Source organism: Acipenser ruthenus, chromosome 45, assembly GCF_902713425.1.
Source record: "Acipenser ruthenus chromosome 45, fAciRut3.2 maternal haplotype, whole genome shotgun sequence".
Classification (NCBI taxonomy): Eukaryota; Metazoa; Chordata; class Actinopteri; order Acipenseriformes; family Acipenseridae; genus Acipenser; species Acipenser ruthenus.
Window position 1 is genome coordinate 2,664,711 of NC_081233.1, and position 72,089 is coordinate 2,736,799.

Sequence of the window (72,089 nt, forward strand, 5' to 3'; positions counted from 1 at the left end):
CCTTTCGTTTCTCCATGTTTTCTCTATTCCTTTACAAGAGAGCAACAGATAAAAGCCGATTAAAATGGTTGCGAGTCCATTGCTGGGCACGAAAATTGAGGTCATTGGTCGTGTTAGACAGGTGGTCTCTTAATACAGGTAAATAAAAGCAGAAATATCATTGTGTGGCACGAGGACGGGGTGCCTCGCAAGCCTTTATAGCCCCAACCTAAAAATGGCTAATGTCACTCATTGTAACTAATGAAGTCTGCCAATTTATGCCACCCAGTGCTTTACAGGGCACTAGGACCATAGATAAGATTAGATAAAATGTTAAAACTTTATCCCCTTCTAACCACAGGTTCACATTCTGACTAGCTTAAAGCAGTTTGCATTGCCAAACCAAACCAAGCAAGAGGGCAAGAGACAGCTTTTAAAAGTACTTACAGCAATGGGTTTATTGCACGAAACAGTAGAACATAAAGGGTAGAAAGACTCCACCACTTGGCTAGGAGCCAAAGTAACAAAGAAAATGATAAACGGGGCTCCCTCTGTTGGCTCGGAGCCAAAGTAGCAAAAAAACAAAAATACACCACAAAAAATATAATAAGCATCCAACAAAAAATCTAATGTTCAATCAAAAACACAGGGGTAAAGTGCAATTCATGTGCAAACGCATATCCAGCGTCCTCCCGTGGCAGACAGTCCGGCACCGGATAACCGAACATCTCCCCGATTGGAATCACAACTAAAGAAAATAAACAACAAAACACACAGGAATCAAACACAAATCCAAACCATAATTCTCGCTACAGTCGCTCCCACCCTATACTCCAGCTCCCCCTCCCTCACCTTCTATAGTTCGTGGGCTTGCTATAAAAACAGTGCAATAATGGCTATCTTTAATTTACATAAACAGATGAAGAAATGGAATCCAATTAAGGCCAGACACAAAATACCAAAAACAGTAAAATACGCATCCAACGACAAACAACAAGACAAGGCTAAAAGTACGGGATTTTTCTTCCTCAAAAAAACGAAACTAGATTAGAATAGCACTTATCTCAGGTACACAATTCAATGTTAATTACATCAGTTCGGGGTTACTAAATGAATCGAAAGCTGCAGCATGCAAAGGAACAAACGTGTATGAAAAATAAAATAAAAATAAAAAAGAGAAAACAACACATATTTAAATGCACACGTGGGTACATAATCCTGACACTAAATGAGAAATGCTGCAGCCCCATTCGTCACCCCGTGTGACAATTGGGATGAACTTAAAGTGTTCACATGAGCAGGTGGTCTTTAAATAAAGGTGAAGTGCCCCTTATTCAAGTTTACCATGGCAATACCCTTGTAAACTGTGGTAATAACACAGCATACCAGAGGAAATCATTGTAAATCACAGTCATTCAGAATAAACCATGGTGAACGTGAATAAGGGTCACAGAATCAGGTTTGAATCCTTGGATATGAGGGTTAAAACAAACAACTTTTTCCTCTGGTAATAATTACAGTTTGATTATTTTTAACATAAAAAATGCAATTCTTGATATCAGAATATTACAGAACGACGACAGTCACATTAGAGACAGGAAAGGTGATTACGAACACAAAAGAAAGTAAAAAAAAACATGAAAAAGAAATAAATACAAAGTGTGAAATTAACCAGCAATGCAAAATAAATGTGCAAACAAATATCAAGAAGTCAGATAAAGCAAACGTGACTATTCCCTGTGTCTGGATCGTCTACAGTGTGTCACACAGTGGTAGGGCTGCACTTTGTTGTAGAGATACAGTGTAAAATACAGCAGAAATAATTTACACTAACTGAAACACGGGGTGTATAAAGAGGAGATATACTGAACCAGCAGAAAATAAAGTTAAACAACAAGGACGCTAGCTCTGTAAACAAACAATAAAGCAAATAGGTACAGTAAATAAAAAGAAGAGGATCAGTAATACAAATCAAATAAATAAACAGCAATCAAAATAATGAGAAGAAACAATAATCGACGCTCAGGTCCTAGAAGACAAGAAACACAAAGAGTGAGACAGAACGGCATTTCAAACTGGAACCTAAATTGAAATAAATGAAAGTTTAAATGAACCATCCTTAGCTACAATGAATAATGGTGCTTAAATACCCGCATGCGCATCAAACAATTGGATTATATTAAGAATAAATTGCAGCCAGTCACTATTTTCTGTTTATTAATATTCAATCGTCAATATTATCATGCAAATACAATCAAAGCATCATCCCGTTGCTCTATTGATAAATTAATAGAATCGTACATTTAGACATAAACCCATTTAAAAACATCTTCATAAATAACCAGGGCCATGGTGAACCGGTTTACCTGATCAGTTTGTAGTTAAGAACGACCCCGGAAGACAGAAACAGATTCGGCATTCACCATTCCCCAGACTAGCTACCACATCCATTTTATATAAGAACATAAGATCATAAGAAAGTTTACAAACGAGAGGAGGCCATTCAGCCCATCTTGCTCGTTTGGTTATTAGTAGCTTATTGATCCCAGAATCTCATCAAGCAGCTTCTTGAAGGATCCCAGGGTGTCAGCTTCATCAACATTACTGGGGAGTTGGTTCCAGACCCTCACAATTCTCTGTGTAAAAAAGTGCCTCCTATTTTCTGTTCTGAATGCTCCTTTGTCTAATCTCCATTTGTGACCCCTGGTCCTTGTTTCTTTTTTCAGGTCGAAAAAGTCCCCTGGGTCGACATTGTCTATACCTTTTAGGATTTTGAATGCTTGAATCAGATCACCACGTAGTCTTCTTTGTTCAAGACTGAATAGATTCAAATCTTTTAGCCTGTCTGCATACCATATGCCTTTTAAACCCGGGATAATTCTGGTCACTCTTCTTTGCACTATTTCTAGAGCAGCAATATCCTTTTTGTAGCGAGGTGACCAGAACTGAACACAATATTCAAGATGAGGTCTTACTAATGCATTGTACAGTTTTAACATTGATTTAAATTCAACGCTTTTCACAATATATCCAAGCATCTTGTTGGCCTTTTTTATAGCTTCCCCACATTGAGTAAATGAAGACATTTCTGAGTCAACATAAACTCCTAGGTCTTTTTCATAGATTCCTAATTCAATTTCAGTATCACCCATATGATATTTATAATGCACATTTGTATTGCCTGCATGCAGTACCTTACACTTTTCTCTATTAAATGTCATTTGCCATGTGTCTGCCCAGTTCTGAATCTTGTCTAGATCATTTTCAATGACCTTTGCTGCTGCAACAGTGTTTGCCACTTTTTTGTGTCATCTGCAAATTTAACAAGTTTGCTTACTATACCAGAATCCAAGTCATTAATGTAGATTAGGAATAGCAGAGGACCTAATACTGATCCCTGTGGTACTCCACTGGTTACCTCACTCCATTTTGAGGTTTATCCTCTAATTAGTATTTTGTTTTCTACATGTTAACCACTCCCCAATCCATGTGCATGCATTTCCTTGAATCCCTACTGCGTTCAGTTTGAGAATTAATCTTTTATGCAGGACTTTGTCAAAAGCTTTCTGGAAATCTAAATAAACCATGTCATATGCTTTGCAATTATCCATTATCGATGTTGCATCCTCAAATAGGGGTTCCTAGTATCTCCCTTTTACATAGTCCTAGTGTCCCACATGCTACATTCCACCCCCGCTAAATGAATCAATGCCCCATCAATTACCTCAAGGAAACTTGCCAAGTGCGAAAACAAGCATAAGGGACATTGCTACAGTTACTGGACAAACCTGGACACAGGAAGATCTGTAACCTGAATTTTTACCTCCGCCCCTACCTGCTGGCCGTGAGACATTGCAGCTTGTGGAAGATGATGAGGGTTGGGATGGTAGCCTGCTGTGGTCTCCTTTGTCCGTCTAGTTGGCTCATTCAATACAGGGAACTCCTCAACGTCAGGAACAAGCATCATCCTCTCTGCTGGGTTATCTTGTGGGTCAAGTGGCATCCACTGCACATCTAAAATAATGGCGTCTTCATCAGAATCACAATCCTCCATGCTAAAATAATCAAAGGGAATACCTGGATCTAAGACCTCATTCTCCTCTTCCCCGGGTAGTGAGCAGTGTGTTGGACACAGCTCAGCTCAGTCCAATGGACTTGCTTCACTGGCCAAGCGACCTCTACTGGAGCAATCGAATACACAGGTCCCTGGTCAGTGGGACATCGTACAACTCGGTAAAGGGTAGGGTTCCAGGTCCTGGATTTTATTAGGTCCTCTTCTCCAATGATCTTTCTGGTAAACAAGCTGGCCCTCCTAAAGCACAATCCCTCACCTTGTTGTTATGAGCCTCCCCCCCTCTGCTGAGCTGTTGTTTCCATATGGTGTTTAGCACTTTGATACACAGATCTTCAGATTTTCCTGTTGTTCTGCCATCAAGTCTGTACCTCTGCCCCCTGCTGGCCTCTGGCCACATCCTCCAAACAAGAAGTCCATCCACGGTTAATTGAGGTTCTCTGCCAAACATTAAAACACAGGGAGACTGGCCAGTAGACTGATGTGGTGTGGTATTATATGCAAAGAGTACCTGTGGTAAACACTCTGTCCAGCATTGTTTCTTCTCAGAGGGGAGGGTGCGCAAAAGGTCATGTAAGGTCCCGTTGAAGCGTTCGCATTGACCGTTACCTTGCGGCCAATATGGAGTTGTCCTAGTCTTGTGAATGCTGTGCAGTTGGCACAGTTGTCGAATGAGTTCTCCTTCAAAACATCTGCCTTGATCAGAGTGGATCTGTTGTGGGACCCCAGTGGTAGAGAATTCCATCTTCCTCCAAAATCCTATCCCCCTGACGGAATAACTCCAGCACATCCCCGGACAGCTTTGATTAGGCAAATTGTTAGTTGAATTGAGTGTTAATAAATTGAGTTGAAAAAAAGTAATGCAGACACAGGGGGGTCCCCAGGACCAGGATTGAGAACCACTGTTCTAAGGTATATATAAGGCTGTTTCAGAGAACTTTTGAATCCTCAGCAACTCACTGACCTGCCCAGTGGTGGTTACTTATGTTGTCTAAAGTGAACCCACCTGTTAAGCAGTGTGTGCTGGAAAGCCTGGTCAAAACATGGGTGAAGTAAGAGCGCCGTGGCGGTCTTACCTGACAGAGAGAGGTAGCAGGGTTGTGCTAGAGCAGCAGTGTGAGGTAGTGGTTAGGGGGCTCTGGACTCTTGACCCGGAGGAGGGTCGTGGGTTCAGCTCTTACTTTCACTAAAAGCATAGTTTTTTGTATATAATAATATACTATTGTGGATATCAAGAATTGTATTTTTATATAAAAAAAATGAATACTGATAATTCTTGATATTCAGAATTACATTTTTGATATTAACAACAAAAATTGCTGATATTAAGAATTGCATTATTGATATGAGAAATTCAGGAAATTCATTTTCTCAAGATGACAGAAATGTCCTGAAGTAGACCACTTTAATACTCATACACTCCGGGGCCCATGGCTATTAAAGTGCTCTAACTACAGTTTTGCAGTTTTTGAGATACGTGTATTTTTTCTCATCAATACATTCTAATACAGGACAGTAATCTGATTTCTGACCCCAGACAAGTCTGTAACAAACATCTTTCAACTTCAGAAATATATTACAGTGATGTTTATCTAATGAAGTCAGCTGTCAATGTGATGCCACGTTGCAGCTATTTTGTTTAATGTTTTTTATTTATTCAAATTCAAGCCTGTTATGTAAGTGGCAGTGCCAGCAGCCCCTCCAGTGCTGTGCTCTGGTATAAATATGTCTGCTTCTCCACTGCAACTCTACAGACCTGCCTCGACAGCTCCACACCAGCAGACACCATGAAGACTCTCCTGCTCGTTTTCTCCCTGGCTCTCCTCTGCGGTTGTGAGTATTTTATTTCTTAGCAGACAATATCATGTTATTTTTTACATACAATTACCCATTTATACCTAGTACAACCCTGCTGCCTCTCTCTGTTCACTGCTCTCTCTCTCTCAGAGTATCACTGTGATCGGAGCTGTTTCTATAGGCTAGCTCTGTCATGCAGGTTTCTGATGGCAATGCAGATCTTTATCAAGGTCAATGCTTTTGTTTCCGAAGAGTTGTGGCTCACAAATAATTTGGGCTGATTGGTGATATTCACCTGGAGTTCTGCTATTTGTCCACTTTGTAAAAATATAATTAGGGCTTCTGGTTTGGGGTTTTTATTTTTGTCACCCTGTGAAGTCCTTTTAAACATGTTTTAAGCCAATTTGCTTTCTTTCTTTCTTTCTTTCTTTCTTTTTTTCTTTCTTTCTTTCTTTCTTTCTTTCTTTCTTTCTCAAACTCTAATTACTAAAGGAAGTTGTTTGTTTTTACTCTCATATATATCTTGATTGAGTTCATAAACAAGCTTCCCTGTGCGCTTATTCCACCTGATTGTGAGCCTGCATTTCATTCTGGCTTTAGTCTAATCATTGCTGAATTCCGCTTATTATCTTCCACACTTAGTTTCTAGGAGTAGTGCTACTAGTTTGTTTTCTCCTGCTAATTTAACCATGCTTCTCTGTATCTGGCACGCAGGCTTAGCAAATCTTCTTCACTTTTAATTGTTGTTGTTTTCTCTCCTTTTATTACTTATTATTATAATTCAGTTATATTATGATATTTTATTGTATATTTTTCTATTGTATTGAATAGTTTTATTGTTAAGCGCTTTGTGAGGGTGGCTCTCCTTGAAAGATGTTATATAAAATAAAGTTTGATTGATTGATTGTACCTGAATTATTCATTTGTAAATACAAATGTCAGCACATGTAATTTACAGAATTCTGAGCCCAGTGCTGATTCTCAACATTGTGTTTTTCAGATGCAGAGACACTTGTGTGTCATGTTATTGGTGGAGGTACCATTACATGTCGTGAAGGTCTTGATGTTTGTTTCAGTAAGTCTTTTAAAACAAAGCTTATGTGTTGAAATGGGGGTCACTGTGTCCCAATCGTCCCGTAACATTTATATTATCATATGAGAAAAGGGTAAGAGGGGGAAGCCAGTTTATTTTATTCCAAGCCACTGGTGTCAGACTCCATTCCTGTAGGTCGGTACTGCAGTGTCTGCTGGTTTTCATTCCAACTTCTGCTCTCAATTACTTAATAATATTTTGGGACATAGATTAGGGGTTCAGTGTATCTATCTAATTAAATAATTAGAACAAAGAAGTTATTGAGGAGGACTTGCGTGGAATGAAAACTAGCAGACACTGCACTGCAGGACCAGAGTCTGACTGAGAGAGTGAGAGCACAGTCATTCCCAAACCTGTCCCGGAGTGCCCTCCCCGTAACCCCCCCCCCACTGGTTTTTATTCCAACTGAGCTGCTCTCAATTGAATATTCCAAATTGGGAGAAAACAGGGGTAAAAATAATTGCTGATTCCAAATAAAAAAATATTACAATGAAGTAGCCCACAAGACTTCAGCTTCAGAGAGCGAGACACTCAGTGAGTTACTCAGGCAGAGCTAGAAATGTTTCCATCAAACTGCAAATGAAAGAATTCATGCTTCCTATTTTTTGTCCTTAAAGAACTAATTTTTTTAACTGTTTTTATTTTTCAGAAAAAACTGCTACTATTACAGGTGACGTGATTACGTTTAGAGGATGCATGTTTTCAAAACGTTGTTATGCTGAGCAGAACTGTTGCAAAACCGACAAATGCAATGCATAATTATCATGCTTCCAAATGCATCCTTGAAGGAAATAAAATCTAAAGCATCTTACCCTGTGTCTCTGGTCCTTCTTCTCTGTATGGATAGATTGTATTTGCTTATTAGGAAGGCCTGTAATTTGATTGTTTATGGAAGCACTGAACTGCAAGATGAAAAAAAAAATAGTGGGATTATCTCATACGTACGTGATAATAACTGGTACTATATGATCTCGTACACATGTGATAATAACTGGTACTATATGATAACTATATGATCTCGTACACATGTGATAATAACTGGTACTATATGATAACTATATGATCTCGTACACATGTGATAATAACTGGTACTATATGATAACTATATGATCTCGTACACATGTGATAATAACTGGTACTATATGATAACTATATGATCTCGTACACATGTGATAATAACTGGTACTATATGATAACTATATGATCTTGTAGATACGTGATAATAACTTGTATGTACGAGAAAACTGTATGATCTTTCACATACGAGATAGCTTTCTTGAACATACGACATCACTGTGCACACGCCAGTTATCATCACGCACGTGCCAGTTATCATCGGATAAGCGCCAAATCTCTCACAGTGATTTGCGCTGCCTCTTCATGAAGGACAGGGTATAGTCTCTGGAGTGCGCTGGTTTCTGTCTCTTCATGAAGGACAGGGTATAGTCTCTGGAGGGTGCTGGTTTCTGTCTCTTCATGAAGGACAGGGTATAGTCTCTGGAGGGTGCTGGTTTGTGTCTCTTCATGAAGGACAGGGTATAGTCTCTGGAGGGTGCTGGTTTCTGTCTCTTCATGAAGGACAGGGTATAGTCTCTGGAGGGTGCTGGTTTCTCTGTCTTCATGAAGGACAGGGTATAGTCTCTGGAGGGCGCTGGTTTCTGTCTCTTCATGAAGGACAGGGTATAGTCTCTGGAGGGCGCTGGTTTCTGTCTCTTCATGAAGGACAGGGTATAGTCTCTGGAGGGTGCTGGTTTCTGTCTCTTCATGAAGGACAGGGTATAGTCTCTGGAGGGCACTGGTTTCTGTCTCTTCATGAAGGACAGGGTATAGTCTCTGGAGGGTGCTGGTTTCTGTCTCTTCATGAAGGACAGGGTATAGTCTCTGGAGGGTGCTGGTTTGTGTCTCTTCATGAAGGACAGGGTATAGTCTCTGGAGGGCGCTGGTTTCTGTCTCTTCATGAAGGACAGGGTACAGTCTCTGGAGGGCGCTGGTTTCTGTCTCTTCATGAAGGACAGGGTATAGTCTCTGGAGGGGACTGGTTTCTGTCTCTTCATGAAGGACAGGGTACAGTCTCTGATGAGCGCTGGTTTCTGTCTCTTCATGAAGGACAGGGTACAGTGTCTGGAGGCCGCTGGTTTCTGCCTCTTCATGAAGGACAGGGAACAGTGTCTGATGATCGCTGGTTTCTGTCTCTTCATGAAGGACAGTGTATAGTCTCTGGAGGGTGCTGGTTTCGGTCTCTTCATGAAGGACAGGGTACAGTGTCTGGAGGGCGCTGGTTTCTGTCTCTTCATGAAGGACAGGGTACAGTCTCTGGTGAGCGCTGGTTTCTGTCTCTCATGAAGGACAGGGTATAGTCTTTGGAGGGTGCAGGTTTCTGTCTCTTCATGAAGGACATTGTACAGTCTCTGGTGAGCGCTGGTTTCTGTCTCTTCATGAAGGACAGGGTACAGTGTCTGGAGGGCGCTGGTTTCTGTCTCTTCATGAAGGACAGGGTACAGTGTCTGGAGGGCGCTGGTTTCTGTCTCTTCATGAAGGACAGGGTACAGTGTCTGGAGGGCGCTGGTTTCGGTCTCTTCATGAAGGACAGGGTACAGTGTCTGGAGGGCGCTGGTTTCTGTCTCTTCATGAAGGACATTGTACAGTCTCTGGTGAGCGCTGGTTTCTGTCTTTCATGAAGGAGAGGGTACAGTGTCTGGAGGGCGCTGGTTTCTGCCTCTTCATCTGCACCTGGCTTTGAGCAGTGAGCTGTAGTTTGATGGCACTTGAGTTGATCTTCACTGTGGCCTGCAGCTCCTTCATCCTCTTTATCTTCTCGCTGTGGAAAGTGACGACCGGACCGGGGACCGGGGGGCGGGTGGGGGGGAGGAGGGGGAGGCCGGGCTGGTTGAGCCTGGTCTGGTTGCGACCCCGTCCTCCCCGCAGGACCCTGCAGCAGAGCGGCGGTGATTTTCTCGGGGGCCAATTGAATGTGCGGGGCCAGAGGGGGGTACTTGGGTTTGGATTCACCTGGGTGTGGGTTTTGTCTGCCTGGGGGTGTGTTTGACCGTGTCTGCCTGTGTGTTTGTGTGTGTGTGTGTATATGTGTGTGAGTGTGTCTGCCAGTGTGTGTGTGTGTGTGTGTGGTCTGTGTGTGTTTGTCTGCCTGGGTGTGTTTGTGTGTGTGTGTGTGTGTGTGTGTGTGGTCTGTGTGTGTTTGTCTGCCTGGGGGTGTGTGTGAGCATGTCTGCCTGTGTGTGTGTGTATATGTGTGTGTGTTTGTCTGCCTGTGTGTGTGTGTGTGTGGTCTGTGTGTGTTTGTCTGCCTGGTGGTGTGTGTGAGCATGTCTGCCTGTGTGTGTGTGTTTGTGTGTGTGTGTGTGTGTTTGACTGCCTGTGTGTGTGTGTCGACTGTGTGTGTGTGTGTGTGGTGTGTGTGTCTTTGTCTGCCTGGGTGTGTGTGTGTCTGCCAGGGTGTGTCTGTCTGGGTGTCTCTATGTGTGTGCGTGTCTCTCCCTAAGTGGGTGTGTGTCAGCCTGGTGTGTGTGTGTCTGCCTGCCTGTGTGTGCGTAAGTGATAGAGTGTCACTGTGTGTGTGTCTGCCTGAGGGTGTGTGTGTGAGTGAGAAATTGTCACTGCGTGTGTTTGTGTGTTTATGTGTGTGGGTAAGAGAGTGTCACTGCGTGTGTGTGTGTGTGTGTGTGTGAGTGAGTGTCTCACTGTGTTTGTGTGTGTGTGTTTGTGAGTGAGAGGGAGTGTGTTTGTGTGTGTGTGTGTGAGTGAGTCTCACTGTGTGTGTGTGTGTGTGAGTGAGTGAGTGAGTCTCTCTGTGTGTGTGTGAGAGAGTGAGTCTCAATGTGTGTTTGTGAGAGAGTGAGTCTCACTGTGTGTGAGTCTCACTGTGTTTGTGTGTGTGTGTGTGAGTGAGAGGGAGTGTGTTTGTGTGTGTGTGTGTGAGTGAGTCTCACTGTGTGTGTGTGTGTGTGTGTGAGTGAGTCTCTCTGTGTGTGTGTGAGAGAGTGAGTCTCACTCTGTGTGAGTCTCACTGTGTGTGTGTGTTTCTGAATGAATCTTCACTGCGACCAGCAGCTCCTTCATCTCCTTCATCTTCTCGCTGTGGAAAGTGACGACCGGCCTGGGGACCGAGGGGCGGGTGGGGGGGAGGAGGGTGAGGGTGCGTCTGCCTGTGTGTGTGTGTCTGAGAAAGTCTCACTGTGTGTGTGTTTGTGTGTGTGGTTAAGAGAGTGTCACTGTGTGTGTGTGTGTGTGTGGGTAAGAGAGTGTCACTCTGTGTGTGTGTGTTTGTGTGTGTTGGTAAGAGAGTGTCACTGTGTGTGTGTGTGTGAGTGAGTCTCACTGTGTTTGTGTGTGTGTGTGAGTGAGTGAGTCTCACTGTGTGTGTGTCTTTCAAAATGAATCTTCACTGCGTCCAGCAGCTCCTTCATCTCCTTCATCTTCTCGCTCATCCTTCTCTAGGTGTGGGTGGGAGGTGGGGGTGGGGGGTACTCCAGGACCAGGGTTGAGCTCATCCTTCACTAGCACAGTGCCTGAGGCAAATGCAAAAACTAAACTGCTCTGCCTCGCCTGCACGAACAAATATTATTAAAATACCAGCCTGGAGCTGCTAGCGAAGTGTTATTCATTTGCACCTATCGGCACCTCCCCTATAAAAATATACCATGGTACTTGTTCCAGTGGATTCTGGAACAAGGCACGTTATAATGTTATCAGTGTGAAAGTACAATGGTGTACTGAATAATATATATTGTATATGTATACCTATCCTATTTAGACCATCAATGTACTGTACTGTGTTATGGTCCTATAATACTGTATCACCATAGTACAGCATTGTATTTTTTTATTTCTAAAAAGTATCATGGTATCTAATTGCAACACCATACTGCGGTGCTATGTCTAGTGCTATGGTATAATGTAGCTGTATACCATTGTGTTATTATGGTTGTACTGCATTATAGTACCATAATAGGTCATTGTCCATTGGTTGTATAGGTTGTATACATATATTATACAGCACCATTGAACTTTAACAATGTTACCATCATACCTTGTTCCAAAATCCAGTGGCACAGGAACCATGGTACATTTTTATAGGGTCTTGTCGAAAAGCAGCAATTTTTGTAGCAACAACCTGTCAGTTAGTTAGTTAACTGGCATAATAATGATTTGATAAATACATCAGAAACATTTATTAACACAGCTGCTCACTCAGGGCCTAGTATTGCTGTTTGACAGATACTACCCTTTATTAAGAGACCTGCACTCAAGGAACAGGCAAATTGACACACACACTGAGACACACACACACACACAAACACACACACACACACTGAAACACACACACAGACACACACACACACTGAGACACACACACACACAAACACACACACACTGAAACACACACACAGACACACACACACACTGAGACACACACACACTGAAACACACACACACACACAAACACACACACACTGAAACACACACACACACACTGAGACACACACACACACACACACACACTGAGACACACACACACAGAGACACACACACACACTGAGACACACACACACACAGACACACACTGAGACACACACACACACTGAGACACACACACACTGAGACACACACACTGAGACACACACACACTGAGACACACACACACTGAGACACACACACTGGGACACACTGAGACACACACACTTAGACACACACACTGAGACACACACACACACACAAACACACACACACTGAAACACACACACTGAGACACACTCACAGACAAACACTGAGACACACACACACACACACACTGAGACACACACACTGAGACACACACAAACACACACACACTGAAACACACACACTTAGACACACACACAGACACACACTGAGACACACACACACACTGAGACACACACACTGAGAGACACACACAGACACACACTGAGACACACACACACACTAAGACACACACACACACACTGAGACACGCACACATACACTGAGACACACACACTGAAACACACACACAGAAACACACACACTGAGACACACACACACTGAGACACACACATAGACACACACACTGAAACACACACACTGAGACACACACACACACTGAGAGACACACACACACACATTGACACACACACACTGATACACACAAACACATAGACACACACACATACACTGAAACACACACTGAGACACACACACTGAGAGACACACACTGAGACACACACACAAACACACATTGAGACACACACACACAGAGACACACTCTGAGACACACACACACTGAGACACACACACACACACTGAGAAACACACACAGAAACAAAGACACAGACAGACACACACAGACTAAAACACGCATACACACAGACATACACACACTGAGACACACACACACTGAGACACAACACACACACTGAAACACACACACATACTGAGACACACACACACACACTGAAACACACACACACAGAAACACACACACACACTGAGAGAGACACCCACAGACACACACACTGAAACACACACACTGAGACACACACACACACTGAGACACACACACACACTGACACACACACACACACTGAGACACACACACACACACACACAGATACACACAGACACACACATACACTGAAACACACACAGACACAAACACACTGAGACACACACACACACTGAGTCACACACACTGAGACACACACACAAACACACACTGAGACACACACACACTGAGGCACACACACTGAGGCACACACACTGAGAAACACACACAGAAACACACACAGAGACACACAGACTGAGACACACACAGACTGAGAGAGACACACACACAGACACACACACTGAAACACACACACTGAGAGAGACACAGACACAGACACACACACACTGAAACACACACACTGAGACACACACACATACACACTGAGACACACACACACACTGACACACACACACACACTGAGGCACACACACACTGAGAAACACACACAGACACACACACACTGAAACACACACTCTGAGACACACACACACACTGAGACACACAAACACACTGAGACACACACACACACTGAGACATACACACTGACACACAAACACACACTGAGACACATACACAGACACACACTGAAACACACACATACTGAGACACAGACACACTGAGATACAAACACATACACTACCGGTCAAAAGTTTTAGAACACCTCCATTTTTCCAGTTTTTGTTGAAATTTACGCAGTTCAATGTCTCAGTGTACTCTGAAATTAAAGCATAGAACAAATAAACAATTGGAGATAAAAAAAGAAATCATGGAATCGTTTGGTTTAACAAAATTTTATCTAAATTTTTGACTCACCAAAGTAGCCACCTTTTGCAGATATAACAGCCGAACACACTCGTGGCATTCTTTCTACAATGGAAATCAAATATTGTTTGGAAAGTTCTTCCCAACACTGTTGCAGAAGTTCCCACAAATGTGTTGCACTTGTAGGTTGCTTTGCTTTCACCCTTCTGTCCAGTTCATCCCAAAACAGCTCGATGGGGTTTAAGTCTGGATACTCTGCTGGCCATTCCATGATTTGAAGCCTACCGTCTTGTTCTTTTCTTCTAAGGTAGTTCTGACATAGCCTGGAGGTATGTTTTGGGTCATTATCTTGCTGTAGGATGAACCCCTGACCAACTAGGCGTATACCAGAGGGTATTGCATGGCGCCTCAAAATGCTGTGGTAGTAGTTTTGGTTCAGGGTGCCACTCACTCTGTGCAAGTCGCCGACTCTGGATCCAGCAAAAGAGCCCCAGACCATCACGCTTCCTCCTCCATGTTTGACAGTTGGTGTCACACACCGAGGAACCATCCTTTCACCTACTCGACGGCGTACAAAAACCCTGCGTGATGAACCGAAGATTTCAAATTTTGATTCATCGGTCCATAAGACCTTCTTCCAGTCTTCAGTAGTCTTCATGGCCCAGGCAAGCCTCTTTTTCTTATTTTGCCATCTTAGCAATGGCTTTCTTACTGCCACTCGACCTGTCAAACCTGCAGCTCAAAGTCTTCTCCTCACAGTTGAAACTGAGACTTGCTTACTTCGACCAGTGTTAAGCTGTGCTTGAAGCTGTTGTCCTGTGAGCCGCCTATCACCCAAGCTGTTGACTCTCAGAAACTTGTCGTCTGATTCTGTTTGTTCCCTGAGAATGGCCTTTTTGTATAACTCTGAAATGTACATTATTTTTCACTAAAACACACACACTGAGACACACACAGAGACACACACATACAGACACACACAGACAATGAGACACACACACACTGAGACAGACACACACACACAGAGACACTGAGACACACACACACACAGACACTGAGACACACACACTGAGTAACACACACAGAGACACACACATACACTGAGACACACACACACTAAAACACACACACTGAGACACACACAGACACACTGAGACCTACACGCTTGCTCATCCTTCTCTAGGCGTGGGTGGGAGGTGGGGGTGGGGGGTACCCCAGGACCAGGGTTGAGCTCATCCTTCACTAGCACAGTGCCTGAGGCAAATGCAAAAACTAAACTGCTCTGCCTCGCCTGCACGAACAATTATTATTAAAATACCAGCCTGGAGCTGCTAGCGAAGTGTTATTCATTTGCACCTATCGGCACCTCCCCTATAAAAATATACCATGGTACTTGTTCCAGTGGATTCTGGAACAAGGCACGTTATAATGTTATCAGTGTGAAAGTACAATGGTGTACTGAATAATATATATTGTATATGTATACCTATCCTATTTAGACCATCAATGTACTGTACTGTGTTATGGTCCTATAATACTGTATCACCATAGTACAGCATTGTATTTTTTTATTTCTAAAAAGTATCATGGTATCTAATTGCAACACCATACTGCGGTGCTATGTCTAGTGCTATGGTATAGTGTAGCTGTATACCATTGTGTTATTATGGTTGTACTGCATTATAGTACCATAATAGGTCATTGTCCATTGGTGGTATAGGTTGTATACATATATTATACAGCACCATTGAACTTTAACACTGTTACCATCATACCTTGTTCCAAAATCCAGTGGCACAGGAACCTTGGTACATTTATATAGGGTCTTGTCGAAAAGCAGCAATTTTTGTAGCAACAACCTGTCAGTTAGTTAGTTAACTGGCATAATAATGATTTGATAAACACATCAGAAACATTTATTAACACAGCTGCTCACTCAGGGCCTAGTATTGCTGTTTGACAGATACTACCCTTTATTAAGAGACCTGCACTCAAGGAACAGGCAAATTGTAGCCTGTGTGTCCAGCATCTGGTTGCTCAATAGCAGCCTCTTCTCAACACAAAGCCCCCCCAATACATTTTCTATTTCTCTCCAACATGCCTTCCTGTAATTATGTGTGTCTAAAATACACTGTAAAAGACTAGGGCAGCAGTGTGGAGCAGTGGTTAGGGCTCTGGACTCTTGACCGGAGGGTTGTGGGTTCAATCCCCAGTGGGGGACACTGCTGTTGTACCCTTGAGAAAGGTACTTTACCTAGATTGCTCCAGTAAAAACCCAACTGTATAAATGGGTAATTGTGTGTAAAATAATGTGATATATGTATAACGTGATATCTTGTAACAATTGTAAGTCGCCCTGGATAAGGGCATCTGCTAAGAAATTAATAATAACTATAAGATGGATTATGAACAAAAGGAAGTACTGGAATTGAATTACAGTCATTTAGTTACTAATGCATTAACAAAGAAATCATTTTGTGAAAGCAGCAATGAATATGCCCATTTCTCCATTCCATTTCAAAATGTTCTGTATCTGCGTCTCTCCAACACCACATTTTTCAGTAACTTTAATTCTCTCATCAATGGTCAGATCCTTTCGTTTCTCCATGTTTTCTCTATTCCTTTACAAGAGAGCAACAGATAAAAGCCGATTAAAATGGTTGCGAGTCCATTGCTGGGCAGGAAAATTGAGGTCATTGGTCGTGTTAGACAGGTGGTCTCTTAATACAGGTAAATAAAAGCAGAAATATCATTGTGTGGCACGAGGACGGGGTGCCTCGCAAGCCTTTATAGCCCCAACCTAAAAATGGCTAATGTCACTCATTGTAACTAATGAAGTCTGCCAATTTATGCCACCCAGTGCTTTACAGGGCACTAGGACCCTAGATAATATTAGATAAAATGTTAAAACTTTATCCCCTTCTAACCACAGGTTCAAATTCTGACTAGCTTAAAGCAGTTTGCATTGCCAAACCAAACCAAGCAAGAGGGCAAGAGACAGCTTTTAAAAGTACTTACAGCAATGGGTTTATTGCACGAAACAGTAGAACATAAAGGGTAGAAAGACTCCACCACTTGGCTAGGAGCCAAAGTAACAAAGAAAATGATAAACGGGGCTCCCTCTGTTGGCTCGGAGCCAAAGTAGCAAAAAAACAAAAATACACCACAAAAAATATAATAAGCATCCAACAAAAAATCTAATGTTCAATCAAAAACACAGGGGTAAAGTGCAATTCATGTGCAAACGCATATCCAGCGTCCTCCCGTGGCAGACAGTCCGGCACCGGATAACCGAACATCTCCCCGATTGGAATCACAACTAAAGAAAATAAACAACAAAACACACAGGAATCAAACACAAATCCAAACCATAATTCTCGCTACAGTCGCTCCCACCCTATACTCCAGCTCCCCCTCCCTCACCTTCTATAGTTTGTGGGCTTGCTATAAAAACAGTGCAATAATGGCTATCTTTAATTTACATAAACAGACGAAGAAATGGAATCCAATTAAGGCCAGACACAAAATACCAAAAACAGTACAATACGCATCCAACGACAAACAACAAGACAAGGCTAAAAGTACGGGATTTTTCTTCCTCAAAAAAACGAAACTAGATTAGAATAGCACTTATCTCAGGTACACAATTCAATGTTAATTACATCAGTTCGGGGTGACTAAATGAATCGAAAGCTGCAGCACGCAAAGGAACAAACGTGTATGAAAAATAAAATAAAAATAAAAAAGAGAAAACAACACATATTTAAATGCACACGTGGGTACATAATCCTGACACTAAATGAGAAATGCTGCAGCCCCATTCGTCACCCCGTGTGACAATTGGGATGAACTTAAAGTGTTCACATGAGCAGGTGGTCTTTAAATAAAGGTGAAGTGCCCCTTATTCAAGTTTACCATGGCAATACCCTTGTAAACTGTGGTAATAACACAGCATACCAGATGAAATCATTGTAAATCACAGTCATTCAGAGTAAACCATGGTGAACGTGAATAAGGGTCACAGGATCAGGTTTGAATCCTTGGATATGAGGCTTAAAACAAACAACTTTTTCCTCTGGTAATAATTACAGTTTGATTATTTTTAATATAAAAAATGCAATTCTTGATATCAGAATATTACAGAACGACGATAGTCACATCAGACACAGGAAAGGTGATTACGAACACAAAAGAAAGTAAAAAAAAACATGAAAAAGAAATAAATACAAAGTGTGAAATTAACCAGCAATGCAAAATAAATGTGCAAACAAATATCAAGAAGTCAGATAAAGCAAACGTGACTATTCCCTGTGTCTGGATCGTCTACAGTGTGTCACACAGTGGTAGGGCTGCACTTTGTTGTAGAGATACAGTGTAAAATACAGCAGAAATAATTTACACTAACTGAAACACGGGGTGTATAAAGAGGAGATATACTGAACCAGCAGAAAATAAAGTTAAACAACAAGGACGCTAGCTCTGTAAACAAACAATAAAGCAAATAGGTACAGTAAATAAAAAGAAGAGGATCAGTAATACAAATCAAATAAATAAACAGTAATCAAAATAATGAGAAGAAACAATAATCGACGCTCAGGTCCTAGAAGACAAGAAACACAAAGAGTGAGACAGAACGGCATTTCAAACTGGAAGCTAAATTGAAATAAATGAAAGTTTAAATGAACCATCCTTAGCTACAATGAATAATGGTGCTTAAATACCCGCATGCGCATCAAACAATTGGATTATATTAAGAATAAATTGCAGCCAGTCACTATTTTCTGTTTATTAATATTCAATCGTCAATATTATCATGCAAATACAATCAAAGCATCATCCCGTTGCTCTATTGATAAATTAATAGAATCGTACATTTAGACATAAACCCATTTAAAAACATCTTCATAAACAACCAGGTGAACCGGTTTACCTGATCAGTTTGTAGTTAAGAACGACCCCGGAAGACGAAAACAGACTCGGCATTCACCATTCCTCAAACTAGCTACCACATCCATTTTATATAAGAACATAAGAACATAAGAAAGTTTACAAACGAGAGGAGGCCATTTGGCCCATCTTGCTCGTTTGGTTGTTAGTAGCTTACTGATCCCAGAATCTCATCAAGCAGCTTCTTGAAGGATCCCAGGGTGTCAGCTTCAACAACATTACTGGGGAGTTGGTTCCAGACCCTCACAATTCTCTGTGTAAAAAAGTGACTCCTATTTTCTGTTCTGAATGCTCCTTTGTCTAATCTCCATTTGTGACCCCTGGTCCTTGTTTCTTTTTTCAAGTCGAAAAAGTCCCCTGGGTCGACATTGTCTATACCTTTTAGAATTTTGAATGCTTGAATCAGATCGCCGCGTAGTCTTCTTTGTTCAAGACTGAATAGATTAAATTCTTTTAGCCTGTCTGCACATGACATGCCTTTTAAACCCAGGATAATTCTGGTCGCTCTTCTTTGCACTCTTTCTAGAGCAGCAATATCCTTTTTGTAGCGAGGTGACCAGAACTGAACACAATATTCTAGGTGAGGTCTTACTAATGCATTGTACAATTTTAACATTACTTCCCTTGATTTAAATTCAACACTTCTCACAATATATCCGAGCATCTTGTTGGCCTTTTTTATAGCTTCCCCACATTGTCTAGATGAACACATTTCTGAGTCAACATAAACTCCTAGGTCTTTTTCATAGATTCCTAAATCAATTTCAGTATCTCCCATATGATATTTATAATGCACATTTGTATTGCCTGCATGCAGTACCTTACACTTTTCTCTATTAAATGTCATTTGCCATGTGTCTGCCCAGTTCTGAATCTTGTCTAGATCATTTTCAATGACCTTTGCTGCTGCAACAGTGTTTGCCACTTTATTGTGTCATCTGCAAATTTAACAAGTTTGCTTACTATACCAGAATCCAAGTCATTAATGTAGATTAGGAATAGCAGAGGACCTAACACTGATCCCTGTGGTAGTCCACTGGTTACCTCGCTCCATTTTGAGGTTTCTCCTCTAATTAGTACTTTCTGTTTTCTACATGTTAACCTCTCCCCAATACATGTGCATGCATTTCCTTGAATCCCTACTGCGTTCAGTTAGAGAATTAATCTTTTATGCGGGACTTTGTCAAAAGCTTTCTGGAAATCTAAATAAACCATGTCATATGCTTTGCAATTATCCATTATCGATGTTGCATCCTCAAATAGGGGTTCCTAGTATCTTCCTTTTGCATGGTCCTAGTGTCCCACTAGCTACATTCCACCCCCGCTAAATGAATCAATGCCACATCAATTACCCCAAGGAAACTTGCCAAGTGCGAAAACAAGCATAAGGGACATTGCTACAGTTGCTGGATAACCTGGACACAGGAAGATCTGTAACCTGAATTTTTACCTCCGCCCCTACCTGCTGGCCGTGAGACATTGCAGCTTGTGGAAGATGATGAGGGTTGGGATGGTAGCCTGCTGTGGTCTCCTTTGTCCGTCTAGTTGGCTCATTCAATACAGGGAACTCCTCAACGTCAGGAACAAGCATCATCCTCTCTGCTGGGTTATCTTGTGGGTCAAGTGGCATCCACTGCACCTCTAAAATAATGGCGTCTTCATCAGAATCACAATCCTCCATGCTAAAATAATCAAAGGGAATACCTGGATCTAAGACCTCATTCTCCTCTTCCCCGGGTAGTGAGCAGTGTGCTGGACACAGCTCAGCTCAGTCCGATGGACTTGCTTCACTGGGCAAGCGACCTCTACTGGAGCAATCGAATACACAGGTCCCTGGTCAGTGGGACATCGTACAACTCGGTAAAGGGTAGGGTTCCAGGTCATGGATTTTATTGCGTCCTCTTCTCCAATGATCTTTCTGGTAAACAAGCTGGCCCTCCTAAAGCACAATCCCTCACCTTGCTGTTATGAGCCTTCCCCCTCTGCTGAGCTGTTGTTTCCATATGGTGTTTAGCACTTTGATACACAGATCTTCAGATTTTCCTGGTGTTCTGCCATCCAGTCTGTACCTCTGCCCCCTGCTGGCCTCTGGCCACATCCTCCAAACAAGAAGTCCATCCACGGTTAATTGAGGTTCTCTGCCAAACATTAAAACACAGGGAGACTGGCCAGTAGACTGATGTGGTGTGGTATTATATGCAAAGAGTACCTGTGGTAAACACTCTGTCCAGCATTGTTTCTTCTCAGAGGGGAGGGTGCGCAAAAGGTCATGTAAGGTCCTGTTGAAGCGTTCGCATTGACCGTTACCTTGCGGCCAATATGGAGTTGTCCTAGTCTTGTGAATGCTGTGCAGTTGGCACAGTTGTCGAATGAGTTCTCCCTCAAAACATCTGCCTTGATCAGAGTGGATCTGTTGTGGGACCCCAGTGGTAGAGAATTCCATCTTCCTCCAAAATCCTATCCCCCTGACGGAATAACTCCAGCACATCCCCAGACAGCTTTGATTAGGCAAATTGTTAGTTGAATTGAGTGTTAATAAATTGAGTTGGAAAAAAGTAATGCAGACACAGGGGGGTCCCCAGGACCAGGATTGAGAACCACTGTTCTAAGGTATATATTAGGCTGTTTCAGAGAACTTTTGAATCATCAGCAACTCACTGACCTGCCCAGTGGTGGTGACTACTTATGTTGTCTAAAGTGAACCCACCTGTTAAGCAGTGTGTGCTGGAAAGCCTGGTCAAAACATGGGTGAAGTAAGAGCGCCGTGGCGGTCTTACCTGACAGAGAGAGGTAGCAGGGTTGTGCTAGAGCAGCAGTGTGAGGTAGTGGTTAGGGGGCTCTGGACTCTTGACCCGGAGGAGGGTCGTGGGTTCAGCTCTTACTTTCACTAAAAACATAGTTTTTTGTATATAATAATATACTATTGTGGATATTAAGAATTGTATTTTTATATAAAAAATGAATACTGATAATTCTTGATATTCAGAATTACATTTTTGATATTAACAACAAAAATTGCTGATATTAAGAATTGCATTATTGATATGAGAAATTCAGGAAATTCATTTTCTCAAGATGACAGAAATGTCCTGAAGTAGACCACTTTAATACTCATACACTCCGGGGCCCATGGCTATTAAAGTGCTCTAACTACAGTTTTGCAGTTTTTGAGATACGTGTATTTTTTTCTCATCAATACATTCTAATACAGGACAGTAATCTGAATTCTGACCCCAGACAAGTCTGTGACAAACATCTTTCAACTTCAGAAATATATTACAGTGATGTTTATCTAATGAAGTCAGCTGTCAATGTGATGCCACGTTGCAGCTATTTTGTTTAATGTTTTTTATTTATTCAAATTCAAGCCTGTTATGTAAGTGGCAGTGCCAGCAGCCCCTCCAGTGCTGTGCTCTGGTATAAATATGTCTGCTTCTCCACTGCAACTCTACAGACCTGCCTCGACAGCTCCAGACCAGCAGACACCATGAAGACTCTCATGCTCGTTTTCTCCCTGGCTCTCCTCTGCGGCTGTGAGTATTTTATTTCTTAGCAGACGATATCATGTTATTTTTTACATACAATTACCCATTTATACCTAGTACAACCCTGCTGCCTCTCTCTGTTCACTGCTCTCTCTCAGAGTATCACTGCGATCGGAGCTGTTTCTGTAGGCTAGCTCTGTCATGCAGGTTTCTGATGGCAATGCAGATCTTTATCAAGGTCAATGCTTTTGTTTCCAAAGAGTTGTGGCTCACAAATAATTTGGGCTGATTGGTGATATTCACCTGGAGTTCTGCTATTTGTCCACTTTGTAAAAATAGAATTAGGGCTTCTGGTTTTGGGTTTTTATTTTTGTCACCCTGTGAAGTCCTTTTAAACATGTTTTAAGCCAATTTGCTTTCTTTCTTTCTTTCTTTCTTTCTTTCTTTCTTTCTTTCTTTCTTTCTCAAACTCTAATTACTAAAGGAAGCTATTTGTTTTTACTCTCATATATATCTTGATTGAGTTCATAGACAAGCTTCCCTGTGCGCTTATTCCACCTGATTGTGAGCCTGCATTTCATTCTGGCTTCAGTCTAATCATTGCTGAATTCCGCTTATTATCTTCCACACTTAGTTTCTAGGAGTAGTGCTACTAGTTTGTTTTCTCCTGCTAATTTAACCATGCTTCTCTGTATCTGGCACGCAGGCTTAGCAAATCTTCTTCACTTTTAATTGTTGTTGTTTTCTCTCCTTTTATTACTTATTATTATAATTCAGTTCTATTATGATATTTTATTGTATATTTTTCTATTGTATTGAATAGTTTTATTGTTAAGCGCTTTGTGAGGGTGGCTCACCTTGAAAGATGCTATATAAAATAAAGTTTGATTGATTGATTGTACCTGAATTATTCATTTGTAAATACAAATGTCAGCACATGTAATTTACAGAATTCTGAGCCCAGAGTGCTGATTCTCAACATTGTGTTTTTCAGATGCAGAGACACTTGTGTGTACTGTTAATGGTAGAGATAACATAACATGTCGTAAAGGCCTTGATGTTTGTTTCAGTAAGTCTTTTAAAACAAAACTTATGTGTTGAAATGGGGGTCACTGTGTCCCAATCGTCCCATAACATTTATATTATCATATGAGAAAAGGGTAAGAGGGGGAAGCCAGTTTATTTTATTCCAAGCCACTGGTGTCAGACTCCATTCCTGTAGGTCGGTACTGCAGTGTCTGCTGGTTTTCATTCCAACTTCTGCTCTCAATTACTTAATAATATTTTGGGACATAGATTAGGGGTTCAGTGTATCTAGCTAATTAAATAATTAGAACAAAGAAGTCATTGAGGAGGACTTGCGTGGAATGAAAACTAGCAGACACTGCACTGCAGGACCAGAGTCTGACTGACTGACACCCCTGCTCCAAATCAATCCCTGCAGCCACGGCACTGGAGAGGCTGTATAGCAGTCGTTCCCAAACCTGTCCTGGAGTACCCCCCCCCCACCCCGCTGGTTTTTATTCCAACTGAGCTGCTCTCAATTGAATATTCCAAATTGGGAGAAAACAGGGGTAAAAATAATTGCTGATTCCAAATAAAAAAATATTACAATGAAGTAGCCCACAAGACTTCAGCTTCAGAGAGCGAGACACTCAGTGAGTTACTCAGGCAGAGCAAGAAATGTTTCCATCAGACTGCAAATGAAAGAATTCATGCTTCCTATCTTTTGTCCTTGTAGAACTAATTTTTTTAACTGTTTTTATTTTTCAGGACATACTGTTCGTATTACAGGTGAAGCTATTACGCTTAGAGGATGCATGTTTTCAAAACGTTGTTATGCTGAGCACAACTGTTGCAACACCGACAAATGCAATGCATAATTATCATGCTTCCAAATGCATCCTTGAAGGAAATAAAATCTAAAGCATCTTACCCTGTGTCTCTGGTCCTTCTTCTCTGTATGGATAGATTGTATTTGCTTATTAGGAAGGAAATTTGATTGTTTATGGAAGCCCTGAACTGCAAGATGAAAAAAAAATAGTGGGATTATCTCATACGTACGTGATAATAACTGGTACTATATGATCTCGTACACATGTGATAATAACTGGTACTATATGATAACTATATGATCTCGTACACATGTGAAAATAACTGGTACCATATGATAACTATATGATCTCGTACACATGTGATAATAACTGGTACCATATGATAACTATATGATCTCGTACACATGTGATAATAACTGGTACTATATGATAACTATATGATCTAGTACACCTGTGATAATAACTGGTACGATATGATAACTATATGATCTCGTACATGTGATAATAACTGGTACCATATGATAACTATATGATCTCGTACACATGTGATAATAACTGGTACTATATGATAACTATATGATCTCGTACACATGTGATAATAACTGGTACCATATGATAACTATATGATCTCGTACACATGTGGTAATAACTGGTACCATATGATAACTATATGATCTCGTACACATGTGATAATAACTGGTACTATATGATAACTATATGATCTAGTACACATGTGATAATAACTGGTACTTTATGATAACTATATGATCTTGTAGATACGTGATAATAACTTGTATGTACGAGAAAACTGTATGATCTTTCACATACGAGATAGCTTTCTTGAACATACGACATCATTGTGCAAACGCCAGTTATCATCACGCACGTGCCAGTTATCATCGGATAAGCGCCAAATCTCTCACAGTGATTTGCGCTGCCCCTTCATGAAGGACAGGGTATAGTCTCTGGAGGGCGCTGGTTTCTGTCTCTTCATGAAGGACAGGGTATAGTCTCTGGAGGGCGCTGGTTTGTGTCTCTTCATGAAGGACAGGGTATAGTCTCTGGAGGGTGCTGGTTTCTGTCTCTTCATGAAGGACAGGGTATAGTCTCTGGAGGGTGCTGGTTTCTGTCTCTTCATGAAGGACAGGGTATAGTCTCTGGAGGGTGCTGGTTTCTCTCTCCATGAAGGACAGGGTATAGTCTCTGGAGGGCGCTGGTTTCTGTCTCTTCATGAAGGACAGGGTATAGTCTCTGGAGGGTGCTGGTTTCTGTCTCTTCATGAAGGACAGGGTATAGTCTCTGGAGGGTGGTGGTTTCTGTCTCTTCATGAAGGACAGGGTATAGTCTCTGGAGGGTTCTGGTTTCTGTCTCCATGAAGGAAAGGGTATAGTCTCTGGAGGGTGCTGGTTTCTGTCTCTTCATGAAGGACAGGGTATAGTCTCTGGAGGGTGCTGGTTTCTCTCTCCATGAAGGACAGGGTATAGTCTCTGGAGGGCGCTGGTTTCTGTCTCTTCATGAAGGACAGGGTATAGTCTCTGGAGGGTGCTGGTTTCTGTCTCTTCATGAAGGACAGGGTATAGTCTCTGGAAGGTGCTGGTTTCTGTCTCTTCATGAAGGACAAGGCATAGTCTCTGGAGGGCGCTGGTTTCTGCCTCTTCATGAAGGACAGGGTATAGTCTCTGGAGGGCGCTTGTTTCTGCCCCTTCATGAAGGACAGGGTATAGTCTCTGGAGGGCGCTGGTTTCTGTCTCTTCATGAAGGACAGGGTATAGTCTCTGGAGGGCGCTGGTTTCTGTCTCTTCATGAAGGACAGGGTATAGTCTCTGGAGGGCGCTGGTTTCTGTCTCGTCATGAAGGACAGGGTATAGTCTCTGGAGGGTGCTGGTTTCTGTCTCTTCATGAAGGACAGGGTATAGTCTCTGGAGGGCGCTGGTTTCTGTCTCTTCATGAAGGACAGGGCATAGTCTCTGGAGGGTGCTGGTTTCTGTCTCTTCATGAAGGACAGTGTATAGTCTCTGGAGGGTGCTGGTTTCTGTCTCTTCATGAAGGACAGGGTATAGTCTCTGGAGGGCGCTGGTTTCTGTCTCTTCATGAAGGACAGGATATAGTCTCTGGAGGGTGCTGGTTTGTCTCTTCATGAAGGACAGGGTATAGTCTCTGGAGGGCGCTGGTTTCTGTCTCTTCATGAAGGACAGGGTATAGTCTCTGGAGGGCGCTGGTTTCTGTCTCTTCATGAAGGACAGGGTATAGTCTCTGGAGGGTGCTGGTTTAAGAATTATATTATGCACTTGCAGTTCTGGCTAAATTTTTAATGATTAAAGCTTTGAATTTTATACTTACAAAAGTGTCCACTTTCAAACAAAACAAACCACAGACAATGTGAATTTTATTATTGTATTACACAAAACAGATCTCTAGATAATATTTCAAACAGAAACATACATTTAACTAACATAGGCAACTTTTTCCAGAATGAAAATATATATAGGTCTGGTTGCAACAACTCGGGTCTAAACTCAGTCAATGAAGAATTCCACTTGGGTAGCAAAAATCCCAATGGTTAGCCAAAAGTTTTTGATCCGTTCCAGGTTTTGTCAGTGTCTTTGAAGAAGGAAGTGGTGTTCTCTTTGAATCAAAGTTATTGACTATCCCACGTTGATCTTCACTTGAAGTTTTTAATAACAGCGCTCCTTATTGTAAGGTATAGTGAATAAATATAATAATTGTCCAGCTTACGCTACCCAACAAAGTTACCTCGGCTGACAATATTTAATTAAACCAAATTTGTTTTACCTTTTCAGTTTTCACAGCTTTCAAAGTTTCCTTTAATAGTTCAAGTTTTCTTCCAACAGTGTTCACAAATTTTCACAGGAAATGGTAGTTTGGTCCTCAAATCAAATGGTCACAAGTAGATGGAATTTTTTTAGACATCCTTCTAGTGCACAAAACCTTTTCTTAAACTTTCGCCAAAGGGGTGTGTTTGCACTCTCAGCCAATCACTGTCTTTCTCAAAATAAGTTCTTTGATTGGTGGCTGATATCAGAAAGAGGTGTATTTTAACTTCAAAGGTTTTTAAAGTTAATTACCTAATTTTCAAATGAATGATGTAAAACTTGTTTTTCTCATAACTTCCTTAATCTGACTTGGATTTTCATTTGACCTGTAAATCTGTGTTGCTCAGTCCAATATGAATATTTTGATACCAGATTGGATATACACAACCAAATCTGTCATCTCGGTACACTGTTTCACCCTTTTGACTTAACTATAACATTTTAGGAAAACATTTTACTAAAGTCTATATTACAATACATGTGTCTATTTAGTTATTTTTAATGTTATATTTATAATATTTTCAGTATTTTCTCCATATAAACAGTTAAGTCATTATAGTTTTCCCTCAAAATGTCAAGTTACAAGTTTGTAATAGATTCATCAAACTTTATTGATTAATAAGATCCTGCATCAATATTATGTGTTCTCATATAATTCTTAATTTCTCTTAAGAGAAATACTTTAATCATCACAGCATGCTTGCCCTGCAATTCCATTGCTCCCCCTACTTAGAACAGAACAATAAATTATTCAGCTCTCTCCAAACCATTGTCACCTTTTTGGAGACGCTTAACTTCAAATAACTGGTATCTTCCAGGACCAGTTGCATATCTGTTCCTGTGTCTGTTTCTTAATCTAATCAAGAATCACTTTTAAATTTCCAAAGACCATTTGCCATTCATTGTTTATACAGAGTTCTTAAACCTTAAACCTATTCTACAGCCGCTTCTGTAGAGGAGAGGAATTGAAAAAAGGGGGAAAATCAAAACACAGATACATTCCAACCATCTGTATTAGTAAAATTAAAAATTACATTCAATCATTAATTACATTCAATCATTAATTTTCCCCACAGCTGGTTTCTGCCTCTTCATGAAGGACAGGTAGGCATATAAAATTGTACAACTGAAGTACAATCTCCGGTCTGCTGCAATCTCAGGTCTGGTAATGGGTAGCAGTGTGGAGTAGTGGTTAGGGCTCTGGACTCTTGACCGGAGGGTTGTGGGTTCAATCCCCAGTGGGGGACACTGCTGTTGTACCCTTGAGCAAGGTACTTTACCTAGATTGCTCCAGTAAAAACCCAACTGTATAAATGGGTAATTGTATGTAAAAATAATGTGATATCTGTATAATGTGAAATAATGTGACATCTTGTAACAATTGTAAGTCGCCCTGGATAAGGGCGTCTGCTAAGAAATAAATAATAATAATAATAATAATAATAATGTGATTCGCTTGGCTGACTCGGATCCTCAAATTATTACAAGGAATAATCCTATTCCTTTACTCAACCCAATTCCCAAATCACAGTTTCCTGACCAGATTTTGGAATCTGGTTGATTCCATGGAGAGACAAAAAGGGCTGAAACAGAAGAGCTGCAAGGGCAGCTAAAAAAAAAGCCAGCTATTGCCTCAGCAAAGTGTTTGTTTAAATGATATGGAAATGTTCAAATTAACTAGACTTTTAAAATGTATATTGAACTCAAATGCATTAAGGAGTTACACAAACTTACTTCTTAGGACTGCAGCCAGATCCGGAGAAAGCTCTCGCAACTCAAACTAAATGAGTAGCTCAACTTACTTATATGAAAGGCAATGGTGGGGGGGAGGGGAGAATGGGGGGGGGGGAGTTTTGTAGTTTGTTGCCAATGTATTTAAATGTGTTATATGTACTGTATTTACATTAGTACTGCCATAACTACAGTGGAACTGAAGGGACTTTTTTTTTGTACCCGGGAATCAGTTCCGGTAGTTTGTTGTCAGTTTACCGTCATTAACGGCAGTAAACTGAAAGTACGTTTCCCTCCCTCCCTCCCGAATGCTAACTAACAATCTTTAAAATCCTCTCTTATTGATTTATTAACACACACTGAGAGTCACTCACTCAAGCAGCACTGTATTTGAGGTATCTCGAGTGCTGCTGCACTGACTAGGGCGGTAAGCCCGTGATTCTCGGAAATTATTGATTGTGAAAGGGACTTTTTCTGTGCCTTTGTCTGGAGGGAGGGGAGAGGGCAAGTCGAATGATCACTTCACCTCTAAATCCGTTGAAGATTTCTAAATGCATTCTAAAAAGATCTAAAATGCATTTGGAGACATTGCTAAAGAATAATTTGTCTCGTATATTACAGCTATAGTCCCGAGCATAATGTAGCGGGGGAATTTGTGCTACTGTTGTGCAGAACAGATCTACATTCACACAGAAAGGAATGCGCAGAATGCCTGCTGACGATGTGCAAACCACAGTTAGACAGGTGTGAAAGAAAATACAAGGTGTGGCTGTTCATGCATTGCAATTAGTCCCATGCCATTTACCAAATTAAGAACATTCATTTCATATATCGACCAGTGACCGCAATTCTCTTACCCAGCAATGAAACATTTTAATCACTGGACTCAAACCTGTATTAAACGACCATTTTAGTCTGGCTTTTATCTGCAATCAATAATCATACTATTAAAACAACAACAACAGCGCAGCTCTCTTGTAAAGGAAGAGAGAAGACACGGAGAAACGAAAAGGTCCCCCTGACCATAGATGAGAGGATTACTGAACTTGGAAAGACACAAAGTTTCAGGGCAAATGCTGACATTTTTGGCTGTTGTAAAGACAGATATACAGAACATATGGGAACAAATATAAGTATGTCTAAAAATATCAATGTTTTCATTCATTTATACAACAAATACTGAATGTACACTTGCATTTATTTTGCTAAAACCCATTCTAGTCTATGAAGGGTGTGAATAATGCTGAAGGCAGCTGGATACATCGAGGCCAGTCAATCGCCCAAACTACTCCTGCAACCAGTTTTTAAAACAATAACTTTGTGCTGAAGTCAGATAAAATAAAATAAAAAACTCAAACAAGCTTTAAAAAAACGGCATCCCGTGGCTCTCAAACATATAAAACACCTGCAAAAAAACAGCAAGCCCAAATCTGCAGGAAATACGCAGGCCTGTAAACTGTTGCTTTGACAGACCATAAGTTCACTGGTAAATCCCTTTTCTGGTTGATCAGCTTCTCTCCGTCTACATCTCCGCGTCTTTCCTGATTCCAGCACTTTGTTTCTTTCGCAAAAAGCACAAGTTCTAATAAAAAGCCAGCTATTGCCTCAGCTAGCTGTTTACTTTTTAAATTGAATGAAAATGTTCAAACTAACTATAAATCAAACTCAAATGGATGAAGTTACATGAACTGTTTTTGGGACAACCGATGAAAACTAGCTTAGGCTAAATCGGAATGTGCAACGCGTCATCGCATGTTCAATCAAGAATGTTTTAATTGCACATGGTCCCAACCAAATAAATGAAATAAAGAAACTAAGGTTACCATATGGCTCCAGATTAACTGGACGCTGCGAGACAGTCCGGGATTTCAAACTTGCCCCTAAACTAAGAGTAATTCACGTATAAATGAGCTCCACCTTTGCTGAGATTAATCCTGTGGTGGAATTGCTGTGTGCAGCAAACAAGTCCCACTGATCAGCTGCTTCTGATCAGATCTTAATGAATGAATAGCTAATCTATGGATAGAGCAGCGGGGTGATGATGAGGAGGATGCTTTGATTGTGTTTTCATATTTGGTGATTGAATATTAACAAACAGAAAAGAAACAGCGACTGGCTGCAATTCATTCTAGTATAATACAATTATTTGATGTGGATGCGGGTATTTAAGCAGCGTTATTCATTGTAGTGAAGGATGGTTCATTTACACATTCATTACTTTCAGATTCGGGGCAAGTTTGAAATCCCGGTCTGTCTCACAGTGTCCGGTTCATCTGGAGCCAGATGGTAACCCCTCATGAATTTACTTCTTATGAGTGTAGCCAGCTCCAGAGAACGTCACAACTCAAACTAAATGAGCAGCTCAACTTATTTATTTATATTAAGGCAATAAGTTTACTCTTTTTTTTTGAGTAAATCTGGCTTATTAATGATGTGTTATTGAAAGCACGTTTCCCTCCCTCCCTCCTGAATGCTAACTAACAATCTTTAAAATCCTCTCTTCTTATTGTTATTATTAGCTTTATTAAAATTATCACAGCCCCCCTTCAAAGGAGACTCAGACACACGGAACAAACACACACTGACCTGTCTCTCTGGGTGGATGCAGGCTGTCAGGACAGACAGACAGACACACACTGACCTGTCTCTCTGGGTGGATGCAGGCTGTAAGGACAGACAGACAGACACACACACACTGACCTGTCTCTCTGGGTGGATGCAGGCTGTCAGGACAGACAGACAGACACACACACACACTGACCTGTCTCTCTGGGTGGATGCAGGCTGTCAGGACAGACAGACACACACACACTGACCTGTCTCTCTGGGTGGATACAGGCTGACAGGACAGACAGACAGACAGACACACACACACACTGACCTGTCTCTCTGGGTGGATACAGGCTGACAGGACAGACAGACAGACACACACACACACACACACACACACACTGACCTGTCTCTCTGGGTGGATGCAGGCTGTCAGGACAGACAGACACACACACACACACACTGACCTGTCTCTCTGGGTGGATACAGGCTGACAGGACAGACAGACAGACAGACACACACACACACACACTGACCTGTCTCTCTGGGTGGATGCAGGCTGTCAGGACAGACAGACACACACACACTGACCTTTCTCTCTGGGTGGATACAGGCTGACAGGACAGACAGACAGACAGACAGACACACACACACTGACCTGTCTCTCTGGGTGGATACAGGCTGACAGGACAGACAGACAGACACACACACACACTGACCTGTCTCTCTGGGTGGATACAGGCTGACAGGACAGACAGACAGACACACACACACTGACCTGTCTCTCTGGGTGGATGCAGGCTGTCAGGACAGACAGACACACACACACTGACCTGTCTCTCTGGGTGGATGCAGGCTGTCAGGACAGACACACACACACACACTGACCTGTCTCTCTGGGTGGATGCAGGCTGTCAGAACAGACAGACAGACACACACACACTGACCTGTCTCTCTGGGTGGATGCAGGCTGTCAGGACAGACACACACACACACACTGACCTGTCTCTCTGGGTGGATGCAGGCTGTCAGGACAGACACACACACACACACTGACCTGTCTCTCTGGGTGGATGCAGGCTGTCAGGACAGACAGACAGACACACACACACTGACCTGTCTCTCTGGGTGGATGCAGGCTGTCAGGACAGACACACACACACACACTGACCTGTCTCTCTGGGTGGATGCAGGCTGTCAGGACAGACACACACACACACACTGACCTGTCTCTCTGGGTGGATGCAGGCTGTCAGGACGCCCTCCTCGTCTCGGGGGTAATCAAAGGGCTGCTGGAGCTCAAAACACTGCAGAGGAGAGTAGGGGAGAGAGAGACCTGGAGAGAGACAGAGAGGGAGAGAGTTGAGAGAAAGGGGCAGGGGGAGAGAAAAGAGAGAAAGAAAGGTAGAGAGGGGACAGAGAGGGGGAGAGGAAGAGAGGAAATTAACATTGTATACAGACAGACTTCCAGACGTCTTAAGAGACAGACACACACTCACAAAAGACACAGAGACATAGATGGACACACACGCACAGATACAAGCAGCAGACTCAAAAACAGAAAGACACAGACACACACAAACAGACAGGCTCACATAGACACACAAACACGCAGACACACAAACAGACAGACACACAAACACACAGACAGACAGACTCACTCAGAGACACAAGCAGATGCAGTTGGAATTAGAGAGATGTAGACACAGACAGACAGACCGACCGACACAAATACAAAGACACACAGACTGACCCTGGTTGAATAGTTACATAAAGGGTGTTTCACTCACCTCAATATCTCTGCTGTGAAGCACCTGTTCAGGTCTGTCTCCAGGTATCTCCTGTTCTGCTTGGTTGCTCTGGGATTGGCTAACAGTGTCTGAGCTCTGAAGCTGCGCCAGTGCAGAAAGGGGGTGTTGCCCTGCCTCAGCCACTCCCTCACCAGACAGACTCCTCCCAGCTCATCGCCATGGGTACAGCTGGTCACAACCACTCTGCTGAGAGGTCGGGAGGGAAAGGCAGTGGAACGTTCCATCTGAGAAGAAGAGGGGTGTGTGAAAATAAAAAAAACACATCCATTTTATTTAAATTTAATAAAAACAAAAAGTCAACAACTATTATATGTAACAAAAAAAAAAGAAATACAGGCACCAGATCTTTCATACACGCACTCATGCAATATCCATAGCTGATCAATGCACCATGCAGCAGTTCCATACATACTATAGCACCACTACGGGAATCCAATGGGACTTTGTTTGATTTCTAATTGAAGTATCACAGTGATGGTACCCATAATGTAATCCAACACTGTGCCATCATGGTCCTATTTCTTTAACCATGGCAGTGCTGTCTGTCCGGTACCATCAATGCACTGTGCAGCAGCAGTACCACACATACTGAAGCACCACCATGGGAATCAATACATGCAAACATTCCCCACAGCTGCTTTCATGTTTTTTTGGACTGTGGGAGGAAACCGGAGCGCTCGGTGGCGAAAAAAACCCATGCAAACACGTTGGGGGAACATGCAAACTCCACACAGACAGACAGACAGACAGACAGACAGACAGCAGACCCTCATTTAAGGGCTCAATAAAGCAATTGTGAGCAGCTCCTCAGCTGGAACAAAACCCAGCAGAAGCACAGACACACAAACAGACAGGAGGGTCCCCAGGACCAGAACTGGGAAACACTGCACCAGATATACAGAAAGATGTTTCAGTGTGACAGACTGACCGAACTTTGTCCTAGTGACGACCCCAAAAATAAAGTTTCGAGCTTAAAAGCGAACTCGTTATACAAGCAGAGAGATTGTTATCATTTCCCATTTGAGCCGAATATCGTATTAAAAATGCACTGCACAGTTTACAGTCATACTAAAGGACAGGGCAGCATTGTGAAGCACAGAGAGAGGGGCAGTGGTAAAGTAAAGCACAGGGCAGCACTGTGAAGCACAGAGAGAGGGGCAGTGGTAAAGTAAAGCACAGGGAAGCATTGTGAAGCACAGAGAGAGGGACAGTGGTAAAGTAAAGCACAGGGAAGCATTGTGAAGCACAGAGAGAGGGACAGTGGTAAAGTAAAGCACAGGGAAGCATTGTGAAGCACAGAGAGAGGGACAGTGGTAAAGTAAAGCACAGGGAAGCATTGTGAAGCACAGAGAGAGGGACAGTGGTAAAGTAAAGGACAGGGAAGCATTGTGAAGCACAGAGAGAGGGGCAGTGGTAAAGTAAAGCACAGGGAAGCATTGTGAAGCAGAGAGAGGGACAGTGGTAAAGTAAAGGACAGGGAAGCATTGTGAAGCACAGAGAGAGGGACAGTGGTAAAGTAAAGGACAGGGAAGCATTGTGAAGCACAGAGAGAGGGACAGTGGTAAAGTAAAGCACAGGGAAGCATTGTGAAGCACAGAGAGAGGGGCAGTGGTAAAGTAAAGCACAGGGAAGCATTGTGAAGCACAGAGAGAGGGACAGTGGTAAAGTAAAGGACAGGGAAGCATTGTGAAGCACAGAGAGAGGGGCAGTGGTAAAGTAAAGCACAGGGAAGCATTGTGAAGCAGAGAGAGGGACAGTGGTAAAGTAAAGGACAGGGAAGCATTGTGAAGCACAGAGAGAGGGACAGTGGTAAAGTAAAGGACAGGGAAGCATTGTGAAGCACAGAGAGAGGGACAGTGGTAAAGTAAAGCACAGGGAAGCATTGTGAAGCACAGAGAGAGGGGCAGTGGTAAAGTAAAGGACAGGGAAGCATTGTGAAGCACAGAGAGAGGGACAGTGGTAAAGTAAAGCACAGGGAAGCATTGTGAAGCACAGAGAGAGGGGCAGTGGTAAAGTAAAGGACAGGGAAGCATTGTGAAGCACAGAGAGAGGGACAGTGGTAAAGTAAAGCACAGGGAAGCATTGTGAAGCACAGAGAGAGGAGCAGTGGTAAAGTAAAGCACAGGGAAGCATTGTGAAGCACAGAGAGAGGGGCAGTGGTAAAGTAAAGCACAGGGAAGCATTGTGAAGCACAGAGAGAGGGACAGTGGTAAAGTAAAGCACAGGGAAGCATTGTGAAGCACAGAGAGAGGGGCAGTGGTAAAGTAAAGCACAGGGAAGCATTGTGAAGCACAGAGAGAGGGACAGTGGTAAAGTAAAGCACAGGGAAGCATTGTGAAGCGCAGAGAGAGCGACAGTGGTAAAGTAAAGGACAGGGAAGCATTGTGAAGCACAGAGAGAGGGACAGTGGTAAAGTAAAGGACAGGGAAGCATTGTGAAGCACAGAGAGAGGGACAGTGGTAAAGTAAAACACAGGGAAGCATTGTGAAGCACAGAGAGAGGGACAGTGGTAAAGTAAAACACAGGGAAGCATTGTGAAGCACAGAGAGAGGGACAGTGGTAAAGTAAAGCACAGGGAAGCATTGTGAAGCACAGAGAGAGGGACAGTGGTAAAGTAAAGCACAGGGAAGCATTGTGAAGCACAGAGAGAGGGACAGTGGTAAAGTAAAACACAGGGAAGCATTGTGAAGCACAGAGAGAGGGACAGTGGTAAAGTAAAGCACAGGGAAGCATTGTGAAGCACAGAGAGAGGGACAGTGGTAAAGTAAAGCACAGAGAAGCATTGTGAAGCACAGAGAGAGGGACAGTGGTAAAGTAAAACACAGGGAATCATTGTGAAGCATAGAGAGAGGGACAGTGGTAAAGTAAAGCACAAGGAAGCATTGTGAAGCACAGAGAGAGGGACAGTGGTAAAGTAAAACACAGGGAAGCATTGTGAAGCACAGAGAGAGGGACAGTGGTAAAGTAAAGCACAGGGAAGCATTGTGAAGCACAGAGAGAGGGACAGTGGTAAAGTAAAGGACAGGGAAGCATTGTGAAGCACAGAGAGAGGGACAGTGGTAAAGTAAAGCACAGGGAAGCATTGTGAAGCACAGAGAGAGGGACAGTGGTAAAGTAAAACACAGGGAAGCATTGTGAAGCACAGAGAGAGGGACAGTGGTAAAGTAAAACACAGGGAAGCATTGTGAAGCACAGAGAGAGGGACAGTGGTAAAGTAAAACACAGGGAAGCATTGTGAAGCATAGAGAGAGGGACAGTGGTATAAGGCATAATTAAAAACAGGATAAGCCTTATAAACAGCGAAGTGTAATGAAACACAATGAAAGCTTGATAGATCATTGGAAAGCGTTGTTAAGCACAGATATGGTGCGAAAAATATTCATTCGTTATTTTATAAGTTCTGCAGTTTCCTTCCTACCAGGTTTCGCGTTGTTGTTTCCTTCAGAATTAACTGCCTGCCCGGAACTGTAAAAACACCGGTTTTCGCTGCAACACGGAAACAACGCCGCATTGGCAGACAGCAAATAGGGCAATACCTGGCTTCACTCATATACTTAACATTGGAATAGCAGCCATTTTGGTTGAGGATAAAATAAACCGCATTACAGAAAATATCCGCAAGATGGCACCAAAGGACAGATAATTATTGCAGCAACTGATAACTTTTTACACAACTTTTTTTTATTGTTTTCCTTTTACGATACTGTGTTTGGGCGTTTTCAATTCAACCCCCTTCACTATTATTATATTATATAAAAATAGAACTGTGTGGTTGAACACTGCCTTTCAGATTTGAACGTAATCGCGCCTGCGAAACAAACTGCGAAATACTGGAGGGAACACAATCGCTACAGAATTCGGGACAATAAAAAAATAAATAAATAAAAATGCTACAATAGGGAACTGGGAGCAAGCCCGCTGAGGTGAAGCATACACTGGACCAGCTCCCCTGAAAACAATATTTGTTAAGATCTCAAAAACCATAATAGTAACAAAACTAAACAAAAAAAAATAGTTTTTTGCTGGTTTTGTGTCGTGAAGTTAATTTGGACGACACAAAACCAGCACAAGCATAGCACAAAGCACCGAGCCAGGTTTGGTTTAGTTCCGTTATGGTAAGGGGTGGGGAGTCTATGTGACGTCACTCGTGTTACTTGTACCGCTGAATTTTGGAGATACGGAGGTGAAAGTTCAGCACCTGGAATGCCGAGATGCTTCTGGTTTTCATTCCAGCTCAGCTCTTAGTGACCTAATTGGATTGACTGGAAACCCTTAACCTTTCTTTCCTGGGACCGATACAAATGGTTAAATTGGTCCAATCAAGAACCCTGACCTATACCATCCTATACCATCAATGTGTATAACATCAACGCATCAATATGTTAAATTATAGGGCAATAAAAACAATTGGCCTATACCAGAGGTCAAGAGGAGCCCCATTTCAGCTCCATATTTCATCTCTACATTCAAACGTCTCACTTTGAAACTTGAAAAGTACATTTTAAATCCCAGCTTTTAATCAGTCAGAAATATAGTCTCAAATAACAAAGAAAAAGTCTTCATTCTAACCAGGAAGCACACTGCTCCCTTATTGTAGGAGATCGCTTTAGAAACACATGAGCGAGCGGTGACACTAAGCAGTTTTATTACACAGGAGGTAACGTTCCGGCCCATTTCCACCTCTGAATACAATTATTATATTTCCTAGCAGACACCCCCCTTCTCCAGGGCGACTTACAATTATTACAATATATCGCTTTATTTTTACATACAATTACCCATTTATACAGCTGGGTTTGTACTGGAGCAATCTAGGTAAAGTACCTGCCTGCTCAAGGATACAGCAGCAGTGTGTGCCTTCCCCCCACCTGGGTTTGAACCCACAACCCTCCGGTCAGGAGTCCAGAGCCCTAACCACTACTCCACACTGCAGCCCTGAACTATCTTATTAATACAATGGTATCTAGTGCACTATATCTACTAGAAACAGTATCATGGTATATGAAATAAAAAGTACAATGCTATTAAGATCAAATTAAACAATACAAATTCAGATGTTTTTGCAGTTGACAGCTTTTCATTCAAGTTGAGGTCGGAAATGAGAAATTTGGGTGTAATCTTTGACAGATATCTTTAATTTGAACCTTATATTAGAAAGATAACCAAAGTGTCTTTTTTCATTTAAGAAATATTGCTAAGCTAAGATACTTTCTCTCCATGCAAGGTGCAGAGAGGTTGATGCATGCTTTTATAACATCCAGACTAGATTACTGCAATGCTCTGCTCTCTTGTATTCCCAGATCAATCTTAACAAGAAGTACGAGATATGATCACATTACCCTAGTACTGGCAGCCCTACACTGGCTCCCTGTAAAGTTCCGGGTTGATTTTAAGGTTATGTTTATTACACACAAAGCATTAAATGGTTTAGCTCCCTCGTATTTAAATGATATTTTAATCCCATACACACCTATACGACCACTGCGATCCCAGGACGCAGGACTGCTTACTGTCCCTAAGATTTTTAAAATGAACACAGGAGCTAGAGCATTTGGCTTTAGGGCTCCCGAACTATGGAATCAACTGCCAGTTTCTGTAAGGGAGGCACCAACTGTAGCAGTTTTCAAAACCCGATTGAAGACATATTGTCATAATCTGTCGTTCATATTTGAAATGTTATTACCTTGTATTGTACTGCATTTCATCTGTACAGTTTTGCATTTTTATATTTATTGTTGTTGTTTTTTGTGCTCAATAAACCATTGCTGTTTTGATTATTATTATTATTATTATTATTATTATTATTATTATTATTATTATTACTATGATGATGATGATTATTATTATTATTATTATTATTATTATTATTATTATTATTATTATTATTATGTATTGTTTGGCCGGACGAGCGAGACGCTGTCCGCCAGGTTATTGTTTTTATATTTTAAATACCTCGTGAGGATGCGTGGCTGATCAGCTACTGATTATTTAACGAGCTGACAGTCACGCATCCTTACTAATCCTGTGCAGACTGTGGCCGAGGGGTAATAAGGTAATTTAATTAATAGCTAGTTAACACCTCGGCCAGAATATAAAAAGCCTGTAGCTGTCTGCGCTCAAGGTGTAAGAGATGAAATGTAAGTTTGGGGAGAAAGGAGAAAGGCGAAATGCGAAAGGCGACAGGAGACAGGAGACAGGAGACAGGAGACAGGAGACAGGAGACAGGAGACAGGAGACAGGAGAAAGGAGAAAGGAGAAAGGCAATTGCTACATGTGCTGGTCACGCAACCAGCATACTATTTGTTTACTACTTGTTTGTTTGGCCCTTGTGCCCTTTTGTTTTGTGTTTGTTTAAATCTTTTGAGTATTGTTTAATAAAACGCTGGACGCCTTAGCGTCTCAGTTTGCCCCGCCATTCCTCCCTGTTTGGAGTCTGTGTTTCTGGTCTGACGTCACCACTTCAAGCCACCCTTTCACAGTGCTATATTAAATAAAGATTGATTGATTGACCTGCACTTTTTGTTCACAAATCTTTACTGCCATTCAAATATCGCCCAATTTACATTGTATACAGCAGAGTAATACGTTTTGATATGTATCCACAAAGGCTTTAACACAAACTCTTAAACTATTATTACTGACACGTTTCTCTCTGAACAATAACATGCAAAGTTAACTCCACAAGGCCCATTCCCGAAGCAAATACTCTGGTTTGCTGTGTTTATTTTCCATCTCTCGCTTTAGCCTTTAACTGCTGCTGCTGCTGCGCACTGGATAAAGAGAAACATTGTTTTAAATTAGCGGGGATGAGAGAGAGAGAAAACAAACTAGTAGCACTGCTACTACTAGAAACTAAACGCAGTGGAAGTTAACAAACTGAATTCGAATGCGATCAGACTGCAGGCAGAACGAAATGCAGGTTCAACTAGGCGGTCTATCTCTTTCTCTGGGTGTCTGTGTATGGAGATAGGATTTATTTAGCATTTAATCATCATTATCATGATTTATGCTACACAAAATCTCCATGATTGCTATGTGTGGACTTTGTTTCCAAGTGCAAAAAATGTCAAAACTGATACTTGCTCTTTTGCAAAAGCTCCATATTGTAAACCCCTTCAATATAACACCCCTGCACTTTGTTCAACACACACAATGGCTGGCTTTCATTAGTATTAAAATATCTTCTATCTGGGACAGTGAAACACACACACACGCGCAAAGAGAGGGGTCTGTAGTTTTGCATATTCGGGAGGGTCTATGTTAAAAAGTATAAGAGCAAATAATCTGAGTGGAACTCAACTCACCCCTTGAGTGTTTGAAGAGACAGGCTGCTGGACTGCATTACAATTGACAGGTACGTGTAATTCCAAACTCCGCAGAGACATGCTACAGCAGTGGTTCTCAACCCTGGTCCTAGAGTACTTCCCCCTGCCTGCCTGCCTTGCTGTTTTTTGTTCCAACCGAGCTGCTCTCAATTGCTTCATTGAATTAATAATTTGCTTAATCTGAGTTTGTTTTATTGTGTAGCTTGGTGGTGGCCAGCCCTGGTCCTGGAGGTCTGGTGTCCCTCCTGGTTTTTGTTCCAACCGTGCCCTAAATTACTAACTAGACCAATTATTAACAATTATTGGATCAATTAAGTAATTTAGGGCACAGTTACAACAAAAGCCAGGAGGGGCACCCCTGGCCCTCCAGGACCTGGGCTGGGCACCGCTGGCCCTCCAGGACCAGGGCTGGGCACCGCTGGCCCTCCAGGACCTGGGCTGGGCACCGCTGGCCCTCCAGGACCTGGGCTGGGCACCGCTGGCCCTCCAGGACCTGGGCTGGGCACCGCTGGCCCTCCAGGACCAGGGCTGGGCACCGCTGGCCCTCCAGGACCAGGGCTGGGCACCGCTGGCCCTCCAGGACCAGGGCTGGGCACCGCTGGCATTGCTTTATAAAAAGTTGGATCATTTAAGTTCCTCATACAATTTTTTTTTTATACTTACCTTGAAATCTCTCCCAAGTGTTTAAAATAATTCAAAAACAGATTAGGAAATTATGAGTTCAGTGAAGTAATTGAGAGCAGCTCAGTGGTTTAAACATAAACCAGCAGGGCAGGAGGGAAGGCAGGCAGGCGGGCAGGGAGGCAGGCGGGAAGGCAGGCAGGCAGGGAGGCAGGCAGGCGGGCAGGGAGGCAGGGAGGCAGGCAGGGAGGCAGGCAGGCAGGGAGGCAGGGAGGCAGGCAGGGAGGCAGGCAGGCAGGGAGGCAGGCAGGGAGGGAGGCAGGGAGGGAGGCAGGGAGGCAGGCAGGGAGGCAGACGGGAAAGCAGGCAAGGAGGCAGGCAGGCAGGGAGGCAGGCAGGGAGGCAGGCAGGGAGGGAGGCAGGCAGGAGGGAGGCAGGCAGGCAGACAGGGAGGCAGGCAGGCAGGCAGGCAGGAGGGAGGCAGGCAGGGAGGCAGGAGGGAGGCGGGGGGGTTGTTGGGTTTACTCCACACAGTCTTACAAAATACGGGGCTTGAAGTTTTCTGTTTTTATTTTTGATCACTATTGTGATGTCCATATACAACTAAAGTAGCTGATTATTTTTTTAATTTTTTTTATTCATTTTTAGCATTACAGGGTTCCACACTCTAAATGAATAGGAAACATGTTGAATCATATATATATATATATATATATATATATATATACAGACGTGCTCAAATTTGTTGGTACCCCTCCACAAAAAACGAAGAATGCACAATTTTCTCTGAAATAACTTGAAACTGACAAAAGTAATTGGCATCCACCATTGTTTATTCCATATTTAATAGAAATCAGATTTTGCTTTTGATTTTTTATTCAACATAATATTGTAAATAATAAAACAAATGAACATGGCATGGACAAAAATGATGGGACCGCTAACCTAATATTTTGTTGCACAACCTTTAGAGGCAATCACTGCAATCAAACGTTTTCTGTAGCTCTCAATGAGACTTCTGCACCTGTTAACAGATAGCTTGGCCCACTCTTCCTGAGCAAATTGCTCCAGCTGTAAAAAGCGACGGATGGTGCGATCAGAAACTGATGTACCTTCACCTTGGAGTTCAGCTTGTATCTCTTTGGCAGTTATCCTTGGTTCTTTTTCTACCATTCACACTATCCTTCTGTTCAATCTGGGGTCGATTTTCCTCTTGCGGCCGCGCCCAGGGAGGTTGGCTACAGTTCCATGGACCTTAAACTTCTTAATAATATTTGCAACTGTTGTCACAGGAACATCAAGCTGCTTGGAGATGGTCTTGTAGCCTTTACCTTTACCATGCTTGTCTATTATTTTCTTTCTGATCTCCTCAGACAACTCTCTCCTTTGCTTTCTCTAGTCCATGTTCAGTGTGGTGCACACAATGATACCAAACAGCACAGTGACTACTTTTCTCCATTTAAATAGGCTGAATGACTGATTACAAGATTGGAGACATGTGTGATACTAATTAAAGAAACTAATTATTTGAGTCGCCGTCAGCTCCGCCCCTTCAGTCCAGGATGCTACCGGCATTCCCTGATTTTATTAAGGAGGTGCAGTCCACCTGGGGGGCCCCGGTCTCCGCCCCTGCAACTTCTCGCAAGGCTTCGGTCTTCACCATGCACGGGACGAGTGAAGCTGGGTTAGCATCCTTCCCACTAGTGGGCGCTGCGTTCGCCGCGTTGGTAAAGGCGCCAACATTATTGGGGCTGGCTAAGGACCCCTCCTGCCCTAACAGGCAGTGTAGGATTACGGAGGCCCACCTAAAAAAGGGGTACGCCGCGGCTACAGAGGCAGTTAAGCTGTCTAACGTGGCCAGCCTCCTGACGGTCTACCAGGCGGCGCTCATCCGTGATCTGCCTGAGTGCCCATCAGTTGCTATTGGTTAAGCTGGCTCAACTGAATGCGCGAGCACAGGGCAGGAGCATTGCTTCTCTTGTGGTGGCAAGAAGGCAGCTCTGGCTCTCGCAAGCGAGGGTACAGGAGCCTGATAAGGCCCCATTGCTAGATGCTCCTATATCACCGGGGCACACGTTTGGCCCAGCGGTTGAGGAGATGCTGCAACGCTCTGTCAAGGCGCGCGAGGCGTCACAGCAGTTAGCAAAAATGTGGCCAAGCAAACCCTTCCAGCCAAGGCGGCCACAGGAGCGCCAGTGGCGCAGGGCACCGCCGCAGCAGCAGGCGCAACCACAGGGCAGTAAAACCGCCCCTTTGGGTGTATCAGCACGCAGCCAACCCGCGTTTGCAAGACCGCAGCGCGGAGGGTGGCACCCTAGAGGAGGTGGCAGACCGCGTCCTCGTGGCTCTGGCCAGGCCCCTCGTGAGCGAGCACAGCCTAAGCAGCCCTGAGAAACCCAGGCAGCCGTTAACCCACCCCTACACTGTTCCACAGCTCCTGTTCTGGCAACAATGCACCGACGACATCTGGGTGCGCAAAACTATACTCACCGGGTACACCCTTCAGTTCCGGTTAAACCCCCCCCCCTTCAGGGGAGTGGTGGTAACTGCAGTGAAGGACTCGGTTCAGTCCTCAGCTCTGAATGTGGAAATACAGGCATTGGTCAAGAAGCGTGCCATTCAACTAGTAGACCCTGCTCTGACCGACCAGGGGTTCTACTCCAACTACTTCCTAGTGCTAAAAAAGGGAGCGACGGGCTCCGCCCTATTTTAGATCTGCGAGTACTGAACAAATATCTACGGGTGTTGTCGTTCAAGATGCTTACGCACAGGCACATTGTCCAGTCTGTCCGGCAAGGCGACTGGTTTACCACCGTAGACCTCACAGATGCGTACTTTCACGTTCCCATCTGTCCGGGTCACAGGAAGTACCTACGATTCGCATTTCAGAACAGGGTCTACGAGTTTTGTGTCCTGCCATTCGGCCTGTCTCTAGCTCCTCGAACCTTTTCGAAGTGTATGGACGCCATTTTAGCCCCCTTGCGGGCTCAAGGCATCCGACTGCTGAACTATCTGGACGACTGGCTCGTCTGCGTGCAGTCAAAGGAGCAGTTGGCACAGCACACAGTGATGGTTACAGACCATCTTCAGCGGCTAGGTCTGAAGGTCAATTCAGAAAAGAGCCGCCTCGTGCCGAGCCAACAGACCGAATTCTTGGGTCTGCATCTGGACTCTCGCTGGAGCGGTGTCTCTCCCTATTCAGGTTGAGAGAAACAGTCAGCATGGAGCTGTGTCAGCGCATTCTGGGGTTGATGGCTGCCACCTTGCAAGCCCTTCCTTTGGGCTTACTACACCAGAGACCTCTGCAGGCCTGGTTCAATGCCTTCGCGTTGCATCCGCGGAGAGACAAGCACCGCAGGTTGAGGGTATCCCGAACCTGCTGGGAAGCACTGCGCTGGTGGAAAGTTCCGTCGAACATCCGCCAGGGCGTACGCTTGGGTCCCATCTTCTGAAGGGAGGTTATTACGACCGACGCTTCCAACCAGGGTTGGGGAGCAGTCTGGAACGGGTCGGGGACTCGCGGAGTGTGGTCAGGACCCTGGAGGACGGCCCACATCAATGCTCTGGAACTCAGAGCGGTGGACCTCGCCCTTCGGCACTTCTTGCCAGTGCTTCTAGGCAAGCACGTGTTAGTGCGGTCAGACAACACCACGGTAGTGGCGTATATCAACCGCCAGGGCGGCTTGCGGTCCCCCGGTCTTCACCGGATGGTAACACGGCTGTTGCTTTGGGCACAACCGCGTTTAGCCTCTCTGCGTGCGGTTCACCTACCGGGCAGAGTCAATTACGCAGCGGATCTCCTGTCCAGAGGAGGTCCTCTTGCAGGCGAATGGCGTCTTCACCCTCGGGTGGTAGAGCGCATTTGGGACTGGTTCGGCACAGCGCAAGTCGATCTCTTCGCTTCGCGAGAGACCACGGAATGTCCCCTATGGTTCTCGGTGAGGGACCGCTACAGCCCCCTAGGCTCACGAATGGCCGCCAGGGCTCCTGTATGCATTTCCACCGATTCCGATGCTCCCCGCCTTCTTGGAGAAGGTCAGGGTAGAGCAAGCGACAGTGATTCTGATCGCTCCTCGGTGGCCTCGGAGGATATGGTTCCCGAGTCTGGTGCAGTTGTTGCACAGTCACCCGAGGGAGCTCCATCTGCGAGCGGACCTGTTGTCCCAAGCCCAAGGAGGGCTATGGCACCCAAACCCATGCAGTTATGGGCTTGGCCCCTGAACGGGAGCGCCTGTCAGCCTTAGGGCTTTCGACGGCGGTTATATCGACTATTCAGAGTGCGAGAGCGCCCTCTACTAGGTCGCAGTATGCGTATAAGTGGCAATTGTTTCAAAGTTGGTGTCTGGCTGAGGGCCATGGCCCGGTCTCCTGCCCTATGGCAGTGATATTACAGTTTCTGCAGAAGCTGCTAGATGAGGGGAAATCTCCCTCTACACTTAAAGTGTATTTAGCCGCCATTTCGGCTTGCCATGTACGCATTGACGGGTTATCACCTGGTTGTCATTTTCTGGCATCTCAGTTCCTAAAAGGCGCAAGACGCTTGCGGCCTCCAAGGACGACCAGTTTACCGTCATGGAGCCTTGATGTGGTGCTAGAAGCCCTTACCATGGCACCGTTCGAGCCTCTCCACAGTGTGGATATGAAGTTCGTGTCTATAAAGACTGCGTTTTTGCTATCAGTGGTATCAGCAAAACGCTTGGGCGAGTTACATGCACTTTCGGTGCATTCATCATGTACTCATTTCGCAGGAGAAGGTTCTAAGGTCTCCATGCGTCCAAATCCGGCCTTTTTACCCAAGGTCATATCCCCGTTTCACATGAACCAACCAGTCGAGTTGATGGCGTTCCATCCTCCTCCTTTTTCTTCCCCAGAGGAAGAGCGGTTACACATGCTCTGCCCTGTGCGGGCATTGAGGTGTTATATCGACAGCTGTTCATATGCCATGGTTCTAAGACTTTGGGTCAGCCGTTGTCTAAGCAACGCCTTTCTCATTGGATAGTGGATGCTATTAAGTTAGCATATGATTCTATGGGCCTTCCGCCACCAGGGCAGTTGAAGGCACATTCCACTAGGGGTATGGCGACATCTTGGGCCCTCTTTAGAGGGGTGCCGATGTCTGACATTTGCGCTGCAGCCAGTTGGGTTACACCGCATACTTTTACGAGGTTCTACCGGTTGAATGTACTGGAATCCTCTGCTCCGTCATTTGGAGCATCTGTGTTACACTCTATGACGCCTCAGGTTGCGGACGTGTAGAGTGGTTGACAATATGGTGTTACTATTCCACTTTAGGACAGGTGTCATTGCGAGCATAGACGCTGAGGCGCAGCTCCGCATATGCGTAGATGTACTGCTTACGCAGTTGCGTTATGACGTAAGTCTGTCCTACTGCCGAGAATCCTCCCTCGCGACGGCTTGGGTACACTGTTCCCATACCTTGATGGTTATTTTCGACTTGAAAGGGAACGATAGGTTGCGGATGCAACCCCGGTTCCCTGAAAGAGAAAATAACCATCAAGCCGCGAGGTCGCTCTGGAAGCCTTCACGGCCTGAAGGGCAAAAGAGGAAGTGGCTCTCCGCGCGTTGCGTATAGTAAGCTCCCAGGGGGGCGGGCTTACACGGCAGCTTGCGCGGAGGTCTATCGGCAGCTTTGACATAAAGCTCAGCCAATCCCTACTGCCTGATGGCAATGTCCCATACCTTGATGGTTATTTTTGACTTGAAAGGGAACCGGGGTTGCATCCGCAACCTATAGTTCTTCAACCTTTTCTAAAATATAAATCTTTGTAAAACAATACAGAGCATCGACGTGCGCGTACCGTAAAAGAAAATAAAAATCTATCTGGACGGACCAGCTGGTTAAACCATTGCACTGGTGGAGACGGGGAAAGGTGCGCAATGAGTAACATTGCAATTCCAATGTTTAGAAGCCCATTTACAATTTCGTTTTTTAAACGAATAGTACCCAAACCAAGACGAAGAGCTCGTTTTTAGTCTGCTCCTGTAAACACAATGAATATCCCAGTAATAAGTGCCTTCTGTCTTCCTGGGGGGAAGGCAATTTACCTGCTAATACACACGGTGTTTTCTGATTGAATCCTAAATTAACTGTGATTGTAGCGAAGGGTTTAAGGAGGACTGTGTGCTCACCGAATTCCTTTATTTTAGGGAATTGTGTTTGAGTATCGCTTCGATTTTCCGACAAAGTGCAAAAAAAATGTGTTTGTAAAAATGTTTACCACAACACTGAAATACCGACACCCTGCGCATACAGAGCACAGAGTGAGATATTCATCTCCGTCTGGCATTCATTCCATCAACATGTTGTTTAAACACGTCTTGTATCGTATTTCTTTTGGAGCAGTAATCGTTCTGGGTCTTGCAGAATGATTTAGAAAGCCCTCTGGTAAAGAATTGCGCGTTGATGCCGTGGTCTATGGTAATACCCAGTAAACACTGCAACCATGGATACCAATATGCGGCACTGCGTCCAAAAACTCAACTCTATTTGTTAGGGACTTTAGTGAAATACGTTGTGATTGGTTTGTCATGCCTAAAGTTTGCCACACAAATATTTCACTCCAGTAAATGTTTTGTTTGTTTATAAACATGTTGGGTGATTAGTATGCTGTCAGCTAATTCTTTATATATGTGTAGAACGCATCGTGGTCGCTGAATCGCTCGATTTGCTAAAAATGAAATTAAAATCTCACTCTTGAGCTACAGACGGGACTAACTGGTGTTTGTTTAAATGTCTGAAGTCTGACGAAGGTTTTTATGCTAATTAAAAAAAAACAAAAAAAAAAAAACATTCTTGTCACCAAGTAGTAAGCAATACCTCATTGATCGAATTTGATCGAAATTATAATGGTCCGACTACAAAGAGTTAAAAGTGCTTAGTGACGTAGATGCAAATATGCCCCAGCTCACGCACAGCGGGCTGATGCTTCGCCTCCAGACAGTTACAGCCAGCGCTCGCGTTCACCATTCACGGCCCTTTTTCTAAAACACAAAGCAGACTTCTATCCGGTTCAAAGCAGAAGGAAAGAAAAAAAAGACGACAATTTTCCTGAAAATGGGTGAGTTACTGCATTTGTAATTATAACTGCTGTGTAAAAAAAAAAAACAGATCGCCACAGTACATTTACGGACAAATTCATCTTATTTTACTTTGTGTATTATACAGCATGTTAACTGCTTTAAAGTGTACAGTGTTAGTTTCCATTTGTATTAACACTATATCAAGGAGCCACACATATTGTCCTTAATTGGGAGGTGCCCTTATACTGACCAGTTCATCCAGTTTATTTAACCCAGTGCTTTGCTGGACATTTTTATTTTTTAATTCCTCGGGTTCAAATCCCAGGTGGAGATGCTGCTGCTGTTTGAGCAAAGGTACTTTACTCAGATTGCTCCAGTAAAACCCAGCTGTGTAATGCAGGGTTTTTACAACAGCCATTTCAGATCCTCGCACACAGTTCCTGGCGCAGCAGATGGTCTCTGCTGAATCACTGCTACTTGAGATGAAAAGGTTGACAAGCACTGCTGTAATGGGTACCAGAATTTGGATGTAAAAAAAGAACTGACTGTAAACCCTGTACATCGCTTTCTTTAAAGCAGCAGCCAAATAAACTGTACTAATATTCTCCTAACCCAGTGGTGCTCAACCCTGGTCCTCCGGACCCATTGCATCTGCTGGGTTTCATCCAGATGAGCATACTACTGCACACTGCTCACTCACCACTACTCTACACTACTGCACACTGCTCCCTCACCACTACTCACCACTACTACACACTGCTCCCTCACCACTACTGCACACTACTGCACACTGCTCCCTCACCACTACTGCACACTACTGCACACTGCTCCCTCACCACTACTCTACACTACTGCACACTGCTCCCTCATCACTACTCTACACTACTGCACAATGCTCCCTCACCACTACTCTACACTACTGCACAATGCTCCCTCACCACTACTCTACACTACTGCACACTGCTCCCTCACCACTACTCTACACTACTGCACACTGCTCCCTCACCACTACTGCACACTGCTCCCTCACCACTACTCTACACTACTACACACTGCTCCCTCACCACTACTCTACACTACTACACACTGCTCCCTCACCACTACTGCACACTACTGCACACTGCTCCCTCACCACTACTGCACACTACTGCACACTGCTCCCTCACCACTACTCTACACTACTGCACACTGCTCCCTCATCACTACTCTACACTACTGCACACTGCTCCCTCACCACTACTCTACACTACTGCACACTGCTCACTCACCACTACTCTACACTACTGCACACTGCTCCCTCACCACTACTGCACACTGCTCCCTCACCACTACTGTACACTACTGCACACTGCTCCCTCACCACTACTGTACACTACTACACACTGCTCCCTCACCACTACTCTAAACTACTGCACACTGCTCCCTCACCACTACTGCACACTGCTCCCTCACCACTACTGTACACTACTGCACACTGCTCCCTCACCACTACTCTACACTACTGCACACTGCTCCCTCACCACTACTGCACACTGCTCCCTCACTACTCTACACTACTGCACACTGCTCCCTCACCACTACTCTACACTACTGCACACTGCTCCCTCACCACTACTGTACACTACTGCACACTGCTCCCTCACCACTACTGCACACTGCTCCCTCACCACTACTCTACACTACTACACACTGCTCCCTCACCACTACTCTACACTACTACACACTGCTCCCTCACCACTACTGCACACTACTGCACACTGCTCCCTCACCACTACTGCACACTACTGCACACTGCTCCCTCACCACTACTCTACACTACTGCACACTGCTCCCTCATCACTACTCTACACTACTGCACACTGCTCCCTCACCACTACTCTACACTACTGCACACTGCTCCCTCACCACTACTCTACACTACTGCACACTGCTCCCTCACCACTACTCTACACTACTGCCCACTGCTCCCTCACCACTACTCTACACTACTGCACACTGCTCCCTCACCACTACTGCACACTGCTCCCTCACCACTACTGTACACTACTGCACACTGCTCCCTCACCACTACTGTACACTACTACACACTGCTCCCTCACCACTACTCTAAACTACTGCACACTGCTACCTCACCACTACTGCACACTGCTCCCTCACCACTACTGTACACTACTGCACACTGCTCCCTCACCACTACTCTACACTACTGCACACTGCTCCCTCACCACTACTGCACACTACTGCACACTGCTCCCTCACCACTACTCTACACTACTGCACACTGCTCCCTCACTACTACTGCACACTACTGCACACTGCTCCCTCACCACTACTGCACACTGCTCCCTCACCACTACTCTACACTACTGCACACTGCTCCCTCACCACTACTGCACACTGCTCCCTCACCACTACTCTACACTACTGCACACTGCTCCCTCACCACTACTGCACACTACTGCACACTACTGCACACTGCTCCCTCACCACTACTCTACACTACTGCACACTGCTCCCTCACCACTACTCTACACTACTGCACACTGCTCCCTCACCACTACTGCACACTGCTCCCTCACCACTACTCTACACTACTACACACTGCTCCCTCACCACTACTCTACACTACTACACACTGCTCCCTCACCACTACTGCACACTACTGCACACTGCTCCCTCACCACTACTGCACACTACTGCACACTGCTCCCTCACCACTACTCTACACTACTGCACACTGCTCCCTCATCACTACTCTACACTACTGCACACTGCTCCCTCACCACTACTCTACACTACTGCACACTGCTCCCTCACCACTACTCTACACTACTGCACACTGCTCCCTCACCACTACTCTACACTACTCCCCACTGCTCCCTCACCACTACTCTACACTACTGCATACTGCTCCCTCACCACTACTGTACACTACTGCACACTGCTCCCTCACCACTACTCTACACTACTACACACTGCTCCCTCACCACTACTCTAAACTACTGCACACTGCTCCCTCACCACTACTGCACACTGCTCCCTCACCACTACTGTACACTACTGCACACTGCTCCCTCACCACTACTCTACACTACTGCATACTGCTCCCTCACCACTACTGCACACTACTGCACACTGCTCCCTCACCACTACTCTACACTACTGCACACTGCTCCCTCACTACTACTGCACACTACTGCACACTGCTCCCTCACCACTACTGCACACTGCTCCCTCAGCACTACTCTATACTACTGCACACTGCTCCCTCACCACTACTGCACACTGCTCCCTCACCACTACTCACCACTACTGCACACTACTGCACACTGCTCCCTCACCACTACTCTACACTACTGCACACTGCTCCCTCACCACTACTGCACACTGCTCACTCACCACTACTCTACACTACTGTACACTGCTCCCTCACCACTACTGCACACTACTGCACACTGCTCCCTCACCACTACTCTACACTACTGCACACTGCTCCCTCATCACTACTCTACACTACTGCACACTGCTCCCTCACCACTACTGTACACTACTGCACACTGCTCCCTCACTACTACTGCACACTGCTCCCTCACCACTACTGCACACTGCTCCCTCACCACTACTCTACACTACTGCACACTGCTCCCTCACCACTACTCTACACTACTGCACACTGCTCCCTCACCACTACTGCACACTACTGCACACTGCTCCCTCACCACTACTGCACACTACTGCACACTGCTCCCTCACCACTAATCTACACTACTGCACACTGCTCACTCACCACTACTCTACACTACTGCACACTGCTCCCCCACCACTACTGCACACTACTGCACACTGCTCCCTCACCACTAATCTACACTACTGCACACTGCTCCCTCATCACTACTCTACACTACTGCACACTGCTCCCTCACCACTACTGTACACTACTGCACACTGCTCCCTCACCACTACTCTACACTACTGCACACTGCTCCCTCACCACTACTGCACACTACTGCACACTGCTCCCTCACCACTACTCTACACTACTGCACACTGCTCCCTCACTACTACTGCACACTACTGCACACTGCTCCCTCACCAATGCTGCACACTGCTCCCTCACCACTACTCTACACTACTGCACACTGCTCCCTCACCACTACTGCACACTGCTCCCTCACCACTACTCTACACTACTGCACACTGCTCCCTCACCACTACTGCACACTACTGCACACTGCTCCCTCACCACTACTCTACACTACTGCACACTGCTCCCTCACCACTACTCTACACTACTGTACACTGCTCCCTCACCACTACTGCACACTACTGCACACTGCTCCCTCACCACTACTCTACACTACTGCACACTGCTCCCTCATCACTACTCTACACTACTGCACACTGCTCCCTCACCACTACTGCACACTGCTCCCTCACCACTACTCACCACTACTGCACACTGCTCCCTCATCACTACTCTACACTACTGCACACTGCTCCCTCACCACTACTGTACACTACTGCACACTGCTCCCTCACCACTACTCTACACTACTGCACACTGCTCCCTCACCACTACTGCACACTACTGCACACTGCTCCCTCACCACTACTCTACACTACTGCACACTGCTCCCTCACTACTACTGCACACTACTGCACACTGCTCCCTCACCAATGCTGCACACTGCTCCCTCACCACTACTCTACACTACTGCACACTGCTCCCTCACCACTACTGCACACTGCTCCCTCACCACTACTCTACACTACTGTACACTGCTCCCTCACCACTACTGCACACTACTGCACACTGCTCCCTCACCACTACTCTACACTACTGCACACTGCTCCCTCACCACTACTCTATACTACTGCACACTGCTCCCTCACCACTACTGCACACTGCTCCCTCACCACTACTCACCACTACTGCACACTACTGCACACTGCTCCCTCACCACTACTCTACACTACTGCACACTGCTCCCTCACCACTACTGCACACTGCTCACTCACCACTACTCTACACTACTGTACACTGCTCCCTCACCACTACTGCACACTACTGCACACTGCTCCCTCACCACTACTCTACACTACTGCACACTGCTCCCTCATCACTACTCTACACTACTGCACACTGCTCCCTCACCACTACTGTACACTACTGCACACTGCTCCCTCACTACTACTGCACACTGCTCCCTCACCACTACTGCACACTGCTCCCTCACCACTACTCTACACTACTGCACACTGCTCCCTCACCACTACTCTACACTACTGCACACTGCTCCCTCACCACTACTGCACACTACTGCACACTGCTCCCTCACCACTACTGCACACTACTGCACACTGCTCCCTCACCACTAATCTACACTACTGCACACTGCTCACTCACCACTACTCTACACTACTGCACACTGCTCCCCCACCACTACTGCACACTACTGCACACTGCTCCCTCACCACTAATCTACACTACTGCACACTGCTCCCTCATCACTACTCTACACTACTGCACACTGCTCCCTCACCACTACTGTACACTACTGCACACTGCTCCCTCACCACTACTCTACACTACTGCACACTGCTCCCTCACCACTACTGCACACTACTGCACACTGCTCCCTCACCACTACTCTACACTACTGCACACTGCTCCCTCACTACTACTGCACACTACTGCACACTGCTCCCTCACCAATGCTGCACACTGCTCCCTCACCACTACTCTACACTACTGCACACTGCTCCCTCACCACTACTGCACACTGCTCCCTCACCACTACTCTACACTACTGCACACTGCTCCCTCACCACTACTGCACACTACTGCACACTGCTCCCTCACCACTACTCTACACTACTGCACACTGCTCCCTCACCACTACTCTACACTACTGTACACTGCTCCCTCACCACTACTGCACACTACTGCACACTGCTCCCTCACCACTACTCTACACTACTGCACACTGCTCCCTCATCACTACTCTACACTACTGCACACTGCTCCCTCACCACTACTCTACACTACTGCACACTGCTCCCTCACCACTACTGCACACTACTGCACACTACTGCACACTGCTCCCTCACCACTACTCTACACTACTGCACACTGCTCCCTCACCACTACTCTACACTACTGCACACTGCTCCCTCACCACTACTGCACACTGCTCCCTCACCACTACTCTACACTACTACACACTGCTCCCTCACCACTACTCTACACTACTACACACTGCTCCCTCACCACTACTGCACACTACTGCACACTGCTCCCTCACCACTACTGCACACTACTGCACACTGCTCCCTCACCACTACTCTACACTACTGCACACTGCTCCCTCATCACTACTCTACACTACTGCACACTGCTCCCTCACCACTACTCTACACTACTGCACACTGCTCCCTCACCACTACTCTACACTACTGCACACTGCTCCCTCACCACTACTCTACACTACTCCCCACTGCTCCCTCACCACTACTCTACACTACTGCATACTGCTCCCTCACCACTACTGTACACTACTGCACACTGCTCCCTCACCACTACTCTACACTACTACACACTGCTCCCTCACCACTACTCTAAACTACTGCACACTGCTCCCTCACCACTACTGCACACTGCTCCCTCACCACTACTGTACACTACTGCACACTGCTCCCTCACCACTACTCTACACTACTGCATACTGCTCCCTCACCACTACTGCACACTACTGCACACTGCTCCCTCACCACTACTCTACACTACTGCACACTGCTCCCTCACTACTACTGCACACTACTGCACACTGCTCCCTCACCACTACTGCACACTGCTCCCTCAGCACTACTCTATACTACTGCACACTGCTCCCTCACCACTACTGCACACTGCTCCCTCACCACTACTCACCACTACTGCACACTACTGCACACTGCTCCCTCACCACTACTCTACACTACTGCACACTGCTCCCTCACCACTACTGCACACTGCTCACTCACCACTACTCTACACTACTGTACACTGCTCCCTCACCACTACTGCACACTACTGCACACTGCTCCCTCACCACTACTCTACACTACTGCACACTGCTCCCTCATCACTACTCTACACTACTGCACACTGCTCCCTCACCACTACTGTACACTACTGCACACTGCTCCCTCACTACTACTGCACACTGCTCCCTCACCACTACTGCACACTGCTCCCTCACCACTACTCTACACTACTGCACACTGCTCCCTCACCACTACTCTACACTACTGCACACTGCTCCCTCACCACTACTGCACACTACTGCACACTGCTCCCTCACCACTACTGCACACTACTGCACACTGCTCCCTCACCACTAATCTACACTACTGCACACTGCTCACTCACCACTACTCTACACTACTGCACACTGCTCCCCCACCACTACTGCACACTACTGCACACTGCTCCCTCACCACTAATCTACACTACTGCACACTGCTCCCTCATCACTACTCTACACTACTGCACACTGCTCCCTCACCACTACTGTACACTACTGCACACTGCTCCCTCACCACTACTCTACACTACTGCACACTGCTCCCTCACCACTACTGCACACTACTGCACACTGCTCCCTCACCACTACTCTACACTACTGCACACTGCTCCCTCACTACTACTGCACACTACTGCACACTGCTCCCTCACCAATGCTGCACACTGCTCCCTCACCACTACTCTACACTACTGCACACTGCTCCCTCACCACTACTGCACACTGCTCCCTCACCACTACTCTACACTACTGCACACTGCTCCCTCACCACTACTGCACACTACTGCACACTGCTCCCTCACCACTACTCTACACTACTGCACACTGCTCCCTCACCACTACTCTACACTACTGTACACTGCTCCCTCACCACTACTGCACACTACTGCACACTGCTCCCTCACCACTACTCTACACTACTGCACACTGCTCCCTCATCACTACTCTACACTACTGCACACTGCTCCCTCACCACTACTGCACACTGCTCCCTCACCACTACTCACCACTACTGCACACTGCTCCCTCATCACTACTCTACACTACTGCACACTGCTCCCTCACCACTACTGTACACTACTGCACACTGCTCCCTCACCACTACTCTACACTACTGCACACTGCTCCCTCACCACTACTGCACACTACTGCACACTGCTCCCTCACCACTACTCTACACTACTGCACACTGCTCCCTCACTACTACTGCACACTACTGCACACTGCTCCCTCACCAATGCTGCACACTGCTCCCTCACCACTACTCTACACTACTGCACACTGCTCCCTCACCACTACTGCACACTGCTCCCTCACCACTACTCTACACTACTGTACACTGCTCCCTCACCACTACTGCACACTACTGCACACTGCTCCCTCACCACTACTCTACACTACTGCACACTGCTCCCTCACCACTACTCTATACTACTGCACACTGCTCCCTCACCACTACTGCACACTGCTCCCTCACCACTACTCACCACTACTGCACACTACTGCACACTGCTCCCTCACCACTACTCTACACTACTGCACACTGCTCCCTCACCACTACTGCACACTGCTCACTCACCACTACTCTACACTACTGTACACTGCTCCCTCACCACTACTGCACACTACTGCACACTGCTCCCTCACCACTACTCTACACTACTGCACACTGCTCCCTCATCACTACTCTACACTACTGCACACTGCTCCCTCACCACTACTGTACACTACTGCACACTGCTCCCTCACTACTACTGCACACTGCTCCCTCACCACTACTGCACACTGCTCCCTCACCACTACTCTACACTACTGCACACTGCTCCCTCACCACTACTCTACACTACTGCACACTGCTCCCTCACCACTACTGCACACTACTGCACACTGCTCCCTCACCACTACTGCACACTACTGCACACTGCTCCCTCACCACTAATCTACACTACTGCACACTGCTCACTCACCACTACTCTACACTACTGCACACTGCTCCCCCACCACTACTGCACACTACTGCACACTGCTCCCTCACCACTAATCTACACTACTGCACACTGCTCCCTCATCACTACTCTACACTACTGCACACTGCTCCCTCACCACTACTGTACACTACTGCACACTGCTCCCTCACCACTACTCTACACTACTGCACACTGCTCCCTCACCACTACTGCACACTACTGCACACTGCTCCCTCACCACTACTCTACACTACTGCACACTGCTCCCTCACTACTACTGCACACTACTGCACACTGCTCCCTCACCAATGCTGCACACTGCTCCCTCACCACTACTCTACACTACTGCACACTGCTCCCTCACCACTACTGCACACTGCTCCCTCACCACTACTCTACACTACTGCACACTGCTCCCTCACCACTACTGCACACTACTGCACACTGCTCCCTCACCACTACTCTACACTACTGCACACTGCTCCCTCACCACTACTCTACACTACTGTACACTGCTCCCTCACCACTACTGCACACTACTGCACACTGCTCCCTCACCACTACTCTACACTACTGCACACTGCTCCCTCATCACTACTCTACACTACTGCACACTGCTCCCTCACCACTACTGTACACTACTGCACACTGCTCCCTCACTACTACTGCACACTGCTCCCTCACCACTACTGCACACTGCTCCCTCACCACTACTCAACACTACTGCACACTGCTCCCTCACCACTACTCTACACTACTGCACACTGCTCCCTCACCACTACTGCACACTACTGCACACTGCTCCCTCACCACTACTCACCACTACTGCACACTGCTCCCTCATCACTACTCTACACTACTGCACACTGCTCCCTCATCACTACTCTACACTACTGCACACTGCTCCCTCACCACTACTCTACACTACTGCATACTGCTCCCTCACCACTACTACACACTGCTCCCTCACCACTACTCTACACTACTGCACACTGCTCCCTCACTACTACTGCACACTGCTCCCTCACCACTACTGCACACTACTCCCTCACCACTACTCTACACTACTGCACACTGCTCCCTCACCACTACTCTACACTACTGCACACTGCTCCCTCACCACTACTCTACACTACTGCACACTGCTCCCTCATCACTACTCTACACTACTGCACACTGCTCCCTCATCACTACTCTACACTACTGCACACTGCTCCCTCATCACTACTCTACACTACTGCACACTGCTCCCTCACCACTACTCTACACTACTGCACACTGCTCCCTCACCACTACTGCACACTACTGCACACTGCTCCCTCACCACTACTCTACACTACTGCACACTGCTCCCTCATCACTACTCTACACTACTGCACACTATTGCACATTGCTCCCTCACCACTACTGCACACTGCTCCCTCACCACTACTCTACAATACTGCACACTGCTCCCTCATCACTACTCTACACTACTGCACACTGCTCCCTCATCACTACTCTACACTACTGCACACTGCTCCCTCACCACTACTCTACACTACTGCATACTGCTCCCTCACCACTACTACACACTGCTCCCTCACCACTACTGTACACTACTGCACACTGCTCCCTCATCACTACTCTACACTACTGCACACTGCTCCCTCACCACTACTCTACACTACTGCACACTGCTCCCTCATCACTACTCTACACTACTGCACACTGCTCCCTCATCACTACTCTACACTACTGCACACTGCTCCCTCATCACTACTACACACTGCTCCCTCACCACTACTCTACACTACTGCACACTGCTCCCTCACCACTACTGCACACTACTGCACACTGCTCCCTCACCACTAATCTACACTACTGCACACTGCTCCCTCATCACTACTCTACACTACTGCACACTGCTCCCTCACCACTACTGTACACTACTGCACACTGCTCCCTCACCACTACTCTACACTACTGCACACTGCTCCCTCACCACTACTGCACACTGCTCCCTCACCACTACTCTACACTACTGCACACTGCTCCCTCACCACAGTGCAGGAAATCCAGAAGATGTTCAGTGAGAAAGTTATGCGGTTCACCATCATTCTGTTCACCCGCGCGGATGATCTCGAAGAGGATGAGACTATCGAGGAGTACCTTCAGAGAGGCAGCCAGGAGCTCCGAGAGCTGGTTAGAAACTGCGGGGGGTATCACGCCTTCAACAATGAAAACAAGGAGGATCGCACCCAGGTCACTGCACTGCTGCAGAAAATACAGAACATGGTGGCTGTGAATGGAGGCAGCCACTACACTGATGAGATGTACCAGCAGGCAGAAACAGCGATGAAACCTGAGCAGAAGGAGATATGTGGATGTGCCCCGATGTGTGTGTGTTTGTAAATACAATGTTTCTATAATGTAAGGCTCATTCAGTTAATAGTTAAAACAGCTAGAATTTATGAGTTGGACCTAGGTAGTGAATTATTTGCAGCTTAAGTCTTTCAATAGTGACTATTCAATGATTTCATCTGAACTCTAAAGAGAAATTATACAACTTCATCTGTCTATTGATCTTTGTTTCTGGTCTATATTGATTTTGGTGCATTGCTCAGTTTAAAGTTGCATTTCAGCTTTCAGCAACATGATCAAATGTAACATTGTTTTTGACGTTAGGGCTTCTCACACTTGCCTGTTTGACCTGGGGCGACCCTCAGTCGAACAGCCAAGCGCGTTCACATTGCCAGTTTCCAGGGTGAAACTGTCAACCAGGGACGAAATCACCCCTGACCAAGACTAAACTACAGTATTAACAGATCTCTTAGGTGAAAAAGCAAAATACACTTATTTTTAAACAGGACGATCACTCAAGAGCCGTTTGCAGTAGGTCAACAATAGCACTGTAAATGCAGAGAATCATGGGAGTCTGCAACCAACTCCCCAGTAATGTTGTTGAAGCTGACACCCTGGGATCCTTCAAGAAGCTGTTTGATGAGATTCTGGGATCAATAAGCTACTAACAACCAAACGAGCAAGATGGGCCGAATGGCCTCCTCTCGTTTGTAAACTTTCTTATGTACTACCAGAGCCCCTGACGCCATCTACTGGCAGGAGGTAATAATGGCCGTCCAATGTACAATGTAATTGGATTAACTTAAATTGGTCTTGTTGCTTTTTTCGTGTTCTCTCCACTTTATGGGTTGTGGTACAATGTATTTCCTCCCACGTGTGAAGGACCTGATACATTGAGGCAGCAGCCTTCAGTGCAACCTTAATATCCAATTTCCTGCCTTTTGTGGTTTTTATCTCCAACCTTAACGTTTCTTTAACAAAGTTTTTGTTACCGAATTATGTGTTGTTTCAAAGTACATCTCAATAAATAAAATGTGTAAATGAAGCATGAGGCGGAAGAAGAGCTTGCAGTCCCATTTTGACAGACTTAAACTTTTGTTGATGTGCTGCGCATTAAGACGTGGAAGTAAAATGGATAAAAACATGAGGAGATCTCGCAAGAATCTTAAATCAGAAGCTGCTCCCTCAATGTTTTATTGTCCTGTGCTGTATCAAAGCCCTGTAAAATATACCTCCTGGTGTGTTTTACTGGCAAGAGGAGAAAATAGAGACGTTATTTATCAGCTGGCCTAAGAGTACTGAAAATGGTTGATACGTCACCACACACCGCAGAGCCATCTGAGCAGGTGGGCCAATGCCAGAGACACTGCATGACTGACAGTCTGTATAGCAAGTAGCTAGTACTGACTGACACTAGATCGGATACAGAGGGGATTGTAGCGGAGGAGAGCTCCATTCTGCTATAACCTGACAGCCCAGACTTTATTCTAGACCTCGGACTGCTGTTTGGTACCTGTCACAAGGACGGCTGGAGTGGGGTGACGTCAGGCCAGAGGCAGGAAGAACACAAGATAGTGCAGGTTCAGGGAATGGTGTGGCTGCACCGTTTATTAACTAATTGAAATGAAAATAAAAGGGTTGAACAAACAAAGTGACACAAAATGAAAATGAACCAAAACAATCACGGACACACAAAATGATAACTATAATACAGTTCTCCCTTGTTCTCTACTCTGAACCCCCTACTTGAGCAGGGGCACGGCAGGGTTTATATACAGGTGACCATCTCCCGATTAGCACCAATTAATCAATTAATTAACTCGGGAGATGGTCACCTTCTGCACTATGCTTTTAATTTAAACCCTAAACAAAACAAAACAAACAAAACAATAATGGCAGACGGCATCTCCACGCGTCCGCGCTGCAAATAATAAATACATTAAACAGGACGGCTTCCTGCCGTCCCAACAATACTAATACTAATACTACTAATACTAATACTACTACTACGACTACTACTACTAATAATAATAATAATAGCAGCAAACATAAACATACATATATACAAACTACGCACAAGGGGATGGGCCACATTGCCACAGTACCCCAGCTCAGCTGTATGTATTGAAATTGTTACTGATACAGCCCTGTGTTAATGGTTATTGGTTGAAGGGCTTGTCAGGAAGGGTTACACAGGCCTGTGGTCTTGCTATCAATGCTACACGATTAGCTGAGAACACGGACAGTATTTTAACACAAGAACTTACGCAGCTGAAAATGCTCGGGACTTTGGTCATGTATGTAGTTATATTTATTCATTTATTTATCATTATCAGACAAAAGCATTGCCCTCCTCGTAAACAATGTATCATGGTAATCTCACCATGGTGTGTGACACTTCTGAAACAGAAACCAACTGGAAATATCACACAAACGGCACGTTATCAAAAGTGCCCAGCCATTTAAAGTTTTGCAATTTTATGGTGCGTAAAACACACAAGCCAAGTTAGTAGAAGCAACTGGGATAAGCTTGTCCCCCCTGCGCTTTGACAGTGGTGCCTGATTGCTTTGTGCTGGTGAAGGTTGCCCAATGGTTTGTGAAACTTGGCTTGTGTTTTTGATTGTAACGGGGGCAGAGTGACTGTAGTTAGGTGCAAGAAGCAGACAGGCCCAGCTGCAACCGATGTTCTTTCATTGATTTCTATATTATAAATAATAACACAAAAATAAACACAAAAACTATGGAACTGAACACAGTTTAAACTTTGTAAAACTAAACAACAAAAAACCAAAAGAAAAACAAGAAACAACCTTTGCAGGTACAGAAGAGGGTCTGTTTATTGTACTTTTCACTGGTATTAGTTAGGCTTTTACCCAGGGCAATAGCAGCTATCCTTCCAGCCAAAAAAAACACTGAATACCTGCAGCCTTTTATTGCCATGGCCGTCAATATAAACACTATATAAGAATGTGTCTCCCCTTTTTGCTCTTGGAGAATGCTAAGAATTGACCTTCACAAGATGGCGCCTTTTCCAGCACAACAGTGGCCACACCCGGGCTCGGTGCAGGGGCACACAGGGTACATTTTAGTTTCCAAATATAATATATAACACTCTAATCTGTAGTCGTCGTTTAGTTTTTATAAAAAATAGATTCATCCAGGTAGTTAGTTAATTCATTATATTTTAAAACTACCGGTGCAATATGTTCTGAACGCGCCGGCATTGTCTGCATAATAATATCCGGGAAATGTGCGCGTCTCCCTGGCCTGAGGATGCGCTGCTCAGCATCCTCGCTTTAGTTTTAAATCTAACCTCATGCTTTTTTTCTTTTTACATGAAAGTCCTCGTTACCCGGATCCCCGATTCAAAACTCAGGTGAGAAATGACACTTATTTACAATGTCAGCAATATAAAGAATGCCCGTGCCAACTTTTAACCTGGGAAGAAGTGCATATCATTCACATTGATATCTCCACTAAATGACGGGGCACTTTGGATAACTTGGCGTTTTTTTTATGTTTTAGTTTTTTTTTTTTTTTTTTTTTCACATTTCCGATGTGTTTTTGTTTCAGATCTATTTCACGGCACATTAATTAATAAATTAATATTAATAAACGCGAAATGTGCAAAACATTGTTGCACGTATAGGCGCCGACTCTGTGGGTGCTCCGGGACTCAAGCACCCACGGGGAAAAATTAGCGGGCGCTGACCATCCATGGGGAAAAATTAGCAGCTACTCGGCACCCACGAGAAACTACCTTTTGTGTGATTAATGATTTGTCATGTTAGAAGTTGCCCTGAAATAGTACTGTTAGGTGACAGTAGTGTCAAACCGGATCTGTGTATTCACATCTGAAAAGGGAGAGCCTGGATGCAGTCTTCTGTCAGCAAGCAAGGAGCGTTGTTTAAAAGGATTTCATTGCTGAAGATGATCATGTTTAGCAGTTCAGGTGCTCTATGCGTGCTGAGGATGTACCTGAGCGTACAGAATGGCTGCAGTGAACATCCTACAGGAAGTTACCGTCTTTGTCAGTTTTAACTTTGAAAAGCTCCTCTCTGTAGAGTCTCCCGTTAGTGGGAGTGTTACAGCAGTGCTCTGTGCAATCCAAAGGTTAGGCTAGATCTCTTTCATTTGGGCTTCATGTATAAAGGAGAGGGCTTCAAAAGCTGTCATCGTCTTTGGAAACAAACTGTGTGTGCTGAGAATTTCATGGAAAAGATCCTGTCCATCTACATCCAATTCATGTTCAGAGCTCAAACTGTTTTGCAAGTTGTTCCACAGTTCAGTTAGCGACTCCTTTGCTATTTCAGCAGTTTGTTTGAAATCAAACAGAATTCCAGACTTGTCTTTCGCATGGTTTATAGTTTGGAATCTGTCCTCAATTGATGTGATGGCTGAATTGTGTTCAAAACCGTTCTCTCTAAATTCTTCAGTGCATCATCAATGGGCTCGTCAGGTGCTTCGTAGGAGAGGTGTTTTTTGTGCTTCTTAGACGTTTCTCTTTGTGTTGTTCAAGTATATTCATTTCTTCACACATTGCCTTGGCTGTGGTTTGAGCACCAGCAAACCCATCTTCCCTATAATTCATCAGAAATGTTTTGGTGCTTTTTAGCAAATTTGTCGCCAGATCCATTTGCATATCAGAGGATTGTAGAAGCGTGCTGGCATGATTGATGTTGTTCAGAGTGTCATTCCACACAACTGAGCATATCAGAAAGCGAAAGGATCCCATTTCCTCCAACGCTTCAGCTTCTACTTTTGCCGCAGCCTCAGTACATTTCTCTCTTACCTCCAACGAAGCCTGCCTGACTTCAGCAGCTTGAAATCTTACTGCTTCTGTGCTTTTAACTCTGCTGTCCCATTTAGTTTCGCTCCACGATTTCAACCTCACATTAACGTGATGGTACAAAACATCCCATCGCTGTGTGGCAGCAGAAAAAAAAAACAGAAAACAAAGAAGAGTTTCTGAAAGTTTCCAAAGAAACTGAAAGCTTCACCCGATGATTTTGCAGCATCTGCAATAACCAGATTGAACGTGTGTGACCCACAAGGAACATCAACAGCTCGAGGATTTGCCTCATGTTTGCAGTATTATCGTAGGATTCTGTTTCGGATTCGGACCGAATACCTACTTTTTGAGCAGGGTTCGGATTCGTACGAACACTTAGGATTTGGCGGACCGAATCCGAATCCTAATCCTGCCCAGACGCACATACTATATCCCAACAATGTGTGTAAGACACGAATCCGGTATTGAATGTAACTTTTGTATTTAATAACAGGTATTCAAGACCAAGAACACGTTTGATAAGCTGTGTCGCAGCTCTCAGCTCCCTAAATTACTGTTGAAACGCGCACTAAACACGTCACACACAGCTGCTGAATGTAATCATACCCCCGCATGCAACAGCACAGTCACAGCACACTTTTCATGACGTGATGCAGTAAACCTGTAATATACAGTAACGGCAAACTGCTGTGGACTTTTTCACTTTGTTGCATTGTCTGTGAAACGTGTTCCAGAGATTATACTGAGATTTAAAAAGTTGGTGCACAGAAATATATATTTTTTGTAACTTTACAACTGGAAGATGTGCAAGACGTTGTTGAACAATACGCTTTAAAATGACATTTTATCGTTATTGTAATGTGCCAATACAAGTTGAACCATCTGGGAACTGCTGTTTTTTATTCAAATAATGTTCAAACTATTTCGTAGTCTTTTTGATAGGTGTTACACACACGGTGCATTTAAATCAACATGGGTTTTATTTCACAGCGAGATTCAGGTCACTCACAGTAATGTTTTCCTCGTAGCTCTCAGATCACGTGACACCGGGTGAAGCATCATTAAATATAATAGTGGATTATGGCAAAGATGCAGCTCTCCTTTTGTGTAAAGGTAAAGTAAACGCTTCTGTATTTTCACATTTCTGTTGGGGGCTAGCGGTAAATTGCATACGTTTCAAACAAAAATCTTATTCGGGGATATATTTCCATGTGGTAATAAAAATACTATTAACTAAAAGGTTCAACTATAACAGTTTCCTTCAGTTTTCTTGAACATATTTGTAGGATTCGGTATTTGGCTGAATCTTTTGAGATGGATTCAGTAGTCATCCAAATCCCAAATCCTTGGATTGGGTGCATCCCTACATGGGACTGACCTCTGCAGTCACTAAATGGTATATTGAGCTCGTCAGGCCTTTCTAAAATTGCATTGGATAAACTGAGACCAGTTGTTTCAGCACCACCAGGAACCCCAAGAAATGTTCTTTCATTTCTGGCTTTTCATCAATTGCAGCTGTTCTTATTGTCACAGACATCGGTTCCTGATGGCTGACATCAGGGGTGCAGTCGAAGATTATAAATAGTATTTTGACTCCTTCACTTGTGTCACAATTTTTTGAAGCAGTTTGTTGCTGACTACTTTAATCAATTCATTCTGAATATCTTTCCCTAAATAGTGAGCATGGGACTTACCCCTTTGAACACATCCTACATGCTGTTCCATTACTGGATCAAACTTAGCAAGCAGTTCCACTTCTTTCAGGAAGTTTGCATTGTTTGGCATGTATAAAGTCTCTGAAGAAGCACGGAAAGCAAGGTTTCTTTCTGCAAGTGACTGTACAATTGAAATCAGGTGAGTCAAAACATTACTCCAGTACTTTCTTTTGGATTCAATAAGACACACTTCTGTCTGATCAATCGTCGTCCCTGTCTTAAAATTCTAATTGTAAGTCGCCCTGGATAGCGGCGTCTGCTAAGAAATTAATATTATTATTATTATTATTATTATTATTAATAATAATAATAATAATAATAATAATAATAATAATAATAATAATAATAATAATAAATGCATTTCAAGCTCTTTCCAAGACTGTATGCTCTTTATATGTTCAGGACTATTTTCATGACTCTTCAGAAGTGCTCTTGTGTTGACCCAGTCACTAACTCCATCCCTCATCAGTTTCTGTTGTTTAGAAGTAAACAATTAGCAGCAGAAACAATGTGTTGAATTGTTCTTTTTGGAGTACATAAGCCAGCTTCTCTGGATTGTTTCCCCATTCACTGAGGTGCAGTGTATTAAATTATTGGTAAATCAACGCCCATCTTTTCCCTTTGGGAAAGCAAAGTCTGGGCTGACTTGAAATGGTCCTCTGTTAACAAATTCTGACCTTCGCGAGTCTGATAAGACTGAGGGCCAGTCAGCAGGATCCAGTGGTACAGCAGTTATTGGTGCATCATTATCGTCAACTTGGTGGTTGCAGACAGAAGATTGCCCTTCATCCATTTGAACATTTCGTTCACCTTCAGCAACTGGTGCAATGCAATCTCGTGCATCTGTGTCAGAATTGCTGGCTGAGCCTGAAGTGCTGGTATCTCCTTCAACTGCATTAGCAGTTGCACTAGGGGGCGCTGGTTCTTCAGCAGGAGAAGGTCCTTTATGAAAACTTCAGCATTGCACCTGTGAAAATAAAATACGTTTACACACAGATATTTTAAAAATATTTGCTTTATACTTTAATATATATTTACCATGTTCATTTACCAACTGCTTTGGGTAGTATACAGTGTATATATATATATATATATATATATATATATATATATATATATATATATATATATATATATATATATATATATATATATATATAAAATTAGTTTGAATATTAGATGGTGTTAAAATAATATTGTGTTAACATTTCAAACTGATTTACTTGAAACACCTTATTTTATGATAATTTGTTTCCCCCACGACACAGAGCTATTGATATTAGTCCAATTTCATATGCAATTACGTTTTTGTTGTACTGATATCATTTTTTTTTTTAAGGGTTAAGGATCCTGAAAACTTGATAACGAGTGCCAACAGTGCTCAAGTACAATTCCCCTGCAAGTGGGACATTGGCTTCAGGTTCCTCCGATCAGCCGATCCGTGTTTATTCAGATCACCAGCCTGGTAAAGCAGGAGCAATGGCTTCAGGAGGTGAAGGAACATCAGCTGGATTTGCTGGTGAGAAACTGTGTTTTAAATATTCTCCTATGAATGTCTTACAACTTAAAAAAAAAACACTTGTGAATGATATTCTGAACTGCATGCATAAGTTCTGCCTAAAAACCCCCAGCCTGGGCTCCTTAGTGGCACATCCAGTAAAGGCACTCAGTGTGGAGTGCAGGATGTGTTCTGTATCCTGCAGATCGCAGGTTCGAGTCCAGGCTATGTCACTGCCGACCGTGATCGGGAGTTCCCAGGGGGTGGCACACAATTGGCTAAGCGTCGCCCAGGGGAAGGGAGGGCTTAGGTCAGCCAGGGTACCCTCGGCTCACCAGCGACCCCTGTAGTCTGGCCGGGCATCTGCTGGCTTGCCTGTAAGCTGCTGAGAGCTGCGTCTTTCCTCCAACGCTGTAGCTCTGGGGTATCTGCATGGTGAGCCTGCAGTGTGAAAAGAAGCGGTCGGCTTCGGAGGACAGTGCATGTTCGACTTCGCCCTCCCGAGTCAGTGCGAGGGTGGTAGCGGTGAACTGAGCCTAACGGGGAAAGAATTGAACTAAATTTATTTAAAAATAACAACTCTCTTCTGATTTTTTTTTTTGTAGGTGAAGGTGGGCATTATACAATGTAAGAATTTATAAATGAGCGAAATATGTTTTATGACAAGCAAAGTTTAATTGGTTAGTAATTATGTCAATGCAGGTTGCTTAAAAGGATTTGTCAAGCGTTTTAATTTTTTTGCAGAAATGTGAAGTTTAGGGTCTCTTATAACATCATGTGTGTGTGTTTTTTTTTTTTTTTTAAGTAACCTAAAGCCAGATAAATAGGGCAAACCTGTTGATATTTTGTGGCCCGTCAGATATGCATGTGTTTCGTAAACACTGGGCTATCATCGGCGTGTGATGTATATGTAATTATAAAGCTGTGTGCCGTGACAGTGCAGATTAGTGATATACGATCGTCACCTAGACTGTAACCCTGTCTGCACAGTCCATGGGGTGATTCTTTTTTGTTGACTTGTACGATTCTGTTTTAAATATATAAACTATGAGAAATGAAGATGTCATTTTTTTGGTTTTGCCGTGTACATTCCCAAACTCCATCTCGGCTTTTAAAAGCAGCTTCGTCCTGTGCAGGAGAGCAGCCGCAGCATCTGACACGGGGTGTCTTGTGCATCATCAGGTCACGTGACGCGCTACCTCATTAACTTTCAGGCTAAGCTGAAGTGCAGCCAAATATCCACAGGATGTTATAATAGACACTAAATCTTACATCTCTACAAAAAATGGAAAACTCTCTGCAAATCCTTTAGTACATAACAATGCTTGTATGTTAACAATACTTACAATGTTTGAAACACTGGTAATGTTTTTGATTGCAAAGTATAGAAAATAAATGTACAATTAGGTACAAGTAAGTTAAACTATAGCTATAAAACATTTGTTTGTACAAGCATTGTGAAGGGTAGGTTGATAATAAAATTGATACATTTGTTACTATTATAATGGTTGGCATGTGTTTAACGGGTCAAATTGGTTGTAATCAGGTCTTGGCCAAACCACAATACATCTTAGTTTTCAGTTTTCAAAGAAAACGGTTTGCTCGTTTGGCCAGAACTGCGCAGACAAGAAACTGCAATTGTGGCTGCTATGACAACAATAACCATAGAAACGTAACCAAACCTATGCCAAAACAGTTTGCCTGACATGAGCAGCAATCATGGCAAAAAGAGAAAAGCTCTTATACTTTGAGTTCTCAGCAGTTCACAGATAAAACGACCCCCAAAGCTATACCCCTGCCTCACTTGGAGCGACGATGGGAATGCATTGCTATTGTCAGCTCATGGGCTGCATTGCTATTGTCGGCTCATGGGCTGCATTGCTGTTGTCGGCTCATGGGCTGCATTGCTGTTGTCGGCTCATGGGCTGCATTGCTATTGTCGGCTCATGGGCTACATTGCTATTGTCGGCTCATGGGCTACATTGCTGTTGTCGGCTCATGGGCTGCATTGCTGTTGTCGGCTCATGGGCTGCATTGCTATTGTCAGCTCATGTGCTTTGTATTTTCTATTGAACTTCAGTATCGTCAGTGCATTAACCCAGTCTTTATTCATGGATTGATGTTGCGCTGTGAAAATGTGTTTTTATGAAGAAACACTTCTTTCAACATCCACAGAACTGGTAACAACTGACAATAGCCTTTCTTACTAAACTGGGAAATAGTGTCATGTCATGCTAATTCTCCCTATTATTATTATTATTATTATTATTATTATTATTATTATTATTATTATTATTAATAATATTAGTTTGTTTAGTGTACAACTATTATAGTGTATGCAAACAAGCAAAACCAGGTTTCATATAAAAAATAAAAAATAAATTAAACAGCAAAACTTCTGAATGTGTTCGGGTTACCTGAACATTATAGACTGGATGTGTGCTGCGTAAATATTTACATAATCCACACTGAACACCATTATTGATTTTGATCAGTCTTTTAATTTCACTGATTTTTTTTTTGTTTAATAACACACTTAAAAACCCAATAAATAAACAAAAGGCGCCCCACTAATGACGTCCTGCAGTCTTCTCTCTGCAGTACTGGGCTGGTTGTCTTACTATGCTGATGGTCTCCATCTAAACAGCAAGTGGCATCTCACTTAGACAGCAGCACATGACACCAGTTTACATTGTAATCAGAACATGCTTTTTCATGGAACTCTCAGATGGTTAGCTTATAATATGCACAAATAACTACAGTAAAATAGCACTCACCTAAAATGTCTCTAGTGTATCTACTTTGAGCAGTACACACATACTTAACCTTGTCATATGCAGCAATAACTAACATACCATTCACTTAAGTTGCATGCAATAAGATTTTAATATAATTTGAAGCTATTTAATTGTTTTGAAAGATGCTGAAAAATTGCTGATTATTTTTTTTTATTTTTTATTGTTAATGTATTTTTTTAGCTTTTGAAAATGAACACCCTGCATAAACTCTAACCCAGGCCTGAACTAACCCTGCATGCTGTGAATGTGTTCGGGTTCAGTGAGGAGGATGATAAAGTCAGGGCTGTTAAATGTGCTATTTTATTTTGCCACATTTGCTTTTGTCTTATTTGCCATGTTTGTTGCATGCTAGCAGTGCTTGAGAACCCAGTGGGGCTCGGGCACAGAAACATACGTCTGCATGTCCAGCAATCCTTAAAAAAAACGGCATCTGCAGCTGCATGGACTTTGCAATGAAATATCTGCTATTTCAACTGCTTTTAAGATTTTTTAAAAAACTTCAGTCAAGCCCTCAAAGGTTCTGTTACTGTTGTAGAAGCGAGAGAGAGAGTTTGCATGATGCTCAGTGCAGTTGTTGGGTTTACTATAGAAGAGGTGATGCAGCAATACAAACAATCCTTTACCTTTTCATGATGCTTATAATGATCTGGAGTATATTCATTTAATAAGTTATTTCTCTCTATCAGAATCCACCTGCCATTGTCTGTGCCTCCAGAATCCGAACTGAATCCAAAGACATCACACTGTGACCTTTCAACCCTGCTGTCACATCCCACTGGTCTCCAGTAAGACCAGGGAAGAGGTGAAAGGTCATGGAGTGATTTAAACAAAGACATGTCCCTTGAATCAGGCATCCTAATCCGGATCACAGAATCTGTTGAGTAGGGCTGTTTCTGTTTAACCAGGCAGCCACACTGACTGTCTGCACCACACAGCAACATGAACACCTTCCTCTTTTCAAAGACACACCTGAAAGAAATAGAGAGACACTTGTATTAATAGTTATACCTGTGAAGTGTGGATTATGAGCTTTTGCTGTTGTTCTTCACTGCAGGGCCTGTCCCAACCCAACCCGGTGTTTGTATTGTTTTGTACCTGTATGGTTGATTGACGTATCATTTGAATCGGACCTGCCTATTCTGTACCGGTGAATTGTTACACCCTCTTTCAAACCCAGGCCTCTCCTCTCTGTTGGCAGTAATCCACTCTTTTTGGTTTTGCAGTGTCTAGTAAGCAGGGACAGGACCAGGGCAGGTCCTCTGAGCTGAGGGTGGTGCTGCTTGGGAAGACAGGAGATGGGAAGAGTGCCTCTGGAAACACCATCCTGGGCAGTAAGGAGTTTGAATCTAAAATCAGCTCCTCCTCAACAACAAGGAAGTGTGAGAAGAAAACCTCTGTCGTTGCTGGGAGAACGGTTTCTGTGATCGACACTCCAGGAATCTTCAACACAGATCTCTCTGAAGACG

General features: G+C 44.3%; 2 protein-coding genes and 3 long non-coding RNA genes across 8 annotated transcripts in view; 3 read left to right on the top strand and 2 right to left on the bottom strand.

Annotated features, from left to right (window-relative positions):
- The first annotated feature begins 5,775 nt into the window (after positions 1 to 5,775).
- Positions 5,776 to 7,752, top strand: LOC131720935 (uncharacterized). The gene is made up of 3 exons (XR_009319774.1): positions 5,776 to 5,884; positions 6,849 to 6,923; positions 7,591 to 7,752. It is a non-coding gene; the product is annotated as an uncharacterized LOC131720935 (long non-coding RNA).
- Positions 7,753 to 12,042: 4,290 nt separating this feature from the next.
- Positions 12,043 to 15,547, bottom strand: LOC131720945 (uncharacterized). The gene is made up of 2 exons (XM_059013483.1): positions 14,317 to 15,547; positions 12,043 to 14,218 (listed from the first exon to the last, which is right to left on the bottom strand). The coding sequence occupies exons 1-2, from the start codon at positions 14,921 to 14,923 to the stop codon at positions 13,305 to 13,307; spliced, it is 1,521 nt and encodes a 506-aa protein (XP_058869466.1). The 5' UTR covers positions 14,924 to 15,547; the 3' UTR covers positions 12,043 to 13,304.
- A 1,726-nt stretch (positions 15,548 to 17,273) lies between these two features.
- LOC131696839 (uncharacterized) lies at positions 17,274 to 36,961 on the bottom strand. Of its 2 annotated transcripts, XR_009319761.1 has the most exons (4): positions 36,877 to 36,961; positions 33,438 to 33,682; positions 32,874 to 32,983; positions 17,274 to 17,584 (listed from the first exon to the last, which is right to left on the bottom strand). It is a non-coding gene; the product is annotated as an uncharacterized LOC131696839 (long non-coding RNA). The 2 variants fall into 2 exon arrangements; XR_009319760.1 differs by lacking the exon at positions 17,274 to 17,584 and having other exon boundaries at positions 32,191 to 32,983.
- On the top strand, positions 22,606 to 24,632 carry LOC117404990 (uncharacterized). The gene is made up of 3 exons (XR_009319759.1): positions 22,606 to 22,745; positions 23,692 to 23,766; positions 24,471 to 24,632. It is a non-coding gene; the product is annotated as an uncharacterized LOC117404990 (long non-coding RNA).
- Positions 36,962 to 48,325: 11,364 nt separating the features above from the next.
- The window catches only part of LOC131720893 (GTPase IMAP family member 4-like), a 25,659-nt gene continuing 1,895 nt past the window's right edge, over positions 48,326 to 72,089 (top strand). The window contains exons 1-4 of one of the 3 annotated variants that reach the window (XM_059013300.1): positions 62,843 to 62,898; positions 63,163 to 63,196; positions 67,667 to 67,846; positions 71,847 to 72,089. The exon at positions 71,847 to 72,089 is cut by the window's right edge and continues 1,895 nt beyond it. In XM_059013300.1, the coding sequence (XP_058869283.1) occupies positions 67,807 to 67,846; positions 71,847 to 72,089 (283 nt within the window). In that variant the 5' untranslated portion in view covers positions 62,843 to 62,898; positions 63,163 to 63,196; positions 67,667 to 67,806. Of the gene's footprint in view, positions 48,484 to 62,842; positions 62,899 to 63,162; positions 63,197 to 66,290; positions 66,467 to 67,666; positions 67,847 to 71,846 lie in introns of those variants that run through there. The other 2 variants (XM_059013302.1, XM_059013301.1) reach the window with 2 other exon arrangements.

What these genes read in the sequence shown, in the direction of transcription:
- LOC131720945 (XM_059013483.1), bottom strand. Translation starts at nt 14,923, where the DNA reads ATGAAGACTACTGAAGACTGGAAGAAGGTCTTATGGACCGATGAATCA. An exon ending in TGCAAAAGGTGGCTACTTTG is followed by an intron (nt 14,219 to 14,316) that starts GTGAGTCAAAAA and finishes CTTTAATTTCAG; the next exon opens with AGTACACTGAGACATTGAAC.